Raw genomic sequence first — 72,089 nt, 5'->3', positions numbered from 1 at the left:
GCATAGTTGTAGATTGAGAGAACTTCCCTTTCGATAAGTTAGATGACTGCTAGCTATCAATATTGTCTCTGCACTAATACCGTTAAACATCAAATGACAACTTATCAAGCAAATTTTGTCCATCCTTTTTCTTTCCGACTTTTTCCAGTTAGCTTAAACGGAAAGCCTGCTATTTTCTTTTTTCCTACATCATAGTTACTGCAGTACCGAACTGGAGGGTAGAACTTCGAAACGATTCTGAGCTACAAAGGAGATTCACGCCTAGAAAAATTGAAGATGAACGTCGCTTAACACTAGATATATATAACTTGTACAGCGGGCGAAATAGTAAAATATACCTCTCCAACTTAAGCGTAATTGTCGCAATTCGGCAATATGCACGCGACTGGCATTATAATGAGTACATATGATTCTGTTCCAATACATTGTAAATATTTTGTCAAAAATTAAACATATGCTTGAAGGTGAAGTACCACACAGTTTGAAGATGAAGAAAATGGGCTTGAGAGTACTATCTAATAGAGTACCTTTTAGTCAGCCTGTCTTTGTCACGTGGTTGTATTCGAATTGTGACAAGTTACGGCTGAAGCCGAACAACTGCTGGAGATTATCCACAGGACTTTACTTTACAAATTCTGGGTGAGTCGAGAAGCTCTTTCAGTATCCGGCACGAGGTGACTGGTCAGCCGGGATGCTCTAGAACTTGCAGAGTTAACTGCATTACGCGGTCGCCTCATACAGCCGTGCGTATACACGATCCTGATATTACTACAGAGTCACGTTATTTAACAGCACGCCAACAAGTGGTTATATTTCTATGCAACGTATCCTCGTATATAGGCGATTAAAATGCATCGTCAAAAAGTCCGCACATTATTCCAGTTACCGGCCGCTTTAACCTGTATGGTCGTGCCTGTTCTTCACAACCTCTCACTACCCGTGCTCTGTGTTGTCTGTTACACGCGGTATCCATGGCATCCGTTACCCAACCACACTCAGTACGAGTATAGGAATACGCTCCCTGTCGAATCGCATGAAATTACCGGCAGACTCAGGACAGCTTTACTTGATAGCTTACGGGTGAGACTTCACACATGGCATCATACAATAAAGAATCGTCGATTTATGGTGAAATTTTATGAAATTTGAAATATGTCGGTTAACAAATGTTGAAATTGATTGCGCTCGCTGTGTGATATACACTATTCGAAGTCGACGCCTGAACGAGGAGATATTTAAACGTGTCTTCGCCAGTCTTTCATCGAGCTTCACTCTTTTCGTACCTCATTATATTGCTTCACATTGAAACTTTTATAGCTGATAGACTGATGAGTCATCGTTAGTGACCGCATAGACTACAGGCCAGACTGCCCGACGAAAGCTGTCAGTCAGTAAACATCATCCGTAATTAGCAGCGTAACAGTTAACTAGACATTGGTATAAGACGTGACATCTACCCAGTTTTTGATATTTCAGCTATATAGCTAAATATGAAGCAACGTATCACCATGCGTAATAAAAGTAGTCCTTTCAGAAAAAAAATTGTATAACTGGAAGTTTAGTCATCTAGAGCAGAGTCCAAATAAAGCTGAGTTTGTTAGGTTATGAGCACAGTTTTTCCCGAAATAATCTCGACTTGATACGAAGAAGCCTTAAAATAGGTGGCTTACAGCGGTCATTTGGCCACCTACAGTGCCGAACGGTTAGATATTATAACATTCAAGGCTGTATACAAAATAAAATGACAGTACACGGATTAACTGGACAATTTTTAATGAATAATAATTAACTGAAAATGAACAGTGTAAGTATATACAGAAAAAAGGTAGAAATAAATAAAAAGATGTTTCCACGACTTCGAAGAGCGCACGAAGATGTAGCGTAATATTTTCGATTTGATTTATTTAGCATTAGTACCTCTACTCACCGTTGTATCTGTAGCTCTAACTTAACAATAGGAACTTCACTCATAACTTCACAAGCTCCTCACGACGCACAAGCTTTGATAGACAATCAGCTCAATTATGTACGGCACTTACAAACTTTGAATAGAAAATGTCATGTTCTTTCGCTCGTTTGTCACTATGCGACATGTATCATTAAACAGAAGTAAGGTATATATTCATTTGTACGAGGACATCGTTTTATCCGAACCCCCATATTGTTTCCCGATGCGGCAATCACATTTTATGAAGCAAAGGGTTTGCTTGATAGCGTTCGAAAAACGCTATGTCAGGGGCCGCTCGTTGGGACGGTACCGAATTAATCTACTTTCCATAGCATTGTCATTATAACAGTAACGCGCGCGCACCCTCTTTCAAAACGGACCCAATATATCAATATTCCGAGTCATTACTTTTTAATTAATGCCGCACGATGCCTGTTTCACGAACTACGCTACAGTTCGTACCAGAAAAAGAAAGTGATCTTAACTTATTTGATTACAAAAAGTTATGTCAACTTTTGCACAGTTGATAAAAAAAAAAAGAGATGCTTAAGGTAAATGCAAAAATAGTTTTTTTTACAATATCAACTTATTTATAATAGTCTACGTTTAGCGTAAGCGTAAAGTCTGTAATTCTTTTCATCTACTAGAATTGAGACTTGCCAGAGAAAACATAACGGATATTGTATATAACTACCAACCCATGCGAAATGAATGTAAAATATATCTCGTCTAAGGTAACTAATATCTAAAACAACAGATTTTATGTGCGAGTCGAAGCATGCGTGAGTCTATACAAACCTGCAACTCACAGAGGGTTATATGCGCCTAACATAAAAAACGCAAATTGCATATGGCAGCGCAGTATCAGCTGTTCCGCCTTAATTACTATTTCTCTCATTGGCTAAATATCGGCAGGAGAAAATACTGTATAATATGCGGTCAAGTATATCTATACAGGACAATCGGTCCCTGCTAACTTAAAAGACTTCGGACACGAGCCGATCGGTCGGCATGGCTAAGAATTGAAGGTTTTCTATTTATCATCATTTATTAAGTACTGAACTCGAAAGAGAAAACATCGAACAGGTTTTAGATCATTGCATGTAGATGCGTATATATAAATGTACGATAATGGTCTAGCTGTTAACGTTCTGGAAGACCCCACAAGCAAAACTGTAACATCTGATATCTTGTGCCTTCAACACACTGGTGGGCTACTCTGTGCCATACTTTCTGTTTTGACAATAGCAATTGTAAGACATCGTCATTATAAGGCCAATTACTTCATTCAGCCTGAAAATTATCTGAGCTTGGGCGAAAGCTGAAAGTCTTCACGATCGCAATAGGCGTTATTATTAATGCACAAGGTCGATAGGTGCCGTTGCGCTTACGACGTTTCGTTGTACCGCTGGCTGAATCCTATAACCGATCTTCGTGCGTTAACAAAATGTATCTCGATTTGTACTTACAAACATAGGTATTTTAAGAGCAGCCTGGGACGTCAGACGATTTCTGCCATTTGTCACTTGCTGTGCACATTTTCTCTTAGATATAACGATATAACGTTATTGTAAATACAATCTCCTATGCAGGATGTTCATTACCTACTACAACAAATTAATGGACTGAGGGACTAGACCAACGAAGAATTCTATTAGCTCCCTTAGAGAGAACTGATGCCGTGTGTGTTCTTTTTGTTCTGAGCATTTGTACGACAGCTTTATGGCGTTATAGTCTTATATAATTATTTGGCATTTAAGTATGGACAGCTGGTTGAATATATTGTAATAAATACAGTAATGAGCAGGCACGACGCAGCTTCATAAGTAATTTTGTTGTCACAACTCTAGCGTTTTGTTAAAGAAGGTACGACGTAAACGTACTTTCGAAAGCAACGCACTCCACTTATTGGTGCATTGTCTATGGAGAAACGAGGCGCAGGCAAAAAATTCAACATCATGGATCTATCATCTCAGGTCTCCGAATACCAGCTGGTGCAATAAGTGTAGGTAGGAAATCATCGCCACAAGCAACCTAAGGCGGTCAGAAATGGAAAGATATCAGGTAAACGGTCTGCTAACTTAGGAATTGTATTAGGTTATGGGTCTTGGCCACTGAAGTGGCAATTCGAAGGAAACCCTTAGACCCCGCCTGGAACCACAATATAAACAGTTTTGTCAATATTTCATTCAAAATATAATATATAGATTCTCAGCGTGCTAAACTACGAAACTTTGTTATATATTATTAAAAATTATGAAATGCTCAACTATGGTTTTAGTATGGGATGTTTGCAGATTAGGATCGTAAGTTAGCACTTCTGAGAATGTAACAAATCTCACTGGCAAAATTATCTAGAGGTCAACTTATATCTACTAGAACATGGTCAGATAACACTGATGCTGCGCTTTGTGTCAAGCAGATCGAAAAGTAAAGGTAAACTAAACGATATATACAAATCTCGGTAATGAAATGCAACGAAATAGCAGCCATTATTTCTTCTGGGTTTCCTTTATTCGATTCAGCCGTTTGTGGACGGCTCTAGCAATTATCTTGTAAGTAATAACTCTGCTAGTAAGCTCAGCGCCAAGCTGCGGTTTACTTCGCCTGTAATCTTTAATGATATACATTTACTGAAAATTTAAACAGCTTCAAAGGATTCGAAGGAGTTACGTCTCGACGAAAGGTGATAACCTTAGGTTTACCCATTGCGGCTCACGTGCTCTATCTATAAGAGTCAATAAGCAAAGACGAAATAGATACTGTGATCTTCACTTCAACCTCAACACATTTCCTAATCATGCTGAAGTTAAGTATTATTAAAACCTTCAACGACAAATTTTGAATAAAATCACTCGTAACTGTACGGTTGATGATTTGCTGCACTGTCGAGGCCGTGGCCAAGACTATAGAAACAGAGCTTCAGTCAATGAAGAAAAAACCATATAAGTAAACGCGATATTATACAAGCCATTCGATATTCCTAGAGGCTTCTTTCGAGGGTACATAACATTAATCGATCACTTATAATAGCTTTTACAGTTTATGCTACATGTTACATCTACAGGTAGGTCTTCAGAAGGTCTATGTCAATTAACTCGTACTAAAATAACTGCGTTGCATGGTTCTATAAGCCACTATATCCGTCTGTTTTTCCAGTGGCGTCAACGTTTGACAGATGACGGCTGGCAGGGCGTTTGGGGGAAGGACACTGTTAACCAATATCTAAACAGCTTGAAATGATCATTGATCATACGGCGATCCCGACAATGGACCAGGTAATGGAAAAAAAAAACGCTGTTTCGCTATACGACAATAAACTTTTAAAATCAATATTTAATATCACATTCTATATAGCACCGAACTAAGCTTTATGAATGGTATTGAGTTATTGAACATGATCTAGTTTCGTTTCGTATCTAGTAGTCGTAGTTTTTTTTTTCCAGAAAAATAAAATCAAACACTCTGGCTTGACGACATGAATAATAATATCTATAATATATATATATATATGTAATAAGATAATTACGTACACATCATAAGTTGTGATCACTTGTATTTAAATGTACAGCTGTTAAGCCACCTTATAACTATCAGCATGGAATCTAATTCGATAATATTTGACCTAAACAATCATTGTTTGTGTTTAGTTTTTATTTAGAGGTAGCTATGAGCTTCTGACAGAACGCACTAACACGAATGAGCTCATCATTACCATTATTCCACAGCCTACGCTGACATTTAGACCGAAAAAGCTACAATCTGTTAACGCTAAAATTGTTGGCAAGCTTCGGAGGGCCGGTGAACACTATGTCATTTGCTTGCCGTTGTCTGAACTTGATTGAGCATCTATTAAACGTATGGGCCATAAACAGTCGCAAGGCTACGAAATGTTCTGGTAGTACGACTTTTTGCGTCTGTATCTTTACGCAAACAGTCAGACGCAGCAGGGAATATTCCTAAGAACCTCATGAATCCATTGACACTAAAAGTGACGCTGACGTTCAGCTCTGATCGACACGTTAACAATTGACGTCCACTGTCTCCTGTTGTATAAAAAGGTATTGGCTGTTCCAGTTTGTCCACTGCGCCTGCTGTCCTATATAGTACAGCTTAGAGTTCTTTTACGTCGCATCGCAATCCAATTGAGCCGTCAAATAGAGATTCGTTTACAATGACTCCTTTAGTCCTCCTGCTCCTTAGCCTGACAGCGCCTCTGGCGTTTGCGGTCCCTCAGTGCAAGAACCAACATGGAAAGGACGTTGAGTGGTGAGTGAATCGCGAAAACCGTTCACAGGCTGTAACTAGACAATGCGGCCGGTTGGAGCGTCTGACGTGTGGCTTTTCATTAATATTTGTATTGATCATTGCTTGTAGTGATGCAAGAGGAAAATTCTCGCGGGACACCTCTCGTAAAAAGTGCCCGTATTTTGAGTTTAAGATTTCGGGTTTGACTGTCTATGAAGCTTATTTTCAGTTCTGTGCTATTATTATTTCCATTATCATCACAAGTTATTTTTTCTGCAGGTTCATTATTTACAAGCTTCCGAAGATGAGAGAAAATGGAAGGTCAACTTTCACGCCGAACGGTGGTGAGCTTGCCTACGTCGATTCAACTATGAAGCTTTCCACTAAAGGATTTAGGCTGTTAAAGGCTTCTGCATTTGATGTATGCTTAAACATCGGTTAATCAAATAATTACTAGCCATAACAACGTATCTCGAACGTATATACTAACCTGTCAAACAGACCGAGGTAGCACCTCAAAACTAAACCCTGTTGTCTCCCCTTGGTAGGATCACGATGGTTCAGTTTGTCCAACTATTTAAATAGTTAGCTAATATATTGTAAATTCCTCTTCACCTATCTTGCTAATAGACATAAAATAAAATATATATTTTGTGATTACACCGTTTGCAGATAACAGTAAGTTACGATTTTTACCACGTTTTCTCTCTGGGTATTGTCATTTTTTCAGATGAAAGGTAACCCGTTCGCCTTGACAATAGCTGACCTTTTCCATGGCTTGAAACCTAAAAACTCGCTTTACGTCGTATACAGTGATCAGCCTCCCGACCCTTACAACGGAACCGCCAAGGGACACACAAAGGGTTTGTATCATCTTTCTTTCAGACTTTCAATGTCTATTACGGTTAGATTAGCTTTAAATGAAGATGAACAGCTACAACATTGACTCCGACGAGTGGCCACGTCCGTTTCTCTATATAGTTTGAACCGAATCTCCTACTGCTTCCATTCTATTGACCTATACGTACCATTGAAAAACAAGTCTCTGCTCCTTTTTAGGTGTGGTTCAGTTCACCAAAGATGGCGGCTACTGGCTGATGCACTCTGTGCCTCGCTTTCCTCTCAATGTTCTTTCGAAGAAATTTGAGTACCCGGAATCCGGTCGTGGTAACGGGCAGGTATTTATGTGCATCTCCCTTGACGGTGGCCAACTCCCTAAAGTTGGTAAGAGACGCGTATATAACTAAATTTGATTATGTCGCATAATGTTTAAATTGAAGAACTTGTCAGTCCGCATTGTACTGTAATATTCGTTTGAACCGTAATAAAATATATATAAATATAATGTATGAGCTGATACTGCATTTTAAACAAAAACCCAAACGAAGAATAACTCGATATTATTTCAAAGTAAACCAAATGAGGAAGTCAAGTCCTTCGAACACAATGGCTGACATCCAATAAAATATGTACCTTCAATCATTATATACTGAGGCGTCCTAGAATGTTAGGCTACTTTTCATATTGTACTAAATTGTTTATGATGCATATAGGCAGAATCATTCTTTTCATTGCTATATTTACTTTTGAAATATAGCTGCCGCTCTCATCCAACAGTACCCTTACATTTACGAGTCGGGTGCTCCCGAAAGCCTTCTTCAGGTCGAGAATGTTACCGCAGTCATAACGAAAAAGTTTGTTCGCCGCCCGAAGAAGCCAGTACTAGAGGGGACACTTGTGGGTGCTAGCGGAACGAAGTTTCGAAGTTTTGCCAAACACCAGGCTGCTAATGACGGTATACTGTTCAACAACTTATTAGAACGTAGCTACAATAAATAGTTCCTTTTATTAAGCGTTATTTGCTAAATAAATATTGTATGTACCCGTAGCAGAACGCTTAATAACTGATTCCTTTTAAACATTTTATATGAACATGCCACGTTAATATCAGCAAAATGAGCATAGTTAGGATGGTTTTGCATAAACGAACTTAAAATTTATCCAATTTTCATGAAAAAAATATTTTCCCCCGCGCTCTAATAAATATTTCGGGAGCTATATATTTAAGTTTCTGGAGCTGCCGATTATTTCCTTGACAAGCGGCGAAATTACTAGCTTGTGCACTGTTCGATATTCGTGAGGCGCCGCAAACCCTAACGTCATTACGTACCCATATACGTGGTATGCTTGCTAACAGAAATTTATTCGAAGATCATCGCACCTAAGCTTGGCGTTCACATGCTTGTCGAAACATGGCGTAATGGTATTGGGGGTAAACTCGGCCCCACCTGTCCACTAAGGGGTGTCACCGTGACCAACATGGCCAATGTCGTCATCAAGTTCGATAATGGCCAGCAAGTTGTTTTCAACACGACTGAGGATCACGCAAAATGGGCTGTCTCAAATGATGTTAAAAAGCCGTGGTTTTGCAACGGGTCTCTCAACCGTATGGTGAGTTGATACTATCAAGCTGACCGGAAAGTATACGCGTACGTGGAGAGCCCTATGGCCATTGCTTATTATATAGGTTTACTCACCGAATTTATTCATTTTATACTTATTTAATTATTTTTATATTATTTATTTTATATTACTACAATATTCAGTTAATAATTTAATCATTCGGACGGACAAAATTTCAAGCAAATGCTAGCATTTTCTGTATTCAGAAACTGTTCTGAATTTGTAACTTCCAGCTTTCCCAGTACGAGCGTGGAGGACAAGCGATTTGTATCTGGAATAAACTTGTACATCGCCTCTTTACCAACGCTGTGGAGAAATGCCAAATGTGCGACGGACGTCGCGCGGAACATAATTTCTGCAAAGAAACCGTTAACGACGGATGAAATGACGCAACAAAATGAAGTCAAACTTCAGCTGGAGCTATTTCGCATAGCATTCTAGCCATCGATGTACTGTTCTCAATAGCAGACCAGCTCAAAAAAGGTTGATTTTACTCAATAAATTCTCACAAATTTGAATTTTTTTTATAGCTGTTGAACCTTTTATCTGGAGTCATTTAGCTTACTTTATTTCTTGTCACGAGTAAAAAGGTTTACGAGGCAAGTCGCAATGAACTTGTTGGATTTCTACAAAATCTAAGCCCTGACGACAACATTCTGGAAAAATAGCCAGTAACTCGTATAGATATATTTTAGCAAATCATTTGTCAAAAACGCTTTTTTCACTCGATAGATGTGACACGAGTTTTCCAATTATGCAGTGACCGGTGCGTGAAATACTTTTTGCTATAAGGTTACCGTCACAGGTTTCCAAAATGTCCGACTTCGCAATAATCTTTTGTGCCTACGTGTACACTTAACTTCAGCAGCGCGGAAAAATATAGTATTTTATGTAAAAGAAAAATGAAAGAACGTCCCGCTAATGGTAAGACGCGACTGGAATCACGACTTTGACTCCCGTGGCGGCGAAGTAGATCCGGTGCCGGACTTATAACCAACATGTTTGATAAGCATAAGCGTAAAAAAAAGTTTTCTCCAAACTAAAGTAGAGAACTCGCTCGCAAAAATATCTAGACGTTGGAAATATAATTTTTATTAAATTCTACCCCTATTTATGTTCGAAAAAAAATCTATCAAAGTGTTAATCTAAATACGTTAGTAGGTAGATAGCTAGACTACAGGTATATGTTTTTTTCCTGGTGCCTAATTGTACATATCGTATCTATATATCTATCACAAGCCTATTGTCCCATTTTTCCATATCGTATTGTCACAGCAGTAAGCGTACACATGTGAACGGACATTCACGCATAGCAGTTGATGTATGTTCTTTCTTTTTTTTTGCGAAACAACTGATCCATCTTCTTCCGTTAGTGTTGTACGTTTCGAGCGCGCATATTTTTAAACTATTATCCTAGGATGCTAGTTATGACTGTAATTGTAAGCACGATGACTATTACAATCGATAGCGTTGTGGTATAACGATATATCGTGAGCTATGTGTCGTCGCGCATTGACTACGATACGACGGTAGCTAGACAAATATACTTTAGTATATACCCTCTCCATTTGGCGTCCTTGACCGCAAACAGCAATACTTGCGAGCAGTGAATAGCGGACACTTGACAGGCTTATAGATCTCCTTAGAGGGACTACGGCTCGATCCCCTTGACGATCCTCTAATGCTTGCAGTTAGGCCATCAGTGCAAATGGAGAATGACCGACCCGTTCTAAGCATGCGTGTCTGTATCCTATTCAACCACTGTATTCGTTCGACGTCAAGCGCGTAGTTTGAGCACAGCGGGTCTTGCAAGTGTTATTCTCAGGGCTGATGTTGCCCTGTTATTAACCTTGATACTGGTACATCCAAGCGAATCCTTAGAAGTGATTAGCTGCAAACGAACGTAGGTCTCTTTTTGCGGCAGTTCTTTGAGGCAAGTGTTCGTGAGATGATTTCCCAGAGTGACACCTGATAAAATAAACAATAGCTAAGAAGGACCTTGTCCAACGTCGCGCTTTTTATGCTCTTACGTGACTGGAGCCGAACGAGCGGGGGCTGTATCTGCCACTTCATCCGCTACTAAACCTTTAGTAATCACAGCGCGCTTTCTGAGGCAAGAAGCAAAAGATAACAGGACAGAGAGAGACCGTTAGCACGCCGCAAAACGGGGGTTTCGCCGGTCCTTTAGGACTAGCCATGACACCCCTGAGTCGTCCTGTAACGTGGACAGATGGGCCGGACAGCATTGATACGAAAGGCGGTGTGCGCACATCGACTCACCGTCGGCCCCGATGCGTAAGCACCATGCCGTCTAGAAAAAGATCGTCATTGTTGGGGATAGCTTCTGTGGTAAGACTAGTCTTCTGGCACACTTCACTCGAAACGAGTTTCGTCCTGACTACGTACCTACGGTGTTTGACACCGAGGTAGCTTCAGTACTTATCGGCGACAAAGAAGTTCGTTTGAGCCTTTGGGACACAGCCGGTCAAGAAGCGTACGAACGACTTCGGCCGCTGTCATACCCAGACACAGACGTCGTAATCATTGCATATTCGATCGCGGATCGCAACACGATGCAAAATGCTGCTGAAAAATGGTACACTGAAATTTGTCATTATCTTCCGCGTATGCCGATTCTACTAATTGGCACAAAACCCGATTTGCGGCCACCGTTCGAAGAGGTACATCCCAAAGATGACCCACTATTTGTTGGAGAGGACGAAGGCAGGAAACTCGCAAGCTACATCAAAGCGGACGAATTTGTTGAATGTGCAGCACTGGCCAACGTTGGTGTAACTGAGGTGTGTCATCAAGCGGCCCTCCTAACAGCGCAGACTTGTAGAAGGAGCCCCCCAAAAAAAAACCATGCGTTCCATAGTCTAGTGGAGCATCAATAATTTCACTAGTTTATATAGAACGCAGAAGAATATGGAAAATTCGTAGATCAGTGCGACGCGATATAGACATGCTACATGCTCTCTACGCATTACGCAAACTCTGGTGAAAGCAAAGCTGTATGCAAACGCCCTTATGATTTCTTATGAAGTGCACCGGTCTACTCTAATACGAACAAAGGCGCTAACGGTAATCGAGTGAATCGAAACGTAACGAAGTTACATGCCCATCTCAGGTTGATCGGTGCATTGTGCTCCTCATAATACCTGTACATAGATGCTACACTATTTCATATGATAAAATAATGCCTAGCTAGTTTAGGTTATTTATGAAGATCAATTTGTGATATTCTGTGTATATAAAATGAAAACGCTGATGACGTTCCTTGTTACCTGGTGTATGTTTATTATACCCACGAATCAAGATGTTTTTTTCTAATTGACAATCATATCATTATAGCTTTGTTAGTACAGTATATGAGAAGAACGCATATACACAGTCATTTTCTGTTGGAATCTAGGCATCTGTTCCATTCAATACAAAGTATTCCATTTCAACCCACCAGGAGCTACGCTGATTAAGAAGAATACTCAAAGTAAGTGGCGTTCTATAAGCCATGTTAGTGGCGTAGTAAGCAAAGTCTGCAACAACGATCAACATGTAACACGGTAAAATTGTTGTTGATATTTAAACCGAACGTAATCGAAAGCTGTCGTCAGCTTTCGAACCCGAACAAATGATGATGATGATGATGTGCTATAAGTCAAGTCGAAAAAATTCAGTAATTACTTTTAGATCGTGTGCAGTTATGTATTATCTACTGGTTCAGTAGCAGTAGTAATTTATAGCGCGTTGAGAGATATCACCCCACTGGTTACGTGGACAGCCGTTCGGCTGAACGTAAGCGCGTTTTGGTGGTTGACACGTAATGAGTCAGCCCTGTCGTCCGCCTAATTGCGTCAATGTTCCGAATCGGCCGCGTTTTGTTCGAACGATAAAGCTATCTAATGCTTCTGCCTAGATAGGCAAACGCTATAAAAGCACAAAGGCTGAGGCACATGTAGCCATTGCTGACGTGTGTTATAAGATCGCGGGAGTGCCGCCAGACATCCAGTTGAATCACTTAGTTCATCATTTTTGCGTCCTGATCCGATTGCTATCCACTATAGATACGTATTCATCATTTCCGCATGGTATTTGCTGTAAAATGAGATTTTAACAGAAGGTGAAACTTGAAACGTACAAAGCAGGTGTCGATTTTTTCAAGAAAGGCCGACAATATGGCGTAGAGGCGATGCATAGACCTATTACCCATGGCCAGACCTAGAGCACGAAAATTTGATACGGAAAAACCAATCTCTAAGGATAACTATTGGGTGGGATTGGAAATCATTGGGAATTACATTTGTTTGACATGAGCCGCTTGAAGGTCGATTTAAAGCAAGCGCGGGAAATGGCAGTAATGTAAATTTTTTAAGTAAAACATTTGTAACAAACGCATTTACTGTAGGCACACATCTTATTTGTAGCGTATTTTCCCCCACTGATGAGTGTTTGACCCCCAGATGCGGCCCGTTTACTAAGTACATCGCATACCAACCTGTCGAATTCTTTTTATCCCTTGTTTATCAGAGTTTTCAGCAAAAAAGAACTTATGACAGTTGTCCTTAAACTGATCATTGAGAGAACTTAATAACAATTATACTCAAGGAAAATAAAATAAAACTTCGGCTTTCTCACTGAAATTATTCACGGCAAATTGCCGTTCGCCGCAAGATATTATTGCTTTAATTAGTTTTTAAGCTATACCACTCGCGGCGACATCAGTCAGTACTTCGAAGATTGGGCTGCTTTCCCTACTATGTTTGTATGAGTCACAACCGCAACGTGCTCCACGCCCGCCGCAAGAGACTGCATAAAATCAGCTATGTCTCTCTTGACAATTTTATACTTTGTTGTTTATATCGTATCTCTATATCGTATTGAACTCTGACAGGCCAGCAACTTAACTGCAAAACAACGTGATAATACCGATGACGACTATGTAGAAAAGATCCTTGTCTTTGGGAAGCTTCTGGTCGAATTCCACCAGCCCGTAACATACTGTATAGTAGTAATATGATTATCACAGGATGAGTCCATCAATATTTACAAGTACAATCAACCAACTGTGTCTTACCAGAAAAAATCGGATCGGGTTACTCCGTTACCAGAATCGAATACTTGCGAGGATTATGGGGGTTGTCAAGGGCCACTTTTTTTGAAAGCGGCCTGTTAGATCTGGAACGTTTGTCCAGCATAGGTCTAGAAGTAGATGGTTTGGGCCAAAGGTGGGTCATGCATGTAGTTCGAGCATTCGTGAGAAAAGAATTCTCATTGTTGCTAATTTTTCTTCTATCACTCGTCTTCAGGGTACTTCCAAAAGCTGCAGCTATAATCGACTCACTGCTCGATCTAGTCCCATGCGGATGTTTGCGTGAGCATGCACGATTTGTTGGTTTAGATGAGAGTGTCGAATGGTCCTTGTGGTCGAGTACCTTTACTACGCTCACGTATATAAATCTAGAGAATGTCCTGTTAAATCCATATGGCCATATTAGGCTGGCTGATTTTGACACAACAAGGTGTCTATCGCAAAGCTACAACGTTCCGTGGTACTGCACATATATTGACACTAGAGATGGATATCTGAGGGCCCTCTAGAAGGAAGAATCATTCAACGCTTAACGAGCTATTCTAGGGGAAATCTGAGTCGTAGTTGAAGGGCTATAGAAACATAGCTTTCGTTTTTCTGAAGGATTCTTTAAGACTATTGTGAAAATAACCTAGGTAGTGTTATCGGTAATGACTTTCTTTAGGATGAGCTCATGATTAGTGAGACAGTTACGGACTTTACGCATCGGATACTTCGTATCCAATGCTTAAAGGTAATAATAGGGTGATAAGGCATAGATCCTTCGACAAACTAAGCTGGGCTACTTTATATGAGTAGGTATCACCGAAGCTGGATTGGATAGAGCCGTGTATTAAGAGACCCGGGCTGTTGTTTGAGGGCGGACATTCGGATCAATTTTGTCTGCGAGGGCATAAACTGTTTTAGTGCGTGCTTGTTACCTTCGTTTGCCATATTATACCGTAATGTGTTTGTGTACGCTATCATATACCCTAAATTAAGCAATATAATAAACTTAATGTTACTAAAGTGGCCTTAAGAAGCCGAAAGAATCTATTGTTTCTCTTAGAAGAATCGACTATATTCTCGACACAGTTTTCTTTAAAAAATATGGGTATTCCATGTAAAGTAAGCAAACTTCTTCTACATGCCGATTTGCGCGGCTGCTGGAAGCTTTTGTTTAAAACAATGCTTACAACCTTTTTACGTAGGTCGACCTCTCGAACCGCCCTAAACATATTTGTTTGGTTACCTATTGTTCCCGGGTTGAAGTCGTTCCACAGGTATTTAGCGGACTGGGCCGCCAATTGCAAATTCCTACCCCTTCTAAGGAGAGTTGCCGATTGTCAAAAAAAAAACCGCATACGCATGCTATTATGCGAAGTCTTACATCGCAAGACTATCTTCATATTTGTCATATTTTTCTGATTTTTTCGTGACGTTTTGCCTTTCTTAGAATTTGCTCAACTTTGTTATTCTTTAATTTGAATAACTTGAGTGGCGAATTCGGTATCGATGGATTCGTAGGATCGAAAAATATAAAGGTTTGATGCTTAACTTTTACTGGACTCAAGCTTTGGTCACTTTTATCTGGAACCCGATGCTTAAAATTGAGCATTGAATTGTCAGTCGATTATAGAAAATAGCGTTGACATGTTAGCGGCTTCTGAGACGTATAATCTAACCCTATAACTACTAATGATTACTCGAAACGAAAACGCCGTACAAATATATCTTTAAATTAAGCCGAAGATTACCACGCCGAGTTTGACGTTTCCTGCAGTTACACTGAAGAATACTAGGTACACGGGCCTACACAAGAACGCGAACGTGTTGTAGCCAATAACGTGAGCGAAGCAATCCAATATGATCGTGATGCCGATTCAGATGGCTCTTATTCAACGACACATCAATGAGACAGGCAAATAAAGCTCGGTAGAACGCCTCCCTCGTTATATCGAGGTAATTTAAGGATTTATCATGTCCACGGAAAACGTCATCTTGTTTTTTTATCTGATTGAAAAATGTTAATGGTACTTAACTCAGTGGTGCTTAATGTTAATGGAGTTAATATCAGCACGAACATTTCTTTCGGAAATCGTGACTATAGTTTAAATCCTATAGTTCGTCCGTTCCGTTAAAGGGTCTGTTTTGAGGTTTGCTGATGGTGTTAACACTTCGTCTCGCAGCATCCTACCCAGGGCTAGAATGTATAGTCACAAGTGCATAGTATCTTCTAGTCCTTCTTACTATAATAGTTAATTCATGAATGCGTTCATTAGAAGAACTACCGTGTCGCAATTTTCAGTCAATTCTTCTTGTCAGTTGATGAATGATTATCGTAATTTCATTTAAGGTCTCAACCTTCTCAGGTTTAACCCAGTGTGACGTTTTTTTGCTATTAACAGCGGCTTTTACGTGAAGGTTCACGACTGTTGACTCACGCGCTCGAATCAAATAAAAACAGAGAAAGTAGTCACAGTCCGAGGCATTTTGCACGCTGCTCAATTGGCGTCCATCGTTGTGCGCTGCTAGAATTGCAGATTTCGTAGTAGACGCATAGGGGTAGGAACAATAACAATAACATTCCGCCAAAGTGACACGAGCCGACACCTGAGCTATTTTCAGCACGTGATCTTACTATTCTGTCGTTTAGCCCAATCAATAAAATCTGGTCAGAAATCTACACTGAACCTAAAACAATAGTCGTCATTGTGGGCGTACATTTCACCACTGAGAAATACTCACAGAAAAAATGAGTACAACGACCTACACTTAACCCAGGAGCATTATGTACTTTAAAAGTAATAGAATGTTTCTCGCTTTGACTAAAAAAAATTAAATTACATTTATCAATAGATCGATATGATGCTGGCATTGATGACAACTGGATTGGCTGAGGTACGGTTTTCTTCCAAGCTGAAAAAGGCCTGTGTAGCGAAGTAGCCTATATCGGTGTTCAAAAGACAGTCATTGAGTAGAAATGACGGGGGTTATTGAAAATGACTGCTAGTCTGTGTATTAAAAATGCTATTGGGTTGGTTCCAGTTATTGTCAATGGGGCATGTTTTATCTAACGCTAATTTTATATTCAGTTCGATCAACTTTTTATCGTTTTATTGTAAATTGCCTGGCCATGGCTGATCGCCTGCCGCTCCTCGGATGAAGCCGAGGAAGTTGAACGCAGTAACGAAGGTGACGGACATGCGAGGCATTGGTAGTGCTGTAACAACGCGTAATAATCGTTCAGTGTACTATTTACTACCCAAAAAGCTCTCCGTTTTTTTCCGCTGAGGTACTTTTTTACGAAATGAGGTGGCGATCACTAAGAGCTGCACGAAGTTACAGAATTCTCCAGTAAATTGAAGCGTGTCCAATAACTAAGTCTTCCTGTCTATGTTAAGGTCACAATTAATGTGGAGGAAAAGCAAAAGGTCAAGATACAGGCCACCAATCTTACCGAGAAATTCCGGAGCAAACTAACGATGAACTCTTTGTTGGAGTTGAGACCCTTGTAAGGTTTGCGTCCGCCTGGTAACCGACAGATTCTTTCGGCAATATATCATGAAGCATCCACATTTCTATTTCATGCCGTAATAGTGGCTTTTGCCTCTATGCCACGGCAACTGCTAACGAGCGATCACAGAATACGCTGCCGCTGACTTTGTCGTTCTTTTTAACCCCGATTCTGGGGTTTTGCTTCGTTACACGAATCGAGCTAGCGGGGCTGTTCTGCGTACGCAAGGCAGCTGTTGTACCTTGCGCACGCAGTCGGCACTTGACCATTGCGCGACTCAATGCTGCCTGTTTGTGTGATATGAACTCCACCGTTGTGTTTAACTCGTCACTAATAGTCCGCTACGAATCGCTTATTCAATAGGTGTAATTGGGAATGACTGCTGAAGAAATTTCTCAGGTCACCAGGGCTGGGGGTGTTATAGTGGTAAGAAATATCCAAGATACACGGCGCCATAATTACCGACTGCGGCCTGATTTTCTTGCGATAAGTGCGGTCGTGGCGGTAGCTGCGACGAATACGCACCTACTTCAATTACATGTGAAGAATCAAAAGTAGCACGGCCAGCTGCCAGCAATCGTGAGCACAAGCACGGGGATCACAACAGACGCCTTTAGCGACATTCTCATCTAATGTAAGGAATTGTGAGGGTTGGACTATGTAGAATTTCTGGTCTTGACACGAACACGGTTTACCAGAGGAGTGGCAACGTTGTGTCCGCGTGTATCAGTCAATAGAAGACAACATTAATTTGGTTCGAACGATGGTGGTGATGTTGGAAAAAATGGTGAAAAATCGCCTAAATCATTGTCAACGTTGAGGTTGTACTCGTTCAAACAAGCTCTGGTCATTCTGAGCAACAAACGTAGGCTCTGCTGAACCCACAGTATCTATTTAAGGTATACGATCGCAATTTAAGATAGCTGTGTCTGACTAGGTCGCTTGCTTACAAACCAAGCATTGAAAATGTCTCTTCGCGCAGTAGTAAACTTCAGAGGAGCGACACGCAGGCGATCTAATTAATCTTACAATAGTTTGGGAACTCATTCGCACCTACTGACTGACAAAAAAAAAAAAAAAAAAAAAAGTTGATATCAAGGGAGTACGGCGTTATGCCGTTGAGAAGAATTGTCATTGATTAAAATTAGTGAACTTGATGAATTCGGATTACATATTATACCCAATTTTCAGGACCAAATGCCCACGCAGCGCATATTTGAGTAGTGTATTAACTATGGCACCGTTGTTAGTGGTTTACAGCCCGCATCGGCCCACGGTCTAATGAATTCCGTAGACTTGACGCTTGAACTCTTGAAACCAAATCTCCGTTAAGACCACTCATAATTAGATTCCACAACGTCGCCTATGGCGTGTGATTTCATGATGCGTGTACGGCAGCACAACCCGCCATCAAGGACGTTTAGCTCGCGGGTATATATATGTGTATACAGATATGCTTCAATAGGCCTTGTCAAGGAAAAAAATGTTACGCTTTAAAACGGATTCCCACAGAGGAAATGCCTATTAAAACAGCAATAATCTATAAATCTAGTTACCTTGCTACGAGTTCGGCAGGGACAAGGGAGTGCTTATTGAAACTTCTAAGGAAGGCAAGCACTATAATAAGACCCTGACCTGCTTCTGGCTGGCTCAGGCCACTCTCGTCCTTCGACATCTACATTTAGCGAACGGAATTCACTGGGACTTTGAACCAACAGTTCTGGATGATCAGTCGAGTTTGCAGATTTTGATTTGGCGACAGCGCTGCCACTCGACGGTGATACGATGTCATTTTTAGAAATGGTAGATTAGCAAGCGTCAAAATTAATGATGACTCGTAGCCTCTACGGGACAGGGCAAGCGCAGCTGTTGTCCTGGCAGTGCAGCTGTAGGAATAAACATATTTCTCACAAGCATTAACTTTTATATAGACCTATCGTTTTCACGGGTGGTCATTTACGCAAAATGCATAGTCTGCACTAAGCCGGAAACTGACCAAACAGGAGGCAGGAACACACGGATATTGATAATCACTTGCTTTTCATTTGCTGCGGCTACGTTTAATGCCACGAGTCGTTTTTGGGACAAGTCGAACAAAATATTATTATGTAAGACTTATTATGTAAGTCAACAAAGTCGGATGAGAACAGGATTTGAAAACGTCAGAATACTTGACAATGCGTACGCTTTTTTTCTGTACAACTGTTACCCAACTTTTGCTTTTTAAGCTGAGACAAGTTTTGTGTATTAGATAACTTTAATTGCCTCAATGAAAAAATGGCGGTTTTTTCAATTATTTGATTTTATCTTTAACTGCTTAATTTAAATAGTTCTACGAGGTGGGGTTTCGTTGGCCGTGCTGTACGCTGGTGATACCTCGATACGTCAGATAAACCCTCGATATTAACAAAGTGTTCGAAGTGATTCGACGGCACACAACGGGTAACGTATTTGCCTACTAATCGCAACGACACGTGGTGGGCCAGGTTCGAATCCGGGCATAGATACGTTTTCTTTCGTGCTGAGAGCCAGCTGACGGTGACGAACGTAGAACTCGATATAATTAGGCGGCGTATATATTTCTTATGGTTTTTTGCAAATGGCTGCCAACGACGAGTCTACTTTACTGATTCGAATGGAAAATGAGGCATCATCCATTGGAGCAGCTACGATTTTCTGCAAGTTTTGTGCCCTATCGTACAAATCTCTATACCGATTGAAGCAATATTCGGATAGATACGTAGTTCGTAGAGCGGGAATATTCCAGCTGCTGTTGTCTAAATGCAGTCTTTCATTTTAGCCCATGTTATTGTAGCTTCATGCTCCTCCTGAATAGACTGATATCGATTGTTTAAGGAACTTAAGATTCGTCTCAGTTGGAAATGCTCCGTTAAAAAAAATTGAATTCAAAATTAAATGGCCACTACTACTACTCCGATAGGATTTTCGGAAAAATAAAGTTAATTCGAGCTGAAGTTTGTGCATGGAATAGGGCTTGCGCTGGTGGGTTGTAGGTTCTTATGCGACACAGTTCAGTGTCGCGGAGGTGATTTCTGGCCTCGAATAATGAAGCCGGTTTTGACCTTCGACGCGGAGGACAATTGGAATATGGAGCACCGTTTCCACTTTTGTCTTTGCTGTTCGACGTGTCAAAAACATCTTTTGGTATTGACGTCGCGGAGGGGGCATCGACCCTCGACGTGACGGAAATGACATCTTAAACCTTCAGTGCAGAAAAAGCAAGTAGTATAGGCGCTCAAGCTACAGGTGACGTGGACATCATGCAAATCCACGACGCAAATATACAAACTAAACACGTTTTGCCATACACTTTTCCTCTTTGATTTGTGAGCGTTATACTCCCCCAACTGACAGCTCTCTGATAATGGTACGCTGTTATTGTTCCCAAAGCGCGTTGCCATCGTTCGATTGGTACCCTAATAACTATGACAGACTTACGTTGGAGCGTACAGCTTTGGAAAAAGATAAGAGCTAGCTAGCTAAGACGCAGTTGATCATAATAGACAATCCGCACACAGATGATTCTCTGGGATTCTCTCTTTTTGGGATCAACCCCAAAAAGTTCTTCGCCAGCGAATTCATTGGTATCCATACAGACATTTGCAGCAATGCTGTCGGAATTAGATACTTTTAGTACTATCTTTTGTGACTGCCCAACCTGTAGCTCATTCGTGTAACTAATAACCTTGTCGGGCCCCGTATATCGCTAGCAGTTTCCATATTTGTAGTTCTCCTGCGATTACCACTATTTCTATCTACTTTCTATCGTCATTTTTTCCGATCCTGGCCGCGTCGTCTGTTGTGAGTCGTCCAAGTAGCTCTGCCCAACGAAGTGTGCCACTGTCGAGAGCTCCGTTCTGGCAAGTTGGCCATTGAACAGCTAGTGTGCTTATGCAACGTCTAATAATATAATATGATTATTCTCACCTCACTTAATACCTACTTTCCGAGAACGTGCAGGAAGTTGGGTTATCGATATATTCGAGATAAACTTACACAGGGTAAAGATTCAGGGCGGGAATTATTCACTGTCAGAGCATGCAAGCATTTGTGTCTGCGCACCGATGGCGATAGACGCACTGTCTAAGTCGCGCTCGCGCGCACTGTCAAATGCCAAGCTCTGTCACAACGCCTAAATGTAGGCAAGCTTTCGGAACGTATCAACGAACTTTTCCCTATACCTCACGCGGTGAATGACGATACCCCTGCACAGTCTCCAATTACCCGGTTCAGGGTGCATATCTATTATCCCGGACCTGGTGGCCTACTTGCAATTTGCAAAGTGTATATTGTAAATCTAATAATCGAGAAAATGGGACTAGGGTCGAAACGCCTCGGGGAAGATACGTTGTTACGGCATTTAGTTTCATTTGATCTAATGTAAGTAGCTCATAGCGATAGTCGAACGCCTAAAAAGTCATCTCCAGAATACTCAACGTATTGCAAATGATTACAGCGTACTCTTTAGGTTCTGATGCGTGTCGAAACTTAAGTTTACCGCAGGCGCTACAATAGAAAAAACAAGGATGCCCTGTTGGGTCTACAGCCAGATAGCCTTCTGCGCATGTGGGTGTTGTGGGTCGAGGTAGCAAATGCAGGCCACAATTAAAAAATTTAGTGTTGCTAGAACATATAGCCTATAACCTGTACGATTAGCCGAAGTAGTCGTTCCCGGTTCTTCTGATAACCCAGATTTTCGAATATATCACAATAGAAAATAAATACACCATTCCTTAAAGCCCAAGGCGATATAGCGATAATTTGCACGCATTTTTTATACGTAGCCATAACATTAAATAACATAGAAGTAGCCATTATTTCATAGTCTATGGCTTGAAAATACAGAGTTATTTCCATTCTAACACGGATTAGTTATCGTAGTTCAACCGTTAAGTCGCGCACCGTTGAAATTATTTCAACTTACCGGGTCTGACTATTATCCTCGAACATTTTATGTAATATATGTATTCATGTATGGCGGATGGAACTTATACCTGTGACCGTTTCATATTTACGTAATATAGATACTTCAATCGATTGTTTGTTCAAAACACATTGCATGATCAAGTCACAGTTCCAATTCATCATTCTTAAATAAACGTTTCGTCATGTTAATAATAATGACAGTACGAAAATTCATTCTCGATATAACTAGAGAGAAGCTCGTGATTCTTTCATGTATATATTCAGAAAAAAACATGTCACGCTGGTACTATATATTACAGGCCCATAGAATGATGATGCCTTAGAAACGTGGCGGACTATAATTGCTACACCGTACTGGCCGGGAACCTGTCTGTAGACGGCTGCCACTAAGCATATCGCGCGTTTTCTACCGGCTTTTCGATCCAGCCGTTCTGCTTATCAATCGATGAAAAGTGTCCAACATCGATATCAATTGTTGGCCCTTACTGCATGTTTAAGACTCGTAGGATGTATGCGCCGCACTCAGTGGATAGATCGTGCCCTAGAACTCCACGTACTCCTCTGCTATCTCGGGCGTTACCGGGTTTTCATTGAATTCTAGCGGTTTGGCGCCGCCTATGGCAAGTAGCCTTGCTGAGGTCTCGCTGGGTCGGACTGGCGACCTGATCTTTTTCTTCACTAAACGAATAAAGTCTATATTTTCGAAAAAGGGATGCTTCCTCACAGCAGAACTACCGGGATATTGAACGCCGAGTCGAAACATTGGATCCACCCGAAGCAATTCAGATATGAAATTTCTTGCCGCATTGCTAATTTGCGTCTGCGCACTTCCTGCATCCAAATCGAGAGTCTTGTTAAAGCCGGGTCCGTAATTACGTAATCTCTCAAGTTCCTGCTCTTCACATTCAGCTTCGATTTGGCCGAAAAAGAGCTCGTAGTTCAATAATCCGACAGTCCACCAGTCGACTCCTTTTGAGTAGACACAATTGGATATCACTTCCGGAGGAGAATAACCTGCCGTACCACATAATCCGATGAATTGTCGGTGAGGAGGAAGTTTTAGCGTCTGATCGAAATCTGCCAATTTGATATAGCCATCGGCAAACACTAACACGTTCTCAGGCTTTATGTCGCGGTGAACTATATTTGCCGAATGGAGGTATTCGACTGCCAGCACAATCTGGGCCGCCCAGAAACATATAACCTCTTCATTTATGTAAGGTTGAAACATATGGTCCGAAATACAACTACAATGGGTAAGTTCGAGCAAAAAATACACATAGGCGTGATCTTTGTAAGTGGCGTAAAGCTGCAAAACGAAAGGAAAATCTACGGCAAGGAGTAAATCCTTTTCCAGCTTCGCAGCAAAGCCTCGATTCTTTCTCATTTCAACCCGCTTTACAGCGAATTCGTTACCACTTTCATCCTGAACGTACAGTATAGCATTGCCGACGCCTCCGCTTTCCAAATGTATCATATTCGGAAAAAGTTGTCGGTCGAATGCCATGGCAGGTTGCCATACTGACCCATATTTATCCAAGAGGGCGTCACCTTTGCTGGCCATCAAAACGTCAACTGGGTCGGCATTTTCTTCAAAATGAGCTTCGGAACGGTGCAGACCCCGTATACGTTCGGGTTTTTGTGCTGAAGGACTTAATCCCATGGCTCCGCCACACCTGCTGTTCGTTTGTACGCGACACCTTGCTAAGTACAATAAGCGTCACACTATAAACTATTTCCAAACAAAAGGAGACTTATGAAACTAATCAAGCTACGCTTTAGTAAGACGTTGTGTAAAATTTTGAGCTGTGATTCAATGATATCGCTTGATCGTTGTTATCAGCCAACGAAAAACAATAGGCCGATGGTATCCGGCAGAACTGTGTCTGCTAGATTGAAGAACTGGCTAGCATAACAACTGTTTAATTGGACGGTGTTTATTTTGATTTTTATTTACCTTTCCAAACAGCAATATGTCGTCTGAAGAGATCACTACGTGATCTAGGTACTCCGAGTAGTGACAACCCCTTTCGCCGGGGCACGTCGTATGCATTCGTTATAACGGTTGCATAGGCATGAAGCCACCATTTTCTTCTCTCTGCACTGCGTCTGTGCAAAACAGCGTATCCGTTAAGTTCTCTAACGTATAATTAGTATTTCCAAAGACGTTATCTGTCAACTTCAATTCATGTGTTGTTATAAAACAGTAATGTTAATTGTCCGTGTTGGCGGCTCGTACCTAACGGTGCTATGGCATAGCGAAGAATATGGCTTTTAATAATGAATAGAACGAGCGCGATGAGTTCAAGATGCAATACAAAAGTTGCTTACGCATGCAAGTATCTTGCCGAAGATACTTAATAATCTGCTAGCCACGTAATGAACGATATTTGCGTGCATAATGCATGGCATACACTTGTACGGAACTACGTGCGAAATTGTTGAGTCCTATACGAGGTCCAAGGTAAGGTTTGCACACTTGAGTCGGCTTAGTCAAGGAACGTCGTTCCTGAAATTCGCTTAGTAACTTTACAGTAACTTAGAAGATAGATACGTCTTTGAATAACTTAAAAATTTGTCTACTTGAACTCTCTTAATAATTCTTATGTTTGTGGTCTAGCTTCCGTAGGGGGGGACAGTAGACTATGTGAAAAGTACCATCTATCAGGACAGATTTACATAGGGTACGTCTCGTTGTGTTTAATAATCAAACAACAAGGAATATTGTTCGCGTATGACCTTAAGTGTTACACAATCACAATATATACGTGTGGCTTAAAGGCACTTCATATGCATGCTCTAATAGTCTATAAAAAAATAACGGTGTAACCAGAAAAACAACAATGGGTAAGCACAACTACCTTAAAGCATTTTGATGGGACAGAGAACGAACGATCAAAGTACTTGTTAACTTTTAGTCGTTTCATTACCGCAAGAGAACGTTCGTACATCTGGCTTCTAACACTCGCATGGCCGGCAGAATCAAGACATAAAGGCCTGCAACATTAAACTGACTTTGTCTGCATGCGCGTTGTCCTTTCAATATCAATCTCGGCTTATTTCTTGGAGGTTGCGAACGTGAATAACATAGTGGGGTTGTTCTACGCCAGCAGCCGAACGAGGTAAATGCAACAGCCCTCGGAGGATAAGGAAAAGGGTGTCCCTTAATAATAGCACCTACTCACAATGGTCACCGAAACCAATTTATTTACAACCAAACTCCCAGTAGAAAGGATGTAAAACAGCTTTGGACGCATTTATGTTGAGGTTTGAGTGAAAACTGCTGCTACTCTTATTTTACCTGGATTTAGCGGTGAATCTAATAAATGAGAGGGACGGATGCATCAATAAACAGCATATGCACAGTACCTTGAGCTATAACAATCAAGTCTACGAAAAGAAAGCATAATAGCATAATTTGCTCTAGGTCACTTCTGACGTTGCTAGATCTTTTTAAGTGCTACCATTTTTGAAATTCAATTTTTTAAAAAAAAAGCCTTTCTGATATATCTTCTATGTTCAAGCAAACAAAAAAAAAAAGAGGATCCTCGCACTCGTTCTCGGAAACTGAGATTTTTTGTTTTTATACTTTTAAATATGCCCTTTGAACCTCAGCAAACGTATGGTAGGTTATTCAATATGATACGCAAGATGAAGTCTGATTTTCCTTTTAACTAGCATAGTTATGCTATTTCCAATCAAAGTATGCACCATTATTGTCTACGGTTTTCTGCCATTGGAGGGGTTCAATGCAGGAATGGGTTACTGCTGCAACGTGAGTACAAAAGGAAGTAGCCGTTTTGGCCTATTTTATTTTTGATTCTTACTAAAATTATAAAACACTCGAAACGAACAGGTGCGATATATTGATAGACGTGACAATCAGATGTTAGCATACGTGCACTTTGAGATAGGTTTATATATATAAAGGAGCAGAAGAAACAGTACATATTGGGGCTTTTTTATCTATAGAGAAGAACTGCGTACGTCACAGACGTCACAACCTTGCATTTTGCAGAAGACGACCTCTCGAGAAGGAGCATTAGCTATATCTCAGTCTGACACTGACGAAAAAGTAAATTATGCCTACCAGAAAATTGCACTGCCCGAAGCTATTCAGTCAAATAACGTTCTTATAAGAGAAAGGAAAACTTGATAGGTCTAGTGACCGTGTGGGCCAAGCAATTATTCTAGCACTCGATTTTTTTCGAATCTTAGTTGATAAAGATGCGGCAAATTTAAATCCTCCCAAATAGTCGCTTAAAATAAGAAAGCTATAGCTGTTTATTGTTGGAAATTGGCGACTACAACCTATACTTACATTAACGCATGCAATTATTATATGGCAGTCACTTTGGGCTTTTATCTGTTGTATCATTTATGGGGCGGACCTTTCCATTCATACTGGAGACGTACAGTTTCAGACTGGCGATGGACTTTCGATGTCTACGTAGACGCGCCTAATGAGGAGGAATACATACGGATATTTCTAAACCTATAGACAATATAGGTATTATCATCATTCAAGTAAATGAAATACAAAAGTTAATTGTTGTAATATTGGCGATACTTCGTGGGATGAACTCACAACTGTCGTTGTAGGTTTTTCGCTATCATCAACTTGAATAGTTTTTGTTGTTGTTCAATTATATCTAGTTGTCCTTATCTATGAAAAATTTTGATATCTATGATGCTGCTGTCACGGATATAAATTGATGTGTAAATGTTTTCTCACTGTCCTGGGGTTCCGCGACCATTCGTCCTTATCTGATATGTTAGGTCGAACTAGAGGAGAGTTGAGTCGAATGAGATCTCGTAGGCATTTTCCTTCGATCGTCTCAAGTCTGTTCAAATGATCTGCACCTAAAATGATGGACTTAAGAGGCTGAAGCAATATTGAAAGTGAACTACCTTTAATATAAACTAAAGATAAGCATATGGCTGGAGAAAACCAAGTGTCAGAAATATGCCAGATCGAAAGCACATCGGGCAAACTTGAATCTTCACGATGACGAAGTATTTTGAGCACCAAATATCGAGCTAGCACCAAAATGTATATTCAAAAATGCAATTATCATTGCTGGAGTAAAATCACGCTGCAAGGTCGGCCCACTATGCGCATTCAGGTTCTGAAGGTGTACACGAATGGATGGCATTTGTTTTATTGTTTATTCTAACAATGTTACTCTGAATCGCAACGAAGCATCTGTTGCAAGGGTCCATATGTTTTTTTCAGTGTCAAATAAGTCGTATAGGCGTTCGGGAATGGATCAGTCACATCGAAACAACGAAAAATCATCTCACTATGCGAAGTTTTCAGAGTATATTGGTCTCGTCTTGAGAATATTAAGTAACGGTACAATATCATTTGCAGGGCCACTGTGCACTCCTATGTCTACTTCATCTGAAGTTTACATGATTGCAAAAGCCGCGAAATGCCATTTATGCATGTTCTGACTAGTGCTCGCTGTTTCGACCACTGTCTTGTCCGCTCGCTGGCAAATAGCCGACCCAGAACGAATCATCACAAACGTAAAATGTTTCGCTACCCAGTTGGTAACATCTGTCCGTTTTAAGGACAGCGAAATTTTTCTAGTACAATAGGACGGCTTTGACAAACGAGGCAGAGCCGTTTTTGAAAATCCAAAGATGAATGAATTTAGTGTTTGCGTTAATTGAATTGTTGCCGCCATTTATTTTTTCGAAAGCTGGTATGAGACTTACACGAGATAAAAGCTGCGTTATGCTTAACGGTAGTGCAGCGTTGGAAGCAGACCCTTTTATCTTAGGGCAGCTTGAATGTTTAGCGTTTGCAGACGCACCCCACTCATCGGCCTGTTCTGGATATGGTATGGCTTGCGGCTGCTGCGCAAAAAGCCTGTTCCATGGTAACGCTGTCATGCGCCAGGTAATTGACAGAGAAGCTAGCGATAGATAACTTCTAGGTGAAGGCCGCGTCACCCAGAATAGTAACGAGTAGTAACAATGATAAACTTGCTCAATCTCTACTCCGACACGATTGTTGCAGTACAATTTTGTAAGTCCTATTTTTAGTCAGCGTCGTTATTATCAGTCAAACAATTAAATATCCCTTTCATTTTAATTAGTCGGAATTTTTCAACTTGTGTAGTAATGTCTATTTAGTAGACAGCGTGTTCGAGGAACGAACCGACCTAGAGTTTCATCGGTCCTGTATAGAATTATAATTTAAAAGCATGATTGCCCGTTTGAAAAGGCAGGCTCTATTTTTTTGTCAGCTTATGGCCCACTTTCTATCGCTTATAAAAGCAACTATACGCAGCAAAAATGTGCAGCTAAAAACATTTTAGAAAAGCGAGCGGTTAAAAAATAGCTAGATTCCGTTGTCTTTTCGTTCACGGATGGAAATAAGGTCGCGTAAGTTCGCGTGTGACCCAAACATCTAAGTTTTCTTTGAATAGTTTAAAACTACTTGATTGTATCATAGCCACTCACGCATCATTGTTGCTAAACTTTCGCATGATTAATGGCTAAGCTCAAAATTGGTTTGCCACTACGAGGAGCATCTTTCAAATTGCCGACTCTTTATTCCTCACCATACACAGCATTTGTGATAAAATAGTCGCTATAGCGATTCTTTACGCAAATTTTGTTCAGTCTTAAGCCGCTTTATCCTGAGTCTGAATAAAGGCACCCCTAGTAATTTGTTAATACTTAATTTCAAAAATTTCTAGATTGTGATAAAAAAAAACCTGCATCTTTATTGCTGCGTAACGTGATTTTTTTTTTACTTTTATACATATAGGAATTACAGTAAGATTGAGATCCACCGCGCGCATCGTCATCTTTGTATTCGCTACCGTACGAGTCTTTTAACACAGGGCCGTATATCCTTCGCGTTGACGTTCAGCAACTACCTTCAGAACGTAATGGCTATGTAACCAACACCCGTGTGAGTGTGAACAACAGCGAAGATGGTTCAAGATGGCTAAACAGCTGCTACCAGATACTTTATTTTGAAAAATGGGCTGCACCCCTGTTAAATATTTTGGCACTAGTGTGGTACCGAAATAGAACTGCGTATGCTATTTGGCCTTGTCTATTATTGGCCCATTAACTAGTTTAGTTCGGTGAAGTACGCAAACGTAGGAACTCATGCGTATATTAATAGAGTGTTAAAAGTATGTCAAGGCTGTGAAATGCCGGAAATTCAGCTGAAGTCTACCATACAAGTTCGGCCCAGGAATTTAATTGAGAAAGAAATGCTTTCTCTCGCTAGCTACAGGCCCAGGTATTGAACATCAAGCCGAAATTAAGAGTCTCTGCGAAATGGCCGATAGATAAAATCCCGAGCACTTTTGTCAGGTTCATTGAAAAGCATCTTATCGAAAAGAATTAAATGCAGATCACCGTGTTTTCACAAAAAAAAAAAAAAAAAATCGATGATTTGTTGTAAAGAAAAACATCAAGTCAGTACTTACTCCAACCGTTCAAAACGATCTACGTTTCTCTTGAAATTGTACACATCCGTTTTTACTGGATACCTGTACTCTAGGTAGTTTTGATTACTCCGTCAGACTGCAGATCCTCGGCTGCATTGCGATAGCATCCTCTCTGTCTCTATATCCCGACGCATGATATACGTGTAATAAAGGTATTCGACAGCGAGGACAGACTGGCCGACCCGAAGACGTGTCTGTTTCACATCTTTCATGTACGATTTCAATGATTCGCCAGTTGCAAACTCGAGACATAAATAGACCTACGTTCGATTCCAAAATGCACGGAATGATTTCGCGATAGATGAGAAGTTGAGGTGGAAAACGAAGTCGTCTTTTTAGTGCGCTACGATAGCCCGTTTCTTGGCGTTTCCCCGCTTGACAAACTGAACTTATCAGACACTTATTGTCGAAGTTATTCAAGCTTAAGTTTCTAAGATCGTCTTGTTATTTCGCAATTGTTGAACAGTGTACATCGTACGTATTACATCATACCCGACGATCACACAGATCTGTTCCATGTTCAATAACCTTGAGCGGTCTGGAACTAGATGATGCCATGTTACGTGTGCGTGTGCTGTGCTAATTCATCGATTAACGATTTCAAGCAACATGATAAAGCAGTGCCAAATATAGGCCCTATTAAGCCAAATACATTCCTAAAAAACAGTACAATTCTGCCCTCTGCTAAAAAGAAAAAGAGTAAATCAGCTAATGGACTGGAATAAAAATAGCTTAAAAGAGCGTTTTAAACAACCTAATGCCCGACAAAAACCCTAGTGAACATACTGACTCGTTGTTGTCCGTGCAAAACATCGAGACGTTCGTGCAGTACCTCGTTGCTCGTTAAAAGTGCACGCAGGTGCAACGGCATTCGTAGAGCCAGTAGTAGTAACCCAGTGGAATACAAGGCATCAATGTACGCAGACGGCAAATGTCGAACTCTCGTGCAGGCTAAAACGGATGGAATTAACTTTCGTAAGAGATCATCCCGGACGGCCTGTTTGTGTACCCGCTGAGTATAAGCGTAATCAGAAGACCAGTACTTCATTCAAAAGGAATTACGACTAAGTTCGAGCGACAATAGCACCTAGAGTAACGTAAAGGAGTTCTTTAACAAAGACCAAATCTCGTTGATGGAGTTAGCCGAAAGAAACTTTCGAGCATATGTTGTAAGTGCAACTCTCAGTATTAGTAAACGTTGATGATCTAATGAAATGCAACGAGGGCTTTGGGCACCGTACTAATTAATCAAGATTCACCTCCCTTGTTTGCTCCTAATGCCCAAATTCTGGATGCTAACTTGTCTGGACCTCTGGATAAAAGAAATTCGGTCGACAGCGGCACCAACATAGTTTCGCTCCTTTGCGTTGGCTGGTAGTTCCATGACTGAATAGTAGAGACCGTCGAAACGAGGAAGATCTCGATGAAATTAGTTGTATACCCGATAGAGTGGTTATTAAAAAAAGAAAAAAAAAACATTTACGGATGAACAAAGAAAACTGTTCGATATGTCTTGATGTTAAAATACTCGATGTCGACTGGTCGTTATCGCCTTTACAATGTATATGTGCTGGAGATACTTGTTTAAAAATTGACGCCCAATATATGCCTGATCTACTATTTTAGACGTGTATTTATAAAAACAAGTAAACTCGTCCAACATTGGTGCATATACTTGTTAAGCAGTAGTATAAAATCAGTTGGGTGTATGCGGAACAGTTTCTAAATGGGGGGCATCACGGTGAGCAATATGTTGTTGTACGGACATTCAATTCTCGATTGCACAAAATATTACCTACTGTTACTCTTTGACGACTCCATGGCCCCTTGTTGACGTGATCGAAACACTCACCATCGTTAACAACTCAATTCATAATAAACTTACAAATAGTCCCCAGCATACAAACTAGAATCATCACTAGGATATTTGTACACAAGAATACACAAGAAGTGGGCTTCATTAAGAAAATCGTTATCATAGGCCGAAGGCGGGAGCCTACCTGAAGAGTAGGCCGGAGCCTGTGACATGTACAAACCTTTTCCAAGGCGTTTGTGTTATTATTTCAAAATTTCTTCACGAATATAAAATATTGCGTTTGCCAGCTATCGAGTGCTAAACACACAGTTTAATCGTATAAGAAATTAGGTAATGATTTTCGTTCGATAGTATCGAGTAGTTTTACATGAAACAAAATGAAAAATTACTAGCATCCAATTGATGTTCTCAGAAGACGTTACACTTCATTTAAAAGCCTACCAATTTCTAAGTTAAAAGTTTCAGGAAAACTTCATTTTATCACTAGCACACTATTGTATGCGTCTATATACGAACAACCTAACAGCAGCAGCAGCAGCAGCGGTGATATCTGTTATATAGTATGCTTTTTCTAGTCACAGCAATGCACCTACGTTACATTAAGACCAACAAAATCAGGCTCTAAATAAAGATTTTTCGTTCAAGCATAAAGTAGCATCTAATGTTTAAATTGGAATATTTTCTTCGTTGAAAAGTTAGGCATCGTCTCGAATGTTTGGGTATCGCATTGTTTACGCAACAAACAACGCACATGGCCAACTCAATACTTTGAATCATATCATCTTCCTTCTAGGCAGATCGTTATTTCAAATATATACAAAATATGGTTCAGCTCTTTGTTGGAAATCCGTTCGCCTAGCGGACGATAGGACGGATACCAACGACGCAACACTCCGCCGACTAGTTAAAATGATAAACTATATATCCATATGGTTCTTGGCTTAGTGGGGTATCGGTTAACGGCCTATATCTGTGTACTGCGGCGGCCACGCGTGTTATATCATACCATGACATCTATGGCAACATGCTCAACGGTCGTTGAATTGATGTTAGCTCACATTGAATTGTCAAGTAGAAAAATTTTGTCTCACGTCAAATTTCAACACCTTGTCTTTATATATTTTTTATAGTCTTTATAGACTATCAACGTAGACCGTCTACGGCGATCTAGCCTGCAGAGAGGTAATGCCTTATTCTACTGTTCGGAAGTCATGTCCAGACGCCGCAGCCACGTTCCCTCCACTTTTGTTTAGATTTTTGGCTTGACCCCCGCTAGTCTTTCACACTGTGCCAGAGCAGATGGCATACACAGAAGTGAGTTAGATCTAACATCCGAAAAGGAAGTACTTTGTAGTTCGAAGGTGTCCCAGTGCGCGATGAACGCATTTTGCTATAGGAATTCTTAGAAGATAAAAAAAAAAAAGCCGTCACTATGATCCGCTATGAAATAGCCCCAGTGCCCTCAACACTTCGCATCAGTATAGTGGTGCGCGAATAGCCATATTGTGCCAGGTGGTCAGGTATGAACCGTAACACACTAGATTCAGCATTCAAGATCCCCTCGCAGGCTTGTTTTGTTTTCGCCCGATTGTCAATGTCCTTACGTTGTTTGAAACAGTAACGTATTTATTCCGTTGATGGAAAACAAAATATGAGTTTGGCCGAGCTAGACAAATATTGTATTTGTACGTAAAGCAAACCTGGGTGGGAAATGGGTCAGCTTTCACCACGGCCGTCAATTCTCCGTTATTCAACTCCGCAGAATGTCTTTTTCCAGTTGGATTTTCAAATTGAGAGTTTCATTTTCGAAATTGCTTGAACCAACATATCGCGGTGTTTCTAGAACTAAAACCTTATCCAAAGTAACGTTTACAAAGTGAGCTGCCTCAAGTGGATCTCCCGAATTTCCCCGACTTTCCATGGCTCATTACAACACGCCTGCTAAAATACCGAGCGAGGACATTTGATGTACACGGGTCTTCGATTGCAAAAGCTACTGACGCACCTCAAATACAAAAATGCGAAACTTCGAATTGCTCGAGAGTGGAGTCGTCTCGCAATATAGAATAAATGTTTGTCACGTTTCACACCGAACAACTTTATACGATACTAGTTTTTATTTTGAGCTAACTACACTGCCTATACGACAGATTTTTAATTTTATAAACTGAAATTATATATATAAAGATATAAACTATCTTACGGCTTAGTTATACTTCGGACCAAGACGTAAAACCGTTCTGATCAGTCAGTATCAGTAGTATAATTATACTTCACAAAATTAAGCTATTTTGTACGTCGGCAGCTTCTTTTCTGGTTGAAAACTCAACCGAATGACAATTATATTATGGCTATCGTCAAAAGCGGATGATACCGCAGTGGAAGTTTTTGGATCACAAAGGGATAGCAAAAGGGCTATCTTCATCGTATTCCGTGTGTCTCACATTTAGATACTGACGAGCGCTGTATCAATCGTCCTACAGATAATTTAGATCCAGATAAGGTAAATATCCAGATAGATAAGGAAATTAATAAGTAGTGAAACAAAAAATTATGCTTGCTTACATCAGCTTTACTTTGTGCAAAAAAATCCAGTCTAGATGTATAGACAAGAACGGTATGAGATCACTTCTTGCTACTGACGTCTATCTCGTTTCTACTTTCGTAGCAGAACGTGCATATATCAGTTCCGCCGACCGAGGCTGATGCAGCCAAAACATGCTAATCGAAATAGAACCAGCGTCACGCGGTACGTCGGAAATAAGTCAAAATCGATCTCTATGCCGCTTATTTCAGAATACCCGAACACTCAATGGGGACAGTATCCTGATTCGGCCTGCAACATCAATCTTTTCTCGAAGGAGTGGGGGGTTCGTAGCCCAGTTTCGTATCGACTGTAAAGGTCAGCAGTAGTTTGCAAGTTCTACACATAACCGAATCAGGCACCAACATAACGTATTAAAAGATTGTGAAAATAAAGATATAAAAGGTATAAACAAAGTAGACATATTAAAAGAGTGCTATGACGCTTTGATGCCACTTCTGAGCGTCATAACAGACAAATGCTACCTACTCCAGTCGTCTATACAGCCGCTTACGTCGATGTACTTAAGCTCCGTTGTCTCTATCAAGAAAATGCCTCGTTTTTTTTTTGGCTTTCCGCTGAACGACTCGCGCCAGCCACTCCCGTCAAGGTTAGAACGCAACAAATGAACACCTGGAAGCCAGATTTTTCCCGCCGACCGAAGAAGGCCCGCCGACAGGATATCATCTATTCTACTTGGAACTGGGCAGAAATTTGCCAAACACACTCCTTACAGCCGCACGATTTTAAATTGTTTGCACCCGACGACGCGGTACTTTCGTTTCGGAGAGGGCTACATGTTTCGGAATAGCTCTTTAACGTAGATTCGTTCGACGCCATGCTGGAAGAGCCACAAATCTGGACAACATTGCTGATCGAACGAACGAACTGGAATGGTGGCATCATTATCGATGTAGTGCTCTCAATCGTAACAAAAAAGGTTCATTGGCTTCAAGGCTATTGATGACCACTTATTATGAATCTTAAAGGTAGCTCACCTAACGCGTGCTAAACAGATGATTTGATACATTGCCAGAATCTTGGATAGACGTCTAAGTTTTGCGCTCAGTAACTTACGTGTTATACATTAATAATTATTCAGCCTTACATGAAAAAATGTATCCTGAATGGATGAATATGTTCTATTGTTTCCTGTTAGTGAACTCACAGTTAACGGGTACAGTCTCAATTTTCGTAACTTTAAACTTATTAGAATTATATCCTGATCTTGACGCTTTTTCTACTCCTTTGTTTCTTTATTCCCGTTAAGTTGTATCTATTTTTACGTAGCGTAACAGTTGCTCTGCCCTTATGCTAATTATACCGGTCACTGCGGTAAGTATTACAACAAACACTGCTTATACAAGAGGCTATCCATTAAGAATATTAATTTTGTTGCACCAATCGTCAAGTATCTCCTCGCTAATTGCAGCCAACTCTGCACCGAAAACGTTCGACGTACTATACTTACTCCGGGATTTCGATCGTTATTTCTTTTCATGGTTTTTGCGAGTCTACAGCCGCCCAAATCGTTCGTTCTGATCTTTCCATTCTTATCTCAGTTCCCACTGTTCCTTATTTTAAATAGTCTTAAACACTTAAAATAAAGGCTAGGCTTTCGTACTTACAATAAGTACTTACTGGCCTCAATTTGGCTATAGCTTCCCTTTCAGTAATACAACTTTCCGTACTGACCTGCGACAACCCATCTATCGTATAATTTGGATAGCCATTCGCTATACCCTTCTATGCGGTGATCTTCTCAAAAAAATTGCCCGTTCGGAATAATTCCGCGTACGATTTTCACCAGTTTCGCGCATTGCTTTCTCTTATTTTCAAACTTTCCTTCATAATATTTAAACGAATTATCATTATACTATTTCGAGATATGTGTACCTTGATTTTACAATTGTTTTCATTGAACTAATGAGCCAGCCATGTTCGCGCAATATCGGATGTGCCAGGTTCGGCTTTTTATGCCATATGTCTACCGTTTACGAGGCCTTTTTTGTACAGCAGCACCTGTACAGCAGTGTTCAGAGTCCCTACGCGTGCGTACCTCGAAAGCCGTTATCATCCGCCAACAAAGTGGTCTCCCCTTCATGTGTTTCAGGTAGCAGTTTGTCTTTTCAGTTGTAGTGATTGCTGCTTATGAAAGGTGGATTGTGCTCACTAAGGTATCCGCAGCGGTTCACCTCATCTAGGACGGTTTCATCTAACGTTAGTAGCACCCTATAAATATCGTTAGCTCACTAATCTGTGTGTAAAACTTTCATATTAACTTCCTCTTGTAAATCTAGTCTAGGTGGCTACGGTTTATGTTGCAGTAATCCAGTTCTGCGTAACAACTTCGCTTGAACTTCCTCAAATATTGTCGACATCGTTTTTTCACGTACTCCCGTCAAACTGCGCAAGAGTGAGTAAGCTTTGGTAAAACATGATATTTATAGATAATAATATATAATTCAAGTCTTGATTATAAAGCAACGAAACACAAGATGAGGTTATTTAATAATAATAATAATAATAAAATTTTAAAATCAAAATTACACGGCACGAATACTTCTTAATTGCGCGCCTATTCAACGGTTGGAATGGATAAATCATTTAGTTCGTATGAAATATAACTATTATTTCAATTATGGTAAAAAAAAGATTTAGGATATAAAACAACTCCAGTGCTAAAGGAATACATACGGAGTGTTCAAAAGTTTGAATTACCATCTTTAAAGTAAGGTCCAAAGTTGCGTGATTCAAAGTTGCAGTGAGTAAAAGTTTTACACTATTAGACGAGCGAATCAACAGTGGAGTTTGTTGTATATGATGCATTACCTCTTAACCGCCTCAGAAGAAAAAGGCACGAGGGCGAAAGTACGGCCTTGCGTAATAGTAAGAGACTTCAGAGCCTAAAGCTCTAAGGCACTTCATCCGGGGGATCAGCCAGGGGAAAGAACTGATACTTCGTTTTCTTTGGAAAATATTGCCCATTCTGGTTCGAACGGCTACAGTAATCAAGAACATTACTATTCAGTTTGCACAACGCTTTGCCGTAGAATGAGATATAAACGAGGCGTATTCTTTGATCGATACCGACAAACCGTGCGGCTTCAATATTGCCGAAGGCTTAAATAACTTAATTTACACTATATGCCATGTCTCCCTTTATCTTGCACAACGTAAAATTGTCGTTGCTTAGTAAGCAGAGTTTAATTTAGAGTAAGTTGTGATTTTCTCTAAGACTCTACTTAAAATGTTGCACATATGTAGAACTGAGGTCGGTTATTTTCATTACTTTTATATATATAGCGAGCTTTAAGCACAAGGATCAATGAACTAATGTTGATCTCTCTTTGTTAAGCACGATAGGTAAGCCCATATTTATCTTGATCCAAAAACGCGTTAGAAAATGGAAGAGGGTTTAAAAGATGGTACAAATGATTCTCTCAAATCATATGTGCCGGGTATCTTCGCATTGCAAGACGCTAATTATAACTTTAGGTTTTACAATTTTTCGTAACGCTGAAAGGACTAAGCGAAGATAATTAGGTACTTAACCAACGTTATAGATATATATATGTATATAGTGCTTCACATTGTACACAACTGAATATCTTAAAAAACGTGAGAGAGACATTATCCACTACGCTCGGTTATATTTTCAGATAGCGATTCAAATGATTATTCCCATTTACGTCCCATATTAGTACACTTGTAAAAATTTTCAATATCCGCAAAAGACTCCTTGGGGACTCTAAAACGTTTAGCAATATTCTACAGTTTTTTGTTGAAACTATACTGTAATGAACTTTAATATAAGTTTAATTAATACAACTTTTATAATCAATATTTGGTTGCCTTTGAGATGCCAACATAGTAAACGGGGTAAAACTAAATCATTGCATCACTCATTGTTTGCAAACAAAACGACCCGTTATTTTCTAATATTTTATCAGCTAAGTGTGGGCCACTGTTTGGGATGAAATCAATCTGTGAGTATCATGAAGTGTTGGGCCGTCTAATTATTTCCACCATCTGGTATGACACGTTTTCTATGTAACTCTTAGTGAATGCGGGTTTTCATTCGAGAGTCATTATTGAAAAAAATATTTCCTTCATCGTTGGCGTGCTACCCTCTAGACTAGGCAGTATGGTTGGTCTAGATATACTAAAGTTGTATTTAAAATCTGCATAAAGGCGCTTGAATACAGCGATCTTTTCTACGTCATTTTTTGAGCTAGCGCCATAGCAACACACACGTCTACAATAATCTTATCTACCTAGTTATAACTTTGCAATCAATCTGTATGGCGAGTCTACACAGTATAGAAACGTTCTTACGAACATGCAAGCATTCCCCTCTTCTGGAGCCATGGGGCCTATTATAAAGTCCCATTAAAAGATAAGCTTGTAGGTATGACGTTATGGAACGAATCAGGATAAATGAGAGCTCTTACAAGAACCCGGTTCCAATATATGACAAGCATTAAAATATGCATTTTAGATAGAACAGATTTGAATTCTGATTTGTGGCACGTCTGACATGCTCGGGGCAGATATGGCTTGCTGACAGAACGCTGGTTAAGGCGAGGAAAGCTCTAGGTAGAACACGATCTGGTTCTTTAGATGATGGAGGGAGGGCATTGGAAATGGACTTTTGGAAACTGTAACGAGAACAAAGAAGATGGAGACAAAGGTGGTGAAGGACAAAGCTGTACACGTTACGGAAGAGCTGAAGGTTTGCTTTAAGGAAGGATTAACTAGTTAGACTGAAGCCGCCCAGGGAGAACGCACCATCAGATCCATAAGGTCTTCAGAAATTAACCTGGCACCTAGGAAATTGAGGACGTCGGGAGCGATTGGTTAACCTAGGCTTTTTTGACTTCAACATTTTCAATAGATTACGCAGCTAGTTGTCTATCGTCTGCTGTGTTTTCTCAATCGGGCTTTCTGCAAATCGCTCTAGAATGTCACCGAAGCCTGCTAGTAGCTCGATGAGTTGGCCACTTGGCAGTGTGGCCTTATAAATACTATGACCTATCTAATTTAAGACGCTACCAAGTATCAGCTGCACTTATGAACTAATTCGACTGATATGACCCTGGACGTGCTGATTTACTGGGTCGAGAGAAATAAAGTATGTTTCGGACGAGCTGTAAGTTCTCTCTGCACTCTATGCAGTAGCGATTTCAATGATTCCTGCAAATGCTGGAACGGCATCAAACGATACGTGAACGCCTAACCCTATCTTCACTTCACCGGCTAGCGTATTGCTCATAACAGTATGTATGTCTGAAGTCCTAAATGAAAGCGCGGTTGGGTGTATACGAAAATTGTGACCAGTCACAAGCTTATCACGTGCAAACCTTGATGTGCATTTAAGGGCAACCAAATCTTCCATTACCCCAATAAGATCTTCATGTTAGCCTTATAGCAGTCCACAACTGTAGGCACAGAGTCGTCCACTGACACATTTACAATTTTCGATTTGTTTGCCGACCCTATTTTCTTATTAGCACGAGCTTCACGATGCATACGCACAAGTTGGCTTTTATCCTGAGATCGATATATGGCTGAGTCGTTCCAGAGAAGTCCACCGCAATACTTTTACGCTTCAACTAATGTTACTGTGGGGCAATCGTGGGGTTGCAGTGAGCATTCACGAATGCCTTTGTTTTAAAGCCGGCGAACCGGAGAAGCCGAACTCCGGTGAGTTCAGCCTCATTTTTCTCGGTATCTTGATGGGCGGTAAACCAGAATTGACCCGTATGAATGTCGCAACATTTACTAAAAATGTAATATTAAAGATTATAGTTCAGAAGTGACATAAAGGCATGGCCAGCTTTTTTAGAGGACACGTTAGAACCACTTACAAAACTACTATTACAATTGGATTATGACCAAATATGTAAGTAGATGCGACGATTTTTTACTCTTCAACAAAGCAAATTTTGCTTCTCCAACGTTTTATACTATAGTAAATTACCTTCATTGTAATCTGCTTCAGACAAATCAATTCATTTATTTATTATTCTCATTTATATTATTAATTTGATTTTCACATAGTTTATGTCAGCTACAGAGTTTACATTCGTGCGGTAAGCTACCATTCCCTATTATAATTTAATTGCAGAAAAGCATCCGGCAACAAGCTCTGTGTCAGTTATTATTCATTAGGTTCTCTGAGACGGCGCGCAAGATCACAGCAGAGATTGCCCAAAAATCAGGCCATGGAAACAGAAAAAAACCAAAACTTTATTCAGCACTCAGCTCTTCGGCTTTGCTCTGTTCGTCGCTCTAAAATCGGTTAAACGATCTAAGTACGGCTTTGTACATTCTTTTTACCCCCATGTAGCATTTCCATTATAACAGTCGACCATCACGACAACCCACGTGCAATTACCACTCCCGTCAGCTGCAGCAGTAGCAGTAACAGTGTTAGAGTCAATCTCTGATTCATGCAGTCTCGGAATGCGAAGCGTAAAACACGTATTCGTCCGCGGTACAGGTTAGATAGGGCGGGGAACGGAACCAGATTATTAGAACTCTACACACATCTACAGCGCAACGTTCCATCAGATCGAATGCGAATTGGGGATAACCTCCGTCGAAGCTCAGAGCAACAGCAAAAATCTGTTGAAGCGTACGCCCCCTTTTTTCATAGTCATGCAGTTTTAGTTCTTTCAGGCTCTCCAAAGCCCGAAGTTCTGCTGCTACCGCCGCTGGTCATTGTCGTGGTGGGATCATTTGAAATCCATTATCGGCGTTGGCACATTGTCGTCGCTCGCTTGTCAACATGGTGGAAGCGCACCGCTGCCAGGGTCCTAACGCTGCCCCCCCTCGTTTGTCTCCTGCATGCGCACTGTTCCTCCACTACTCAAGCAGTGACAGAAGGGGGAGCACCGGAACGAATTCGCCCGTTTGCTCTCTGGCTGGCTAGCTATGGGGCAAAAGAGATAACGACACTGCCCTTTGGTACTGCTACATACATAAAGCTTAGCTTGTTAGGGCTTGCACGGCAGCCACAGCCACGGCTACTACAGGCTTTAGATACGAAAGAGGGAGTGCAATTCTGTCAGAGAGAAGTTCGGTAGGGGTAAGAAGGCACGAAAGCAGGAGGGTGAGGGAGGCATCAGCGTATGGAATTGACAGTGCTGTAAACTCACCACCGTTAAGAGTCCTGCAGACGACCCTCAGTCGAACGACGTCGGTTCAAGTCGGTTGGCATCGATGCGGGCCAAATCATTTGTCCAGTGATGCAATTGATCATTAAATAAATGATGCATACGAATGCAAGTTGATATCGCTTTCGAACAAAAACGTGCAACTAATATGAAGCATTAAGGGCCTAGCAGTATTTGTTCCATAAGTTTATCACAAGCGAAATGCCGGGTGAAGGCTGTGATTTGACAATTAAAGAAGTGAAATTTAATGAGAGAGATTTTTCTAAAGTATAATTTCGCCATTTACCCGTGTATACGTTATTTGATGACTATACGTTCAAGGGTTAATGTGCTGACCTGTCGCGGGTGGCGCTACGATCGCGAGGACAACGGATCCGAGCCCCTATGGCGGTCTTGAATTGAGCAGAGAATGTAAACAATGCGAACGACAAGACAACAGTGGTGCGCCAAGTGGGGCTGAGTTTCAGAGGTGGTTAGTGTGTGAGTTCCCGTGCGAGCTCTACGAGCTGGTCACCTCGTGTGGGGCCAGAGGTGCGAGGCGCTCCAGTGCTGGCTCAAGTTGGGGCTTCATACGAAGGAGTCCATCGCTCAACATGGACGGTTCAGGACCAGAAGCTATTCTTGCCCCAACAGCAAAACGCCAGTCGCCCCGAACCTCCGCGGCAACCGAATCACTAGCCCTCGAAGATCGCAAGAAGGACAATAGCACGCAACATCGCTACCAAGAAGTAAGTAGAACAACATATCGCCAATGAGTATTGGGCTCGTTGGTTCATTGACAAATCCGGATTCTAATATACGGATGTCGCCACACACTTGTTAATGTCGCGTGCGCTAAGTGTGCCCAGGTAGAGAAGGCAGAGGGACAGGGTAGCGTAAAAGGTGCAGTCTTCAATACTTCAGAAATGAACGCACAGAGAGGGGAGGGGGGGATGGACATATTGATAACGATAGTTAACGATGTTGTCTCCTGTCTCATGTACATTCGCAATGCTTCAGTATAGGTCTGCCTGTGCCTACTCTAGTCGAATTGATCCCACTAGGCAATCTGGCATACCCATTCCAAGTGCTGTTGTTTATCATGTTTGACGGAGTGGCGCTGTTGCTCACAGCACGCATGTGTGGAATAGGGGTGGAGGACCGTTATTTGTCCGTTCCTGGGTTTGTGATTGGTCGTCATCGTCCTTTCGGATACCGGCGCAGCACATGAATTGGGTTTCATTCGGTGTTCTACGATGCTCCTATAAGCTACAGGGGACCCTGCGTGCACTGTCGCTCGACGAATAATCATGAACACTTTACTCCGCTGCTGGCCCTCGGCTTGCTACCACAAACTAGTGCCCCGTGTTGGTTCCCCCCCAAACGGTTAGCTACGATGAATGCTGCTGTGCACGTACCTTATTAGGATTATTAACCGTAACTCGGGTTCGCAGCGTTTAGTTGCCTGCTGCCTGAACGGTGACGATGCTAGGCAGGCAGCCATCGTAGGTGCGTTCATTGACAGACTGAGCAAAAGGGTTCGCTATGAGGAACAAACAGGAGAACAGAAGCAAGTGAAACTGAATGAGAACAGGAAGAAGTTCTCATCTCATAGTTATTATTACTACCACCGGTGACGTACGTTGCCATTGTGGCATGGAATCGTTCACTTGTACGTACATACTGTGGTAGTTGGTTTGTGCTGCTCTGAATGATGTTACGGTTGACATAAACGAAACATAAAGAAATTAACTTCAGTTTAAGATCACTTGCCATAATCAAACCGTCATTTCTGCTCTTCTTCACAGTTGTCTTCTTACTGAACGATGTTTATACTATTTACTTCTAACTACAGGCTCTCGCGTCATCTGTTCGGTTCAGCTCACATTTCGTGTACAGCATTTACCTCACAGTGGACTTGTTTTTCAGATGCCCTTTAGCAAATCGAACATAGGCATACGTCAGTGGACAACTGAAGTTCCGTGTTTCGTGCATCTACTCGTGCATTTTCCACTACCCTCACCTCATCTTGCCCTGGGCTCCTGCTCAGGCCTAGTTAAACCCAGTCAAACGTCGATTTATGATTTCCGTCATATACGATGAAGTGTCAGAATCAGTAACAGAGGCTTGATATTTTTACGACTTTAATGGAGTGGCAAAAATATTCCGCACGTCGGTCCTGCTATCTTGGTTGTCGCTATTGCTATAGTTCGTGCCCCCGTTGTGTCCATGTAGGTACTCATCAATGCCGCTGTTTTATGCCTGCGATAGCACAGGCCATTTTTCGTCAGCTACTACTTTGATTTTAATCCCCAAAATGATCCTAACAAGCTCCATATAAAGAATTTGTGTCTGGTTTCAGTTTTCCTAGCATCAAGTAAACCTTCAAGAATGAATCCTAGTTCAACGTGTAATCGGTATGGACGCCATCAAATCTCGTTCGAACAAGCAGCGGCACTAGTACACGTGTGCACGGAGAAGCCAATGACAGGAAAAATGATAAACATGTCTGTTTCGCCTTTGTCTATCTACGATAGCTATGTGTAACCGTTGTGACGATATTGCACCGCTAATATTCACTTCAAAACTATAACGAGGGCGGCCGCTATGATGCTATGAAAAAAGGCATGACTTTTGTTGTTTCTAGTGCTGCTACCGGCGCGATTTATATACTGCCAAGCATATAACCTCAACCGGCACAATCACCGCGTGACACGCCCGACCTTGGATCCTGCGGTCTTTAAGGGTTCGCTTTGTAGGTAGCGCTGAATCGCTGACGTATTTAACGCTCAGTCCGCCGTCAACAGTAGCAGCAGAACAGTTCTAATCGATAGCTACTAGACTTGATGGGCACGAGTAGCTCGGTAAAGTCACAAATTGCTTGACGTAATACAGAACAGTTACTTTGGCCTTTGCGATCCCGGCTGTGGCATAAATAACGATTCAGGCGCGCCCGCAGTCGGCGTCATGAAGTCGGTGCGTATGTGCATGCTTTTCCGCTTTTCTTTTTGCCGGCCGTATTAAGATAGCATTTATTGAACGATGAAAAACGCTACGATTAGCACGGCTGCAGTAGATGCCAGCAGCAGTGGCCGCACATGGAGTCTCAATGAATACGCCGACGTTTGATTCGTTCTCGTTAGGTCGTTTGATATTTGGCTACAATAGTCTATTGACCCCCAAGACGCAGGCTGCTCACCCGTTCGCCACATATGCCCCGACATTTAGTATTTGCTCGTCTGTGACAGCAACGATAAGACAACAGAGCGAAATAGCGTCTGGAGCAACGGCAAAGACAGAACCGAGCGAGTTGGCCTCGCGAATTGGACTCGATTCTATCCACCTCGATAGGTGCAAATAAAGAGGCTGCTTGTAACACAGCGGCTAGACAAGCAGAAGGGGGCAAAATGCAGTGGAAACCAAAGCCATCTATTCCATTATTATATTATCAAAGCGTTCTATCCTCGAAAGGATGCGTATCATAGTAATAACAACATAATTAATAGCAGAAATAGCGTGTGCCTTTTTTAACTATTGATCACCGTAGTTCGTATTGTGTTATATAATGCAGAATTAGCACAACAGCTATCGTACATCTGTCTGGATTAACGCATTGCATAATGTAGCGTACGTCCACTGCCGACAGGCAAGCAAAGCTCATTTTATGTTGCTTTAGCTAGAAGCAAATTGCGTACATGTACGCTGCCAGCCGTACGATCATGGCCGCGTTCTGGCTGTCGAGCGTGACACGACGGGGGCGGTACTATGTTCCTAACGTGTTTTTCCCTCTTTGCTGACGTCTTGTGTATACACCTTCTGTAGCCTCCGGTCTTCGATTGCCGTCGCGCAGTACCGTCTTCTTCGTTTTCTTATAGAGAGTGCGCAAATGCCTGTGACAATAATAATTATAATAGTAGTAACAATGTCGAAGGGTGGGCACACGGATGTGCGTAAGTTCTTGAACTTATGGGTTATTAGCGTATTGGTCTAGTGTAATTTTTCTCCAACGTTGTGTAAACGTGATGTGAATCAGTCTGCCCTTTACGAAGCCCTTTACCCTTCACGGTTCGCGTTCCCTCGCGCTGTGTACTTATATGTACGAATACGTTTGATAATTGGTAAAGTATATATATATAAGCAAAAAAATTAGCGGAAGTAGAACGAGAGAGTGAGATTAGGATGACAGTAGAAAATAGACGTGGAAAGAAGCAGAAAGGAAACGTGAAGCGCTGTTATTAGATACGTATCTGACAATGGACTTTTTGCTTGACGAGGTGGAGTTCTCGATCTTCAAAGGTGTATCCCTGCTCTTCGACAGTCAGGTCGGTCGATCAGTCGGCCGTATCGTGGTATCTCAGTATTATGTTTAGTTACGCCCATGCAAATTACAAGGCATCCAGTTAATCAGTCGGTCAGTTAGATGGACAGAAAGCATCAAAAGCCATTGACGTACGCAAGCTTCAGGGCAACCACGAAGCGATAGCCGCTGGCTAGCAGACACATCTCCTTAATAGTACTCGTAGTAGCCGTAGTCGGACGACTACTTCAGCTATAATAATAGTAGCACCAATAGCATCTACGTAGAATCTGCGTAGATTCTACCTCTGATTCACGTCGGCCATCTCGACAGGCCGAAACACGTTTGCGCCGAGCACTTTTTCGGCTATCGTTCGTTGAGCTCTATCATGTTCTACAACGTGTGCATAATGCAACCTGCACAGGTAGACACATTGATATGCTACTCACAATATGGCTAGCACCTCGAAAGTAAAATAGCAAAAAAAAGTTAACTAACTTACCAGATTTAGTTGTCGTTTATATTGTCGCGTTGCACGGGCTATGACGGGCTTTTGACGGGCATAAAATGCGACTCAAACGTCGAAAACGGGTTTCATCAGACAAACGCCACGAGCGAGAATATCTGGTAAATAGAATGAGTTACTAGATTTAAGGATATATGAAACTCAGGCTGAACTGGTAGATAACATCACTCGTCTAAGGTAATGCGAATCCAGTTCCTTTAGTCGTCATAGACCGCATCTAACTAGGAGTTAAAATTTTTCCTCGTATAATACTAAAGTAACGCGGAGTAAAGTACGGAGAACCTTCATATACGTTAAGGTCAAATGCATTCTTGTTCGCTGCAAAGATATAAGGAATTGATACTGAAGAACGTATGTACTTGGTTAATTCGGAACCTAAGAAGATTGAAGACCGGGTTGTATTTGCGATATATTTTAAGAAGTGATTGTCTTCGTTTGCTTGTTCTTATAAAGACATTCAGTATGCTTAATTGTCGCTTTACGCAACTACGATTAAATTAGAAATTAGATAAGCTGTTGATGCCAGTCAATCCATCTGATATATATAGGGCCATTGACTTTTCGAAAACGAGCTTCCTTTTTGGGCTGGCTTTTAAAGAATAGAAGATGTGCAACGTTTGACAAATTTAATTAAACTATGTAAGTGGCGGTATGTCGTGAAATATTAGAGGAGTTTATTACAAACAGGTCATTTTCAATGATCGATTATAAAGACATTTCCTCAACGTTCTGTAAATTCACGAACTTTTTATGGATGATTTGTTTGGACCATTTTTTACCCATAGTACCCAACATTGACATTTCGAGCTTTACTGTGGTACCGAATTGAAAACTTCATTCACTGGTACTGTATGTCTGTTACCGTGTCGAGACACGTTGTTTTTATTAAGGACAACAGATGAGATTATGTGTGAACAAACCCGTCTACTTTCCGAACGTCCCATTGACGTGTAACTTCCACACAGTTATTTTAGACTTGTACACAAACGCACTTCGCGATAGTAATAATTTGATTAAATCATGACTCGACGAATCTTCGGTCCATTACGGCTATGCGTCTATTATTTGGTGTGACTTACACATCGGCGGAAAGTTATGCTAAACAATACATGAATACGCAACTTACCGTAATAACTGGGATGCATGCACATCGAAACCGGGTCTTGAATCAACATTAGTAGACGATCAATAATAAAAAATTAACCGAAAATGATTAAATTTTTTAAAATTAAATTATTAATTAATGAATTTAATTAAATATTTTATTCTATTACTATATAATGCAATTTAAATGTATCAAATTTTAGTTTCCAATCTGTAATTTTTGTACGTCATACAGCCGTACATTCTTATGGCCCGCGCGTATATTTATGAATGTATTATTCTACGTATATGCTTCTTATCCGTGTCTCTCCCATCCATACAAACATACTTCTTCGTCCATTCTTCTGCCACTGTGTGTTGGCGACACCGATGCAATCATCGAGCGATCCAATCACTGTGTTATCTAACCTATCACTCATTCCGCTTTTAAATAGTTCCCACCTAACATCGTACAACTACTACTATTACCAGCCAGCTATTTAACTCGCAGCGAGGGAGCACCATGGAACATTGAGGGGCTGCCCGGAAGGATAAGGAGTTCAAGTGAGCCTCTGCTGTCTGATGTGATGAAGTGGCAACATCAGATCGACTGCCTTTATTTAGTAGCTTATACGAATACCGATAACTGTTCGTCCTATTTGCTTGACGCCCCCATCTCTGTCTAACAGCAGTGCTAGTAGCAGTAGCATTCTTCGGTTTTGCCTTTTTGTTTTGAAGGCAGAGGGTTGCGCTTTCGAAGACATGACATAGACCGCCGTTGGGACCGAAGCTTCAGCCACGCAGAAATCGAGAGCATGCGACATGGTTTGTGCGGGGTAAAGCGCGGGACAGGAATAAGGGTTGGAGGATCTGGGAATTGTGGCGAAGACTAGCTGTCACACTCTAGAGAAGTCATCTATTGTCTATTGATGATATGGGCCTATCAGTATATTCGAAGTATACGGCCGACAAAGGCCTTTTCATACGTCGTACGCGTCGGCGACGATTTACGTTCTGTTTGACGCCATTTGCGCACTAACGAACGGTGACATAGTCGGGCCGGCCTAACCTAAGCTAGCCTTACTTTGTAGCTTTGCTTGGTTACAACCCTCTTGCCTATATGGTCAGGGATGGCCATTAAATTACATACACAAATGCATGAATCATGCGAGGGTTTAAGCTATACCAAGTAGAAATCCGGCTGTTCATTCGTTTCGCGAGGATGTAGACTCCGCAAAACCTAAAACATTCGGGAGAAACTATCTAGATTTCATTTTAAGGATCTGCTTTAGTCATAAAATAAAACGCCACGGGGCAAATGGAATAACAATAATATTTCTTTTTAGGTAACTGAGCCACCGTATCTGCCCATGACCCTGCTACCTTTTTGTGAGAACGTACTAAGTCGTAAACATTGAAAAAATATTTCTTTAAAACTGAAACGTCTCTAATTTACTATGTCTAATAATATGCTTGGCATAACCACCTAGAAATTACGTTCAGCTTTAACAAATGGGTTGAGGATTAACTGATTGATTTTGGCAGGCACTTTGCATTGGGTTTCCAGAAGTTAATAAAACCCATTTGATCCAGCTAACTCGTAAAGTACGAAGTAGCAGTAATCATTTGTAATTGTTGTTTATTTACTTGCAATGCTATGTGTAAGGTATAGACTCATACACCTCGAGTGCCATTAGGTCCCGTGTGGCTCAATGCATGGTGATGTGGTACGTTTTTGCCCCAAATTTAGTAAGGCAGTTAGTTGGCTGGTGCGTACATCTGTGGTCTGCAGGCTAATTTGGAACGTTAAGAGACACCCCTATATTGATGTCAAGATTTGCTGTGATTAGAAAGGACATCTTTACATATCCATATAGACCACACAGATGAGCAATTTTTTTCATGTTTCGATCAAGCTCGAGACCAGGACATGCTAGTTAAGGTGCGACCACGTGAGAGCATTCAGTTTGAAATTCTTCCAAGATTCAGTTGTAAAAATGAAAATCCGAGTATCAGCTATATTATCGAGTCCTAGAGGGGACATTAGGCCAATAAAAGCCAGTGAAAAAGAATGCTCTTACTCAGAAGTAAACCAATAGGAATTATAGGTAACAAAAAGCATGAGAAGTTGTCATTTGCCAGGCAGAAATCTTTTCGTTACCGAAATACGAAGAAAAGACTAGCTGTGGAACATCGCTCGATCTTGTTGGCTTGCAAGTTTTCTAATAGGACTGTTAAGAAGTTAGTAAAATAAAGAACCGATTTTTGTGGAGAACGTTATACGAAGATAATTTGTTTCATTTGCTTTATAAGGTAAGATGTCAAATAATCATTACCTTATTTATTCTGGGCCATATTTTCATTTAATGCCAACATAGCTATTTAACGGCGTTGAACGATGAATCAACATATCTTGCTCGACAATGCCTCGTTGGAACGACCTCGATTGAATAGGATTTATATTCAAATTAAATTTCTCTTCTACAAGCAACTTTTTTCAGATAACAAGCACACACTATCGTAGTTTAGTCTATGCGGAAACGGTGTATATCATAAATGGCCTGTACAACTATGTCATATCTTGATTAATGCCGGACCCCGCGCCATGTTTGCAATTATTGCTAAAACTTCTTAGGGCAGATTTCCTTGCTTTCCTCCATTCATCGCTTAGAGTTTTTGGTCTCGTGCATGCAAATGAGCTTCATACAAAAACAGGGTGACCGGTACAAAATATTATCATCGTAGTGTGCCAACTACTCTTAAGGAAGCTCCATTAAATATTGTTGTAAAGTACAAATGTTGTTTTTCCACTAATGTCAAACGAGAACTATGGTTTGTGATGTCGTCGCTCATTATGGAACGATTTACGGAGTGCGTGTGAGAGAGAGTGTGTGTGTGTGTGTGAGAGAGAGAGAGAGAGAGAGAGAGAGAGAGACGACTACTGAAAGCAGCGTTTAGAAACACACCGTCGCTAGGCCATAGTTAACGTTGTCCGTTCATTGTAAAACAAGCAAATAAATACAGCTAAGCCGCTTATCTTCTAAAAGCACTTCAAATTGCTTTTGTATTCAGGCGATACAAAAGTACCCGTATTGACATATAGTTTAGTCGGCCAGATTTCATCGTGATTTTCCTGTGGAAATAGCGCTTGATCAAAATGAGAACAGAAAGTCGATGTAAAAGACGGGTATTGTTTGTCGTACACTTATACCGGATTTCAGCACTGTGAACGCATAAACCGATTTGTATATGTGAAAATTAAAGGTAATTGCTGCCATATCGGTAACATAATTATGTGGTATCAATTTATTTGTTAGTCGTTTACTATCGTATTATAAGACTACTTCGATATATTTAATGTAATTAGATAGACTAGATCAGTGGGTGGACAAAGTTGAAGTGGAAATGATATTATAGCGGCGAAAAGAAGTTTAGATTTAAGAAAAATATCAATGAGATAGTGCAAGCGGTCTCCTGGCGTTTCGATCTCGTATCGTTACGCGCCGCTTAATTAAGCCCATTGGCCCGAAGGCGTTCTTGATACTAACTTCAGTATTGATTAAAATACTCACTTGAGCATCAAACCGGTCTCCTATCGCAATAAACGTTTCAATCTGTAGAAAAATGGTATGTTTTAGACCAAATGGCGATCCAGAACTATCACTAATGTCTCAAGGCCTTCCTGTTGCATTGTAGGGTCTATGGGACCGATTTATCTATTCTGCTTAAATGTGCAATGAATCATCTAATATCGTCAATTCTCGAGCCACCAGGAACAGCCTAGCGTCATTCGGTTCAGCAATAAATGTCAATTTTTCATCAGCGTCTCAAGCAGATACATATGTATTCCTCAGGCTCTGTGGTTTCGTAGTTTGTCAATATATCGTTGACTATCGTTATATTAATGTTATATCAATTGCTAGTATCAGGTCCGTTATTGCTTGTAAAATAATTGTTTCCGCTATTACCGTAGAAGGCAACGAAAACTGCAGAGTTATTGTGTTGGCCACCGTATGGAGATACCCTAACCTAACCTAACTGCATCTGTCGTCTAAGCTATCGTCGTCACCCCAACGCTAATATCACTTCATCATCTTCACATCAGCGTTTCCATCATCGGTACCGTTGTGAGGCCATTCATCGTGGTGCTACGTACGGCTAATATCGACGTTGGCGCATCAACGTAATAACAACGGACAGAATTCAAAACGGCAACAACACCAAACAGCATGCGCAGACTTCTGGCAGAACCTTGACCAATGTGTCTTTCGCAGACAGGTCCGCAAACTTACAGTAGAGAAGGCGCCGCTAGCCAAAAGGTGCAAGGCGCCAGTAACGATCCACAAAGGCATTTGGCTGAATGGGGGAAGGGGAAGCCGATCGAGGTTAAGAGGCGAATGGAACAAAGGGGCACAGAGGCAAAAATGACGCCATCCACCTCCTACCACGAGCTTGCCTTTTAACATCCCTGCTTTAATCGGCTTTAACTATCGGGGGTCTTCTAACCGCACCCCTCTTAATCTTTTTATCAGCAAGAACAAGCCTCCGCTGCATTAAGGGGATCAATCAACTCCGAATCCTTGATGTCATAAAGAATTGTCATGTATCTTGAATCGAACCATTGCACTTTGGCTACTACAGCAACCACTACAACTGCTACGGCGCTACAACAGGCACTGACGATGCAGTAATTCTACCGTTATCCGGGCTACAACAGTTGTGACCATTATTATTATCATCAGTCCGAGGGTACCAGGACAAGATTATGGCACGATCATAACCACCAACAGCAGACCTCCTTCAGGCTAGCAGCAAATGCAGCTGTCAGTCGTCGGCTGTCGCTTGCCTATTGCCCTCAGCATCGGGAACGACAAAGATAACGGGCAGCGATGCCTACAAGTCGTTACCGTTTCGGTGGTAACTGCCATCGTCACTGATGCCGTTGTCACTAATACGCAAATGAAACAGCGCCAGTTAAGGCGGGTAGGACAAGACAGGAAGGGATAACAAAGTGGACGGAGAGATATGGCGGAAAGAAGAGAGAAAGAGAAACAAACACAGAAATGAAGCAGAGGGAAAAACCGCAAACTGGATGAAGACTACGCCAGAACCAGAACAGAAGCAGGAGGAAGAATTACGAAACGACCGAACAAAAAACTTCTCTCCGCGTAGCTGATAAGTGGGCACGTGTATAGTGGGACGCAATGACCGGACGAAGGAGGCTTATGGGCTCGGGGCAGCTTCACTTGTACTCAAAGGATGTTTCAAAGTCGGGGGGTTATGACGGAAGCGGGTAGAATAGGTACTGTGTAACAGGAAGAACACTCTACAAGGGGGAGCTATGTACTCTTTTTAGCCGATGCCTCACTATGATGAGATTGTGGAAATCTTCAAATTGGCTTTCTATTTATTTTATTCGTGATAAAATATCGTTGATAAAGCGCAGTACGATCTATAGACAAAATTTTAACATAGTCATAATAAACCCTGAAAAATAGCTAAAAGTTTCTGGTGAGTAGATGCTTCTTTTCAAATCGAATGTATATCTACGGGGCAAAGATAAAATTAATAAGTGCTAAAACAGAATTACTAGCTTAAGCTGATAAATATCAAGCTCATCGAAAGTTAGGATTAGGCTACAAACAGCAACAGTGGGCGACCTGAATGTCATATGAACGTATGTCATTGCTTTAGGTATCGTTTTAGCTCACATTCGATTTTCGTTTTCGCCGTGGATAAGAGGTGTGTTGGTAGATCGAATTTACCCCTCGCGATATCCCTTTTACTGATTTAATTCTACTTGATAAACCCAGACCCGAACTTTGACCTGTATGCACTAGCGATTTTTATCAACCCACACATTTCAATTTTTAATCATGCGTAATTACCAGGATTAGAAACGCTTGCTGTATAAGAAAAAATAATCAATCTCGCATCAAAGTTCATATGGAAGAGAGCGTCATGGCGGAAGTAGCTTTATTAAAATTCTAACAGATATGTTAAAAGCCTAAATAGAATAATAACAATTTGATCAAGTCCACCACTTAAGAATCCATTCCATTATAGTATCGTAACATGAGTGAGTGTTGCGATCGCCTACAGGGTCCAACATCTGTTCGGCGGTCTCCATCACCGACCTCGGGAACAATACCGCCTTTGCGACCTCCTAGCTCACCTAATCTTTCTGCCTCCTCGAATTGTTACACTGTCGATGAATGCTACATCGAACCATGCTTCTTCAAGGTAAGCCACCACCACCAAACTTGGCATGATCATATTTTCATCGAAATATTAGATGCGAAACAATTATCAGAAATAAATTCAAAGGATAAGTTCCGTACGAGCCTGTTGAGGTCCTGCACTTTCTGGGTTAACTGAACGAAGTGAAACTGATTATTTTCATTGCCTAATGCTAACGGGTCAGATTTAGCAAAGGGTATGACATGTGCTTTTTAGGGTAATAGCGAATTCAGTCACAAAGCCTTTGAGCGTACACTTGAAAAACTGGCCGAAGTCTTTGTACCACGAATTTCGAATAGGTTAACCGAGTATGAAAATGAATAAATATTTTTTTTGCAGCCAGTCTCGGTATTAAAAGAAGTTCATGATAAACATTATTTTTAAGCTACTTACGTAGTTAAAATTCCATAATCTCAGAATCTCAGAAGTTATCACCCTTTTAGATATGAAGAACTTTCGTAGGTAAAGGTATGGGTTTACCTAGTTCAATTTAAGTTATTACGTATCGCTCAAGAGTTCTTTCACATTTTAGCTATTACGCCACCGTACTTAAACCTGAATTTTCATAAAGGTTTAAATATTTATATAAATATGTATATATCCGCAAATGAGTTGGAAGGCGGTAAGCGATCATCCTGTAACTTAGGCTTAACAGTGTACTACTATATGTACCACCATGAACAGACCAATATCGTAGTTTTACCAGCGCAGATTTTTGTTTTACTATTAAAACTATTAAGGCATTTATAATAATAATAGCCTCCCTGTATAATAGAATAAGAACTCCCCAAAACTGCAATACGCGGTCGTTACTTAAGCGAAGCTTCAGTTTATGCAGAACATTTTGTTCGAACGAATGTACCTAATACAACTAACGTTTCATATACCGTAAATCGTGATGTAATAAAAATAGCTGTCATCTTCGTCCGTCCAGTAGTTATGTAGACGCCCAAAAAGACTTTTCTGTTACTTCTGAATAATGCGTGTTAATCAATGCTGATCGTTGTCGCTACAGATGGAGAAGCTGGTCCAAGAGATGCAGCACCCAGAACTGGGGGTGCCACTACGCTCACAAAAGCTCTTCCTGACATCCATACCATCGGCGTTCGTAGGCTACGATGTCGTCGAATGGATCATGGACAACCTCGATATCGAGGACCAATCTGGACCAGTCGCTCAGGAAGCACTCCATTTGGCTAATCTGCTCTGCCAATTTGGCTATTTTTTTCCTGTTGGCGAAAATGCCAAGACGTATACCATCAAGGACGATTCCACTTTGTATAGGTATCATATTCTGAACTATGTTAACTCACGCAATTTTACGTTTCCCATTACAATATAGAGATTTAACAGCACATCCTAAAGTAAGAGAAAAATAAAAAGCAAAATCAAATGTAGAACCTAGCTTTTTCGGACGAGTTTAAATGATTTTATCCTAGATAGCAAGGACAAAAGGCAACAATTTTTTTTTTCAATTACCACTTCTTTCGTTAAACCATATTTATCGAAGCGAAAGTCCTTTGTTAAGTTTCTCACTTCTGATCTAATGTATTTTTTCATTATGCAGTTTGTTTTAGGATGACGCCTCTGTAACTATCAACACATTTCATACATGTACCTGGATAAGAAACTTATAACCTATCACTTCACAACAGTCAAAATTTTCACACGTATTACGCTTTTATAATCAACTTTGTTCCAGATTTCAATCGCCAATGTTTTGGCCGTCGAGAAGTGCACCCGACAACACCGATTACGCGATATATTTGTTAAAACGAAGCATGAAAAACAAACAAAAAAGTTCATTAGAAGAGTACGAACAAGAGGCCTTGCAACGATTGAAAAAACTCCTGTCAACTAAATGGGAAAGCATTTGTCAACAAGTTGAGGACATTGTCGCGTGAGTGTCAAACTCGTCCACATAAAATACTGCCTGACTTGATGTACAGTGCCTCATGCACGAACAGAGGTAGAGACACTCATGCTTCTATTCTATGGCAGTGGCCAGCTATCCGATCGTCAAATGGTGATTTCATCATGGCATACATTTTCCTAGCTTATGCGCATGTTTGAATCGCAGACATTTCTTGTTTTTTCGTTTTTGTCTACACTACCGCGCTAACTGTATTGTTAACATCATCTGTGTCTATATATAATGAGCCATAACTCATCGAAATGTTTGCTACTTCTGCAGGCAATCAAAGGACAAAAAGAAACCTGACAAAGTCATAACGTCGTCACAAGAGCGAGCGTATTGGCGAATTCATCGTCCCCCTCCTGGCGTCGTCAGCTGCCTGGAACGATGTCCCGTACCAAATAAACGGGGACCGCGCAAAATGACAATTGAGCAATTGAAACGACAGACCGAGATCCTGCGTCGAAACCTTCTCAAGTCACGGACGAAAAGCACCATATGGCAGCGCTGTGATGATTACCGGGAATTCGATGCCTTTATGTCTCCTACACTTCCTTCTAATCCCTGGATAACCGACGACGCAACTTTCTGGGCGATTGAGAGCACACAGTACGTATCGCGATCCATGAATGACGCGTCTGAACAATCTGATATTTATCCATTGTATACTTGGAGTTAAACCTGCCCACGTAAACATAACTAGACAAGTGCTGTAGATATGAAACTCTCTTACGCCTAAATAGATTCTAGTTAAATGTAAGATAGCTACTTCAGTAGAATACGCTAATACACCTATCTCAAGCAGTATTCATGGTTAAACGAGAAGCCCTTTTTTGGCGGGTTACATATTTATTGTTGATAAATTGCTGCGTTTCGATTACGATGCCAATTTTTTTCCAGTTGTGATACTCCGACGGAGCGACGTCTAAAGCGGTGGACCCTCTCTATAGAGGAGCTACTTTCGGATCCTCGAGGCTTCCGAGAATTCGAGATTTACCTTCGTAAAGAGTACTCCCATGAGAATATCTTATTCTGGAAGGCCGTCCAGGATCTCAAGAAGGGCTCGCCGTCCAACATTGCTCAGAAAGTACAGGCCATTTTCGAGTAAGTAGGATGGGTATTAGAAAACGCAAGTAAGAAACTATTATTGCCAAACATTTAGAACATATGATAAGATCTAATTTAAATCTTAAAGATAGATTTTTCGTTAAAAATAGCCAGACTGGCATACTTGTACCTAGATGTCAAAGTGAACTGTCATGCAGCTGGAACAGTTGTCCCGTCTTCTATCAAGGCATGTAACTCGAGCGAGTTCTCTGGTCATGCTAGCCAGTATTGATTATTCCATTTACATCAATGTTTTTTGAAGCGAGTACCTGGCATCGGGGGCAGCATGTGAGGTCAACCTCGACTCCGCCACGATGGAGCACACCATGGAGGCAATCAAACGACCCACACGTTACACGTTTGAGAATGCCCAACAGCACGCGTTTACTCTCATGCAGACTGACACTTATCCACGATTTCTGCGCAGTGAACACTTTAACAGTTTGCTCCAAAAGGCCGCACTCATACAGGTAGTAAAGTAATTGCAAGCCACGTTTGTTATCTGATATAGTTGCCTTTGCCTTACACAGATACAGTATAGAAGGAATATCTTTGGCTGAATATGGACCCCGATCGGTCGATTCGGGCGAAAAACAACGGAGAAAGAAACCTGTCTTATGGTTTACAGCTTACTGAAGCAACTTTACTTCTACTGCTGAAAGTAATTCAGCAAATATAGCCTCTAGAATAACAAGTTTCGTATTACTAATAATTCTATCAAGTAGCATACGTGTATGCGTTAGCGTCAATACGCGTCATGAGCCTTTTTTTACAAGGCCTGAAATGATATAAATCAACCAAATCAATCAAATGTTTATCTCGCCAGTCAACCTCTTTCCCTTCGTGTCATTCATTCATTGCGCTCACCTTTTCTACGGTTATCGGTTTTTCGAAACAATCACTCGTAGATTCAGGGCCATCGGAAGCGTTTCTTCCATTTCGGAGCATCGACGCGGAAGAAATCTGCAAACCAGGACCAGCGACCGTCCACTCCACAGCAGGCTGGTACCAGCGGCATTTCAGCGCAATCTACGACCCTGCAACCGAACGTAAGCGCGCTCGTCCTCTACAGCAAGGCCTCAGGTGAGTGAGATCTTGTTAGTTTACGTCAGCTTAATCAGCCTGATTCTATCTAGATACACAGATCACCGCTAGTTACCATTACTAAACATTACAATTATCGTTAGTAGCAGTTACCACGAGTAACTTCATTCAACCATCATCGTTATCACTTCTAACTATTATCACCACAGTGATTACTGTTGGTGTCGGCATAAGAAACGTCTGCGCAATTTTTTTCCTAACTAACTATTTATTCATCAACCTTTTATTTGACTGACTGATTAATTGAATGAACACATGCTAACTCATCAGAAAAAAAAACTGACATTTTCAAGGCATCGACTTTTCTTAATTAGCTTTGTTCGAACTCAGATAGAATCTTTCGAGTTCTGATTCATTGCCCTATTAGATATACGCAGTCTTTTCAGTTAGTTCCAGGGTATCCTCGTTCCTAAATCATCATTTTCACAATTTATTTATACTGACACTATTTACAATTAATGAATTTGGCAGTATAAATATGAAGTGTTAGCAAGAAAGCAGTTTTTACTTGATGCTTCTTCTTTCGTCGTCTTAGTCTTCCTCATTATTGATTAGAGTTTCTCGTTACGTGTTTCCGGCCACCCTTGCGTTTCCAAACCCTTTTCCGTCTTCAAACGATGCAAGTAATTCCAAAATTAACAAGCTACAAAACAGAACATATCACGAAAATTATTGATAAAGGTGCCAGATTGTGTACAAAGGGAGCTCGAGAGTACCATTGCACGGTGTGAATAACAGGGAACAAGTGTACTTTAAAAAAATATATATAGATATATATATCGGTATCAATCAATATACACAAGCACGCACGTACGTCGATGCCATCCAAACGAGAACAACCAGATAGCTCGTACCCCTTGCTACCCCTTAGCCCATACTCCCACTTTCGTAAGCAGCACTGTCGGTGTATTGAGAGAACGTTGTTCCATCGTCCAGTAGGTCCGCTATCATGTAATCCTCGACAGTGCAACATCGTGGCTGAGAATACAGGGCAGTCTCAATCCAGCCACAGTGCAGACGTATCCAGCCATGGAAACACCACGCAAATAGCAACAACATCGACGGCAGCCAGCCCTCCGGAAGGCAGGCCGGAAACAGCCAGTTTTCAAGCTCTTAGATAACCGCAAAGTAAAAGAGAAAGCGTCTGAAGTAAACGTTGTTTTCTTCGTCATTATCACCTTCAAATCATTACCAGCAAATGATTTCTGCTTATCGTTCTCGATGTCTACAACATCTTTACTCACCCTATTAGTACATATCGATCCGAGGTTCACGCCTTCTTGGTCCTGTTCCGTTTAGCTTGACTGAGATCCGGGATGTTTGCCTGACCAAAAGGCACGCTCTCAAATTGAATTTCTTGAAATCTTTTGCCACAGTTTACCGACACGATGATATCCGAAAACCGGCTGAGTTGAGTAACAAAGTTAATTGTAGTCAGTCAAGAGGTGGAATATTTTCCTTCAATGAGTTTTTTTCATCCGACACTATAAACATTGCACGCAGAGCACGGTATTGAATCTAAATAATTAATGATACCTTATAGCCAAGCCTAACTAGTGAGTAGATGCTAGAGAGTACTATAAATAACACGGCACAACATCCTGCCACAACAACACATCCTTTTTTGATCGCATCTTTTACAATCGTTAAACGACTTAGAACTAACTCATAACTACGTATACGTACAACGTGATTCCCCTCCCTGTTTACGGTGTTCGTAGTCTCGTACCGATCTTCACCTTCCTGCTTCATGCTGCAACCATGACCTGTTCTAAGATTCAACTATTTAGAATGAGAATTTTTCAAGATGGCACCGCTATGTTACCTATACGAGGGCCTATAAGAATCGTACAATCGTAGCCTTTAACAATCTCCAGTACAGCATAACAAGCAAAAGTTATTTTGTCTAGAAAGAACATAAAGCACATATGAATTACATCCATTTTTGTAATCATTTTGGTAACATGAGATTAGACTTTCGCGGCAAACTGTAGACGATTATATTTGAACCATAGAAGAAATTTAGAAACTACAGATTTCTTCTACAGACGCGTTTTTCTGCAGCAGCATCAGAAAAAATCACTACTCAATCCCTTTAAATTTGATGAACATATTTTTATCAGAGTAAAAGTGAAGTATTTAAAAAAATCATACTCACGATTTACCTCAAACTCTACAAGGATACGTGCAATTAAGAAAGCAGACACTTTTCTCCATTATTTCTAGCGGTACGGACTATGCGGACCCCTGAGATCAAAATCAGTGGTTGCTATGTTGTAAAAGGATCAGATGTTTTGTTAAATCATTTTTGCAATTTATCCTCGAAATCGATTTTATTTAAACTACAGAGTCTCGAAATAAATTCTGAATTAATAATCTATCGGATATTAATCGAGATCCTGCGCTGCCGGTTTATTAATTAAAATATATGACGTAAAAGTGTTCGCGTCACTGGCCTTATCAAGTATTTTGCTTCAAAGAGGAGCTCGTTTGGCCTGATCCCATTGGCCATCGTCCTTTGTTGAGGAACAAGGAAATTGCATGCGTTGCTGATCAAGCGCGGGGGGAGCCGTCGCCGTTGCAGTGTAAAAGACAAAGGCTTAGTATAAGCAGGATTTACTGTATGCAGCGCATTAAATGACGGTACATCAAAATGGAAGCGCTATCTGCTAGAATATTATCCCTCTCATCAATTAAGTCCGTTCTTTTAAAGGATGGTCTTGTTTTCGGGTTGTCGGAGTCGTGATCCCACAACTTGAAGGTGCATCGAGTATTGATTCCTTCCTTCGAGGATTTAATTTACATCTTTAAGTACGGCACCGCCAAGGCTAAGCCTATTTCATGTGTAGGGCTCGACGGTTAGATATGTCTAGGTGAAGATCACTACGTACTGATTCCTCTCCTAGACCTCACCTTAAACTGCCCGCGTTCTTCCTTTAAGACTACTACGTATTTTTAAGAGGAATGATTGGGGTCTCCTTGGTCGGGTTTTGCGTTTCGCAGCGATCTTAGTCCCTCGCTCTGTTCTCCATGTACACTTCCTGCGGAACCTAGTATTACCTAACCATCACTAAGCGTTTCGTGGTTCGAGTCATTAGTAGATAATATTGCTATGCATTACATATTCGGTCCATAGGCTGTCAAGATTTGTATCGGCCTCTTAGAAAATGAACTGGTACGCTATATTTGCTCTATTTACTATGTATAGCCCTGTACTACGGGTCCTAATTAATTCGTCATGAAACAGTATGGCCGAAACGCTATGTATAAACGTTAATGCAAGCCACTGCACAATAGATAATTGGTAGCAATTAAATATATACTGGTTAACCAGCAATCTTTCAAAGGTGTTCCCTTATCTTTTACTTGGACAATTTTTTTTACACATAATTAATCGTAGCGCAAAAAGCTTGCTGGAAGTCCTGAATAGTGGCTTTGGCCGTAATTTCTATCGTCCCAAAAACAGCCCTCTAAGGGGGGAACTTAGTGTTCGAATATACTTTAAACATGACTCAATATATATATGCAGAAGTACTCCGTGCAGAGCTATATGGCGTATGTATTTGAATATGTAAACATTATGTGAGGTGACGATTTTACCATATAGCGTTCTTCGTTATAGCAAAGCCGTGTATTTCACTTATCACACAGCCCACGCCTCAGATCGTTAAAAGGCTCTAGTTTCTCAACCAAGACCAAACCTCTCTTAAAATAAGCACAAGACTTTCTGGGATGATAATCATCTCAACTAAGAGAAAATCCAAATATCATATATTTTTAGCGAGTAGAATGTCATCTGCAATGATTCCTATGCAGTCACCATTAGAATTTGAAAGCTTCTCTTATTATTCTCACATGATCTATTTCCTTGCTTCTGTGCCAATGTTTCACGCTGATCTCTGATCGTTGTACGTCACACCCAGTTTTATATTCACTTGGATACGTACGTTTGTCATGGATCTCCCTCAAGCTGATGTTTACCGTGTAAGGACGCTATACGATTTCATCCTTGACTGTCCAATGCAGGAAGTACGTGCGACCTCCGCGAGTCTCTGAAGCGACGCGGAAGCCGGGGCAAAACCGGCGGCGGCAGCAGCGTCAGTGGCAAGGCAGCAGTCGATACGGCATCCGATGACGACTCGACAGCGTGCTGCAGTAGCATCCAAGCGGTTAAGCCGACGGCAGCATTTAGTGGGCGCCATTCCCACTCGACCAGCGATCTCCACTTAATGATGCCGGTTCACGGCGGCAATTGCAGCAGTAGCAGCAGCAGCAACAGCGGCGGGGCTAGCAGCGTCCGTCCGACCAGCCGCAGCCATCACATAAATTCAAGTCACGCTACTGCTGGAAGACATCATCATCACCACGATGGCCAGCTGGCCTGTGGTCAGCTGACTGAGAAGGGCGAGAGTGCTCTTTCATCGCCGTCGGTCAGTTCCGAATACATTGCGGTGAGTAACAAACCATTTATGTGTACGATAGGGTACGGTATCCGAAGTTGAGACTTCTTCCACTGCATTCCTTCTAAGTATGTATGTAAATAGAAGTAATTCTTTCAACATGTGCTAGGGTTGGTGTTCATTTGATATAATAACTTTACTTACAGAAATTATATCTCTGGCGACATTTGAAGCGGCCTAGACACAAGATAGGCGGCTTCAAATGTTGTTTTAGGCCATTGGGTTGAACAAGGCCAATATCGTTAATAGGACGTCATGTTCATAATCACCATTTAATGCACTTACAGCATCTATTCAGGATCTAAGCACTTACAAAGTGTTTGTTCTTTAATATGCATACATTATCTTAACGGTAACCATGCTTCAAGCTATATTGTAAGTCTCTTTAAGTTTGGGTACCGCAGCATATGTATAACCCTTTATAATAGTATAATATTAATTGTAATAGTAACAACAGACGCTCTGCGAATGTTGCAAAGCGCTTCCATGCGGAAACCATGCACTGAATAAAGCTTAAGTAAACAGATCGCTTGGGTGTCTCGGAAGGTTTGTGACAATGGTCACGTATGAAAGCGTGAAACAATTCGTACTTGTCAACCGTCAAGTCACGTCAAAGTTCATGACGCCCAGCTCCATAGTGACCAAGGAATGCTATCAAAAAATCTGCATAACCTTATCGGATGCAGAAAACGAGATGTTTAGCAAAAAAGAACTTGTGTGTATTGCTTCAAACCCCGTATTCGCCAGACCCTGTCGTCTACGGCTTTTTTTTTTCTCTTCCCAAGATCACAGGAAGGTCTACAGGAAAATAATTTTAATATCAGATAAAAAATTTTAAAAAATCTTTGGCCGATCTAACGACTATTCCGACTACGTGAAAATTTTTAAAGGTATTCTGAGGACTGGAGAAAAGGGTGAAATAAGTGTGTTTCATCCGGCGGGGATTACTTCGAAAAGGACAATTTTAATTAGAACGATTATACAATCATTTATCGATCTGGAATAAACGACTAACTTATTTTTGAACGAAGGGCTATCTATGTACGTGCTCGTTTTCTAAACTTCCTGGATTATTTAATTACAAACATCTTACCAGTATCGAGCACCTTGCAGTTTTACATTGTAGTCGCGGGTGATCGTCGATATACTGAGTTTGGCAGACCTACCGTTACGTTTTAATGTCCTGACACGATTGATTTCCACTCGCGGTGAGCAGGTCGACGCCGAAATTGCCGACGGAAGTAATGTCTGCGGAGGAACGACCCTCCGGGTACCCCGATGGAGCCACAAGGCCAGCGACCCCGGCTCTATGGCTATTCCATCGGCTCTGCTTGCTGTTCCCTCGCGGTCCGGCAGTAAGGACAAAGACGACAATGAGACAGACACCGAGGAACATACCAATAGCGCGTAGTAAGTCAGTCAGCCATCAACAACAGTAATAATGGTAATAAAAGTAATTTATCAATCTTGTTGTGTTAGTCGATTCGGTGCTTCTCGTCCGCGGTGCAGAGATAGCGGACGAGAAGCATCGAATAGACCGGCGAATCAAGACAAAGTTAATGACAAAAAACGAATGCAAATAGCAGTGTTCTTCAATTTTCGCCTCCTCGAACCGCGAGGCGGCAAACACGGTGAACGCGACGAGCACACCAAAGAGTCGAGAAGACCAAGTGGAGACTAGAGAGAAAGTCCAAGAAACGACCTAACGACCTCAAATATTAACATTATAGGAGAAGATGTAAGAATAATATATATGAGGAACATATATATAACTCAGGGATCAGCTGTTGTTATCAGCGTTTCACATGTCGGAACCAAGCAACGCCAGAGCTGTGTTTAGTGGAGTACGATCTAGACAATGAATGCTGAGCAGGCGGCAAGAAGAGGATAAGAAGAACATTGACCTACTATCTACCATTTTTTAGTTTTTCGGTTATACCCAAACTCCAATGAACTGAACAGCAAGCAACCAATACAGAAATGTTTCAGTAAAAGCTAAAGAAGAGGGTCGAAGAACTCGACTGTTTTAAATAGGTTCAAAGAGGAAGAAAGTGGACAGGAACTTATTGCCGAGTCATTAGCGTACGATACAAATAACCGCGTCTATTACACGCGGACTATATCATCTGAGACACATTGTGTAGAGATAAATCTAGCTATACGATTAAAAGTAATTCACTTCGGAGTCTGCAAGTCGCATCGTATTACCGGGCCTAAAAAAGCGTGCAGTATCCTTACCCAGTTGAGCCTATCGTAACAATTGTAGAGGGAAGATCTAGCGGGTTGCAATAAAAACAACATGAAAAAATACAGTATCAAAAACATCAACCGCAATGCTTCCACTAATGCATAATATATTTCATGACGTACAGAAAACAGCTGCCCCCAGTTATTGGCCGCTTCAGCTTGTGGGGCGTTATAGGCGCACCTAGTTGATGCGACATGTTGCGTTACAACACAACACCGCGATAAAGGCCAATTGTACTCTATCGCGCTGAACTAGTGATTTTTTGCAGTTTCCGAAAGACAGAGAGCATAAATGAAGCTTTAGCCTGATCAATTGCTTCTGGGAAAACATATGTACAACAAACAACGATCCGATTTAACGTTTATCATAGATATGTACGACTATACAAAGGCAATAATAGTAATAATAATAATAACAGAGGAATGCCTATGAAAACACATGACATGAAGTTTATGTCTGACGTTCTCTTGCAGCATACAGATGAAACTTGATTCGAACTTGTCTACTTCTGTTCCGACGACATAAGCAATAAATCATTTCTAAAACAAGATGTGAGACCGCTCCTGCATTTTCAGGATGTACCTTAAGCAGCTATGGTCGATTACGTTCAAAATACATAAGGTTTGTTTAACCTGCCATTGAAAATGTGCGTTGTCGACTACCTCAGCGGCTGTTGCATTTGTCAAGCGTACGGGATGCTATCGTTTACGTTTTAAAACGCACACCCTGGCAAAGGCATAGCCGTCAAGTTTTGCCTACACATAATTCTGATTTTAGTCGAATCCTTCGAGGCAGTTGATCGACTTACTCTACATTCCCTTCGTAAGGAAGAATCATGAGATGCATGTGGTATAATTTGTTTAGAGGAAGACGCACGGGTCAAAAAGGCCGAGTTGAATAGGCTATGTTACCTACCCTGAGTTTTACCTAGCTCATTGGCTCATCAAGTCGATATTGATACTAGCCATTATGATCATCAGTAAGGTTAATCTTGATGACTTTTGATTGTCTTTCTTCAAAGAGTAGGTCGTCACAAGAGCGTCTATCGGGATGTAGCTTACTAAGTTTATCGTGGGCGACGATGGTTGAAGAGTGTTATACAAAGTTCATAACTCGTAAAGACTCAAATATATAAGAATAATAATCGTAATTATCATCACAATACCAGCCGGTCAGTCGGTGTTTTGAGAAGCTTCCGCTACTACGTTACCCATAATCCCCATATGTCGCTGTTGCCATTCGCGATTTCCATATTTCAAGTAATACTGCACGACTGATCACGATTTCGATGAGGAAGCAACCCAAAACGCCGATGACAATGCGTTGATGCCGTCGTATAAACCTAGACATTATACAAATACGCTCGTGGGCATAAATTTATGGGTACCTTTCGTGTTGCTATGGACTTCCACGGTTCGGCAATTCGCAAAAAATCTAACAACAGATACTATGTGTGATAACACACAGAAAAAAATAACATCGACTAAAATAGAATGTGTTTAGAGCTGACGTCTACCCACAACAATGTTGATCGTCAGATTGGAACAACTGACTGACAGCGCAGCGCTAAATTTCTCTCTCTCTCTTTTTTTTCTTTTTCTTTCTTTTTTTCCCCTCTCCTTCTCCCTTTGCCTCTCGCTCTCGCTCTCGCTCTCCCTTTCACTCTCGTTCTCCCTCTCTGATAACTGAATAATGGTAACTAACAAGCACCTATTTAATTATAGCCATTGCGGAACAGACGAAAAGAGCAACAGTAATAGTTACAACAAGGCTCTGTAAATACGCATCCAGTAATCGCTAACAAGAAGGTAGCAAAGCACTTACTATTAATGGCCGCATGTAGGATCGAATAATAGAAATAATACTCTTATTAACAATAACAGTTAGAATAACTATACATATAGTAGAAATAGCTACAACGTACCCTAGACCCCTAAGTAGAATTTCTCCTAATTATTATTTCTACGTTTCTGGCATGGTCGTTGTCGCCATGATGAAGACCAAAAAAAGCTAAGATGTCATCAGCATCATTTGACGTCGTGAATGGGAATAGAGTACAGCGACGGACTTCGGTCGGTCTTCGTGTTCTCGTTACATGCCTTCCACAGTTATATGGCGGCCGATAAAAGTCATTATAACAATAGCTGTGCTTGCAAGTAATTATTACTTAGTAATGAAAAAAAAAAAAGCAGCGATTATGGCAAAGCCAAATCTAACTGGTACTCTCCCGCTGATATGATACAGCCCCAGGTCAGCCACAGCAGCATGTGGATGTTCTCATCTGGATGCAGTGCGTAGAGAAATCGTGATAACTAATAGCTACGTTTAAGCTTATAGGGATAGCACTACAGTTGTTATTGATGGACAACAGAGCCGTTCTTGATAGGAGAGGAAAAATGGCTAAATCTTGTTGGCATACCCGCGTTTGCGGTTGCATAACAAAACTGTAATAATATAGAAAAAAAAAAAGGTATGTATCAAAAATATAAGTACTACAAAAATACTATATATATATAGACAAACCTATTTTGTGGGTAACTAACTGCATCGCCTGTATAACGCGCCGGATATGTAGCAACATAAATAATAACACTATAAATACTAATAAGAATAGTACTTTTAGTATATCGAAACAAGAAGCGAGCGAGAAAAATAAAACAGACGAGATGAAAATTCTCCATTGAAAATGCGTTCTTTGCCATTGGGTAGCGGTATATGTTACGAATAGACGAGAAATAATCAATACAAATGGCTAGTGTAGTATAAAGTAATGAAATTTCACAGCATCGACAGGGAAGTTAACGTCCGCATAATATTCAATATTGTTTTTACACGCTAATTTATTGCTCTTTTCCTAGGGTATATATATGGAAACGATACTGGGCCATGTTTTTCTGTTATGATGATGTTTATGGCAACGATGTACGTTTGTGACCATTTCTATGCATGTGTGTGTACGGCAACGATGAAGTTTTGTGATATTCGAACAGATATGTAATATTTACCTTTTTATTTTTTGCTTGCCACTGTTGCCAGTGATAACCCTACTATCATCGACGATCTGTAAAAATTGAAGTATATATATATATATATATATATATATATATATATATATATATATATATATACATATATATATATATGTATATCTAGAATGTTGGATTATCATTAGCATTACTGTGTTATTGTTAATAACAAGTGTTATAATAGTATATATAAAAAAAGATTATATGTAGACTAGCTCCACGTTTGATGGTAGAACGCGACCGCTCTAAGTATAGCGCCGAAGGTATGCGATGTCCACATAGTTGATTACGGTAGACACGATGGCGTTGATGATAACGATGCTGTTAAAAAGTACCACTATTAACATATATGATACGTATATATATAGACGAACGGGTGGAACGAGCAAAAGCGTCACCACTCGGCAGAACTACCCACAGAGCCTATATTCAGTGAAATCATTTCACTTCCGTGGAGCAGGGGACTTCATTGGAAATGACCTAGTCGTTAGAATGCCAATCGTGTACAGATCCATTGTACAGTAGAACCACTTAAATCCGAAGTAGAGAAACCGTGTACGAATGAGAGATAGCAGAGGTGCTAGCACTAATTTGAACTGGCACCGAGTTTATTAAGAATTGGAGCCTGGTGAAATCTTGTCAGCAGGACGTCTGTCAAGGACGCTCTATTGAAAATCATATGGGGCTTTATCGTATGCATACTTAGAAGCATTTGCCTGACTCGCTCCCGCAAATGTTAGCAAGGTCTGAGGACATCCAACCTTAATTCGACCTCTAACGTTCCACAAGTGAGTGCCTGTTTAGCTTTCATTGCTCTTCTTGTTCGCAGCAATCCCACGTAGTGCATGTTTTTATAGTTGGCCTTAATGCCCCTGGCGACATATTGTATCCGATACATTACGCTGTTCCGGCCATATAGATCCTGTTATTCTTAGAAAAAAGCCAACGCTTGCTGACGAAGCACCCGTTAACTAACTAGTATAATAACCCCGGCCTATGTAAGGACGTCACGTAATTTTTGTTTCGTTTGAAAAACATGTACTTTATTATTTCTCTTAGATAACAACGCTATCATTTAAGTAAAAGGAAAGGAACAAATGACTATTTTGCGGAGCAGGTACACACACACGTGAGTGATATTTCATGGGTAGCACCAAAAGAGATATATATATATATATAAACTACGTGTAGACATTATGAAATGATAAATGCAAAGTAATCTCGTACTTGTAACAATGACGCATCTAGAGAGAGAACGATGACGCCGCAGTTCATCTACTTAGAACGATATGACTACTGCTATATAAATGATAATGAACCCGGTAGATTAGATAGACAAAGAATACCTATAACGAAAACGGAGCGTCTATCCTATCATTGCTAGCGCATCGAAATAAACAGGGCTTTCTTCGATAAACTATTTGTTATATGTACACCCACAATTAACTGCAGTTCCATAGGCATGCATAGCTCAGATTTCTAGTGCTGTTCCAAACAGACATTTCTTGCATTTCTCGTTTTTCAGATGTTTGCTAATTGTGCTGTTTTGCTAAATTTGTGCTGTTTGCTAATTTGACGTGGAAAAATCATTGTTATTCTCTTAGAATTAAAAAAAAAAACAGCTCGTCTTTAGTAAGAAATAGGTGTATGTTCCACTTGCGACGGCGATAACGCTATACCTTACAATGTAATAAATGTGGCGCGTCTCTGTAAGCGCCTTGTAAGTGCACAAAGGCCCCACCGACCGAGGTTATTGGACTTGTCTTATCTATAGGATTGTTGTCCTTTCCCTTTGGGTAACGCACGCTCATCATTTTTTTTGTTGCTTCGCTTCGCAAAAGACCATCCCGCACCTGTACTCTGCGGTAATAGGCGAACGATAAAAGGTCCGTCACTAAATTCTGCGTCAATAGTGATCGTAATGTACAAGGCCATTGGTTAAAATGCTAACCACAATATCCATATATATATATATATATATATATATATATATATATGCGTGTACGTTTTATGGCAATCATTTATTCATTTTCGTAAATCAAAACAACCTCAGTTTTGAACGCTAGATCATCGATTAGGTGATAACCAATCATTAGGTATCGTAAAAGAGGGAGAACTTTTATCTTAACCAGTATGGCTTAGGATAGTTATAATAGATAGGCATTGGCATATTATGTTGTTTGTCCGAATGGCACAATTGAACGTAAAAAGATGAGAAAGCAGTCATCAATGGACAGAAGCTGACAATTAGACCGTACCGGCAAGATCATTGAACGACACTGTAAATACTGAGTATTGACCTCTACAGAGAACGATACATAGTGTAACATACAACATCTGAAGAAGATGGTTATGGCTAAAATCGAAGAGCCGACATAAATCGTCTTCTCAGTCCCCTACCGCTAGGAATCTTGCCTACAATACATAAGCGTAATGTAGGATGCCATTGTAGTCGGCGGATATTGTTCACGACTTGTCAGCAAAATAAATGCAGGTAACAAATTAACAGCGAACGCCAATATTAAATATGTAGAATGGACGTAGACTAGACAAGTTCATCGAAGAAGTGTATCCATTGAAGTTACGATGGCGATACAATGGCTCGGGCCTGTTAATCGCTCGATACACATATGATTGCTGATCATCATGAAGAAATAACATCTCTTCAGAAGTTCAGCAGGTAGTTGATTCGAAAGTCGAGTCTAGTACCTTAGTGGCAAACGTGTGCTCAATAAGAGCAGGTTAGGTTTGAAACCTTGCCAAAGAGTAAAAATGAACACTTTGAGTATATGATGCGTTGAATATTGAAACTGGATGTTATTTGAGGATACCAACCCCTAGCAACCTCATAACAAATAAAATTCCATCTAGTACGGGGAGCTAGGACCTAAGCTCACAGCCCCCGTTCAGAGAGTAACGCCGACCTAGCTCAATGACTTCAGGTGCATGGGATCCATAATACTCGAATGAATCCCCCATACGTTGATTCTCTGATTAGTATAGAAAACTTGACATAATTTAAGCGGTAACAGCAAACCTCTGCAACAAACCTCAATTTATATGTGCGTCCCTCATTGCACTCTCCGATAGCCAGATTGTTTCTTCAGTGGCAAATACCTCTATTTCCGTATGAATCTTTTTAATATAAACAACTATAGAATGAGAAATGCAAACGGGCAAAGAAGATAAATTGACAAAGTTAGACGGGGATTTACCAGGTGTAAGAAATTTCATATCGAATTCAGTTAGTTTGGATAAACCAAATATCTACTGCTATCAGAAGTAGCAGACGAAGACGTTGCAGTGACCACGTAGTTTAATAAAACCAGGTAGTCGTATTTGGCAAAAAAAAAAGAGGAGCTTTTCCTTGACAACAACTAAAACACTTTTTTTCTTTGCAAAAGAGAATAGCTTTTTTACATGGACGTTCTATAGGATTCGACAAGCCTACTTAAAATCGGTATGAAAAAACGAAATTAACGATTTTCGACGGTCGGTGAGACAGAGACGACCGCATGGTCGGTTTAACACATGCTCGTCGGCCGTAGATGCTCATTATAATCCACGCGATAAAAGGATCTTGCATGGGCTAACCACTCTGCTTAATTCATCTCCTCAAACGACTTGTAGGAAATTGTTTCGAACTTATTCCGTGCCGTGGATTAGACTGGATAAATAAGCGGTCGAATCAGCAGCTTGATTTTGCGTGTACTAATAGAAGAACACAGTTGAACGTTTGACTGGTAACGAAACCGATTGTCGACCGGGTGTCGATGTTATAATCATAACAAGGACACTCCGCTAACATGAAATAAAATGCAGAAAGACGATGAAACCGAAAATACTTTTAATGGCAAGGTAAACAGAGAAGGGTGGTAGCATAGACGAGTCGAGCATAGGGCGGGCGGCCCACATACGTTGGGGATTATAATTGCAGGAAACAATTCTAATATAATAGGTAGAAACTGATGAGCTCCGAAACTAGAAGTATAATGAAGATGTACACGTGGCAAGAAGATAGCGAACACCCCTGTGTGCGTCTAATTAAGAGAAATCGAACTTCACAGGCGGTACTCGAAAACAAAAAATGGCCAATGACCTGCATTGCTGATAGATTCAGACTCATATTAAGTAGACACACACCCAAGTACACAAACCAACAAACGGTCTGAAATCACATCATAATATTCATAGCAACGAAGGCGGCCATCACACTCAGCCTCAGACTGAGCGATGGAAAAGTCGTTTTAAAAAGGAATAAATCCTATTGTGGACGAACAAAGACAAACAATACTTAAAAATATACAACCAATAGGTATATAAGCCACCGGTACACTGTGTACAATGCGAGGAAAAATGTCTGCCGTGAATTTTAGCTCTTTACAATGAACGGACACAAAGAACAACTAACAGCAGCTTATGAGCGGGCTGGCTTCGACTTTCTCAATTTTCTTTCCTGTCTGAGAAAGATCGAACCGCAATGTTGTCTTACAGTTGCCACGTCTTAAGAACAGCGACGACAACAACAACTTCAGACAACCGCTCTCCGCGAAATGAATAATTCGAGGCAGTATCATAATAATAATGGTATTAATAATAAATAACAACAATAACAGTACGAAGAAAAATTTTAATTGAAAGAGAGAGAGCGAGCGAGCGAGAAAGAGAGAGAGAGAGAGAGAGAGATAGAGAGACAGCGGGGGAGGAGAGAGGGGGCAGGGAGAGGAGGCGACAGCGCGAAACAGCGAGCGCAAAAGACCGAGACATGCATTGAAGTAGACATACATACAGAATAACACTGAGAGAACCTTCGTAGTTACAGTAAGTTGGAAGTAATAAGACTAATAATAA

At 40.9% G+C, this 72,089-nt stretch overlaps 5 protein-coding genes and 1 long non-coding RNA gene across 8 annotated transcripts in view; 3 read left to right on the top strand and 3 right to left on the bottom strand.

Annotated features, from left to right (window-relative positions):
* LOC111251049 (uncharacterized) overlaps positions 1-1,419 on the bottom strand; it is a 12,205-nt gene extending 10,786 nt beyond the window's left edge. Inside the window, exon 1 of the mRNA XM_086991173.1 lies at positions 528-1,419. The gene's annotated coding sequence lies outside the window, so the exon portion shown is untranslated. The remainder of the gene's footprint in view (positions 1-527) is intronic.
* Positions 1,420-4,440: 3,021 nt separating this feature from the next.
* LOC147755334 (uncharacterized) lies at positions 4,441-7,363 on the bottom strand. The gene is made up of 2 exons (XR_015329225.1): positions 7,225-7,363; positions 4,441-6,252 (listed from the first exon to the last, which is right to left on the bottom strand). It is a non-coding gene; the product is annotated as an uncharacterized LOC147755334 (long non-coding RNA).
* LOC111251052 (plancitoxin-1-like) lies at positions 5,114-9,188 on the top strand. Of its 3 annotated transcripts, none has more exons than XM_086991179.1 (7): positions 6,080-6,217; positions 6,476-6,540; positions 6,927-7,059; positions 7,256-7,420; positions 7,794-7,991; positions 8,394-8,647; positions 8,893-9,188. In XM_086991179.1, the coding sequence occupies exons 2-7, from the start codon at positions 6,511-6,513 to the stop codon at positions 9,040-9,042; spliced, it is 930 nt and encodes a 309-aa protein (XP_086847305.1). In that variant the 5' UTR covers positions 6,080-6,217; positions 6,476-6,510; the 3' UTR covers positions 9,043-9,188. The 3 variants fall into 3 exon arrangements, with proteins under 3 accessions (XP_086847304.1, XP_086847305.1, XP_022662977.1); XM_022807242.2 differs by having other exon boundaries at positions 6,086-6,217; positions 6,476-6,617; XM_086991178.1 differs by lacking the exons at positions 6,080-6,217; positions 6,476-6,540 and adding an exon at positions 5,114-5,226.
* A 919-nt stretch (positions 9,189-10,107) lies between these two features.
* On the top strand, positions 10,108-13,396 carry LOC111251174 (ras-like GTP-binding protein rhoA). Its single transcript, XM_086990485.1, has 2 exons — positions 10,108-10,134; positions 10,975-13,396. Exons 1-2 carry the CDS (start codon positions 10,108-10,110, stop codon positions 11,554-11,556), a joined length of 609 nt encoding a protein of 202 aa, XP_086846611.1. The 3' UTR covers positions 11,557-13,396.
* Positions 13,397-15,094: 1,698 nt separating this feature from the next.
* On the bottom strand, positions 15,095-24,710 carry LOC111251053 (cAMP-dependent protein kinase catalytic subunit gamma-like). Its single transcript, XM_086991180.1, has one exon. It carries the CDS (start codon positions 23,852-23,854, stop codon positions 22,733-22,735), a length of 1,122 nt encoding a protein of 373 aa, XP_086847306.1. The 5' UTR covers positions 23,855-24,710; the 3' UTR covers positions 15,095-22,732.
* Positions 24,711-41,643: 16,933 nt separating this feature from the next.
* On the top strand, positions 41,644-71,767 carry LOC111251050 (regulator of G protein signaling 7-like). Its single transcript, XM_086991175.1, has 10 exons — positions 41,644-41,981; positions 53,241-53,381; positions 54,394-54,662; positions 55,081-55,278; positions 55,573-55,902; positions 56,194-56,397; positions 56,663-56,870; positions 57,309-57,483; positions 61,531-61,955; positions 63,181-71,767. Exons 1-10 carry the CDS (start codon positions 41,847-41,849, stop codon positions 63,373-63,375), a joined length of 2,280 nt encoding a protein of 759 aa, XP_086847301.1. The 5' UTR covers positions 41,644-41,846; the 3' UTR covers positions 63,376-71,767.
* Positions 71,768-72,089: the final 322 nt, after the last annotated feature.

The sequence above is a fragment of the Varroa destructor genome, unplaced genomic scaffold, assembly GCF_002443255.2.
Source record: "Varroa destructor unplaced genomic scaffold, Vdes_3.0 BEIS01000005.1, whole genome shotgun sequence".
Classification (NCBI taxonomy): domain Eukaryota; kingdom Metazoa; phylum Arthropoda; class Arachnida; order Mesostigmata; family Varroidae; genus Varroa; species Varroa destructor.
Note: the sequence above shows the minus strand (reverse complement) of the source record. Positions and strands in the feature narration are given on the sequence as shown.

Excerpts from the sequence above, each read along its gene's own strand:
- LOC111251052 (XM_022807242.2), top strand. The coding sequence starts at position 6,123 with ATGACTCCTTTAGTCCTCCTGCTCCTTAGCCTGACAGCGCCTCTGGCG. Across the intron at positions 6,218-6,475 it reads CATGGAAAGGACGTTGAGTG|GTTCATTATTTACAAGCTTC; the intron begins GTGAGTGAATCG and ends TTTTTTCTGCAG. Across the intron at positions 6,618-6,926 it reads TAAAGGCTTCTGCATTTGAT|ATGAAAGGTAACCCGTTCGC; the intron begins GTATGCTTAAAC and ends TCATTTTTTCAG.
- LOC111251174 (XM_086990485.1), top strand. The coding sequence starts at position 10,108 with ATGACTATTACAATCGATAGCGTTGTG. Across the intron at positions 10,135-10,974 it reads TTACAATCGATAGCGTTGTG|AAAAAGATCGTCATTGTTGG; the intron begins GTATAACGATAT and ends CATGCCGTCTAG.
- LOC111251053 (XM_086991180.1), bottom strand. The coding sequence starts at position 23,854 with ATGGGATTAAGTCCTTCAGCACAAAAACCCGAACGTATACGGGGTCTG.
- LOC111251050 (XM_086991175.1), top strand. The coding sequence starts at position 41,847 with ATGGACGGTTCAGGACCAGAAGCTATTCTTGCCCCAACAGCAAAACGC. Across the intron at positions 53,382-54,393 it reads TCGAACCATGCTTCTTCAAG|ATGGAGAAGCTGGTCCAAGA; the intron begins GTAAGCCACCAC and ends TTGTCGCTACAG. Across the intron at positions 56,398-56,662 it reads AAAGTACAGGCCATTTTCGA|CGAGTACCTGGCATCGGGGG; the intron begins GTAAGTAGGATG and ends TGTTTTTTGAAG.